This window comes from Amblyomma mixtum, chromosome 3 (genome assembly GCF_055824585.1).
Source record: "Amblyomma mixtum isolate Tamu chromosome 3, ASM5582458v1, whole genome shotgun sequence".
NCBI classification, from domain to species: domain Eukaryota; kingdom Metazoa; phylum Arthropoda; class Arachnida; order Ixodida; family Ixodidae; genus Amblyomma; species Amblyomma mixtum.
The window spans coordinates 306001239-306073327 of record NC_143014.1 but is presented as its reverse complement, the minus strand read 5'-3'; the positions used below and the strand labels follow the sequence as shown (position 1 = coordinate 306073327).

Below are 72089 nucleotides of genomic sequence, written 5' to 3'. Positions count from 1 at the left end.
AATATAGCAGCGTCCCCTTTGAAACAGGATAATGGCAGTTACCACCATATCGGCCTTATTTTTTCTTTATGCTTCTTTACGCAGTCTGTCAAAACTAACGGTAGGATCTATAAATTCGCCTTTCTTGAAATAACTTTTTTTAATTCTGAGCTTGTAAGTTTACGTCACCGCCCTGCTTTTGAGCCGACAGCCTTCCAATCGCCTTTGTTAACTTCTACCGCCGATACATTTACATCATCTTTTCCTATCCTAAACTCTAGGCCCGGAAGGAGAGTGACTGGTACTATATCGGCCTCCGTATCGATACCGCGACTTTTTAGGGTAAAAAGTTCAATTTTTTGTGCAGATTTACCACACCTGTTGTCGTCTAATTTCCTCAGGCGTTCTTCATATATTTTACTCTGAGCATCCTGTGCTTCTAACGATGTTCAGCCCATGTTCCTCTCTGCTGCCCCATTCCTAGTTTTGCTGTGGGCACCTAGTGCCAACCTTGCAACAGCTCTCTGATCTATTTGTATAGTTCCGACTGACCTTCTGTCTTTAGGCACACAACCGCATTGCCGAAAGTGAGCCCTGGCACCATTAAACCTTTCTAAATACCTTTACTTCGTGTAATGCCCAACCCCATATTGCCCTATGCTTCATTATCACTGCATCTCTTCACCCTTTCGCCACAACCGTCTGTTCGTGCTTGTCCATGTATATCCGTCATTCGTTCACCCATACCCGGATGTATTCGCATTCTGCCAGTCTGGGTATCTGAAGGCCTTGTATTGTAAGCACCGGAGCAGTAGAATCTTCGAAAATCATCACACATGACTTAACTGCGCTAGAAGGGCAGCCTAGAACGTTTCCTTCGTGTCCACGAGAATTATCCGGACTGTAAATCTAAATGCCTATAACAGCTATCAATACAATACCGTCCACATACATTAAGCCGCACAGCCGCTGCTGTACGGTCTTTCCGCGTAATTTCTACGATAAATTCTGTCCTAAATTACTTTTTTGGCAGCCGTCTTTCCGCGTTTATCACATAAATGATGAACAGGCAATGCGATCAGTGCCACTAGCAAAGTGGAGAGCAACTAGTGATGTTTGTGCGACGGAAAATTCCGCGCGTACGCATGCTCTCCTCGTGGAGAGCGCCTGAGCATGACGCACTATGGCCCGCAAATTGCGGCCGCCGCATGCTCGGTCAGTTCTCCTGCGTTTCAAGCACGCGCAATTAGACCGCTGTCTTACACCAAGGAGCAACAGGGTCTTCGGCGCCAGCGACCGGGAGAGGGACAACGTCGGCACGACGACGACCGCCAACGCAGGCATGACGCGTATCGTAGTGTGTGATCGTTTTTCTCAGATGTCGCAAGCAGCACGGACGGAACGTGAGTTGCGCGTCGTTCCCTTCCTAGCCAAAGCACCTGCTCTTAATTTCAGGTATCTTACATTGATACGGAATGAATGTGCAAAGGGGTAAGTCTCATGCGAGGAATTTACATGGCTTCCTTGACTTTTGCGAGGTCAACCGAGCACATGTTATTTGGTGCTGCACATAGTACTCCACTGTAATTAATCTTTTTGCTCCGGCTATGGTTCATCGTGCTTCAGCAGTGCTAACAAAAACGGGACGTAGATGGACAGGCAGACAATTGATGGCATTGCTCTTGTAGTGGACTCTTTTCAACTCGGTGTCCTCCGTGTTATTCCATAGAACGCGGAACCGTAAATTCTCTTCTCAGACAAGAGAAATGTTTGAATTCAAAAATGCGCTTACACACGGGCCACTTTGAAATAGTCAAAGCAGTTGCAAGGTCAGCCCATCACTACACGTTGTGGGTTTTAAATTAGAAATTATTGGCGACGTGAAATATGTTAGAAGCTTTTGTTGCTTTTTTGCGAGCAGATGTGCATGCGGGCCTCCTGGCGCCTAGGTGCATACATGTGAGCGCGATCAACTTTGGCATCATAGTCGATCTATAAGGAGATGTGAGAGTTCGCCGCGAAAAAAATAGAAATCCATTTTATTTCTTCAGTACAATATGCAGCCTCAATGCATCGGAACCACTGGAACCCTAACCAGAGATGTATACACTGTGCAATTAATAATTACAATACTAATACTACCACTAATAATAACATTCTTGATAAACAATGCTGAGGTGGAGGAAAAAGCAAACAAAAATTTACAACGTTTACACGTGTTCCTTAAATCGCTAACTAGCTTGAATGAGAGGAAGCGTAAACGTTGTCAGTTGTTCTTTTAATCTCCCCCCGTTCCTTTAGCAGCTTGCTTGATTCCTTCGTTCAAGAAATAGTTCAGGTGTCCACCTGCTGTAACGCTGCGCCCTAGCCTTTCCTTATGACTCCCCGAAACGCACTAATTTATTTACAGAATGTTGCAGGCCCTTACAATGGGCCCGAATTGGTGGGTCTGAGCAAAAAGTTCAGAAATGAAGCAAAACATCAGAAATTAAAAACCAAACATAATTTACGAGTTATATTGGCAGTAAAACTTAGTTAATAGACCTGCAATAATTCGCAGAATTGCTTAATTCGTACAAACTGTCCGCCCCCCCCCCCCCCCCCCCGACACATAAAAATTATCCTATGGCGTTTTAACCTTCCTTAATCGCAGGTGGCGCTTCGTTCATTTAGAACAGGTGGTGGAGCTCGCTTCTTCTTAGGATGCCGGAGATGGCATGATGAAGATAGTGAGTGCGCGACTCACAACTCTGGTGACTATACTATATCGCGCGTGGCGCTAGGGTGGACCAACCGAAGTGAAGAGGCAACGCACTTATCGCAATGAACATCAGCAGAGGCCTGACGGGATACTTTTCTGGCTTGCGCATTGAGGGCGCTATTTTCTTACTTGTTTTCGTTGCGTAGGCGTCGTGAACCGTGCTCTCAACATTCTTCGTATCATCACAGACGTTGTATTTGTTTTCCATCACGTCCTGCGCGTGTATGCAGGCGGTGTTTCTTTTCTCGCGTGCGGTGTGTTGTCGGGCGGTGAGGTGTGCACTGTTGCAGATGCTCAGAGTGCCCCAGATGCCACATGTGTTGGTTTATCCGACTACATGCAGCCCTCTACTCCGTTTGTCAAAAGTGACTTAAACTAAATCCGACGTAGGTGAAGTAGCACTTTGTGTATGGACCCTTCGCATAGGTTAGTTATGCGAAGGGTGGGCACGGCAGCTGCGCCAAGATGCAGATCACCAGCCCTTTCTTGTTCCTCGTCCAGGTATCGCTTGGGTTGCTGCCGGAAATGACAAGGCCGCCACTGGCTTGCGATGCGTCGACTGACCGGCTTCAACTTCGTTGCGGCGTCCGCGAAAATCTGATACCGCAGCTAGCTTCAGTGGATCACCGTTACTACAGTGTCGTGGCCGTCGCCGGCACTCTCTTGGAACCAGGAAACTCATCGCCAGCGGCACCAACATTTGGCCATATAAATCAAGGCACCGACCGTCTACTCGGCAGTGGGCATGCAAGCTGCGCCAAGATGCAGATCACCATCCCTTTCTTGTTTCTCGTCGAAGTGAGGAAATACTACGGCAAATCATTTCGTAGTAACAATGTCTGCTTGATACTGCTGCCGTGCCCGCGGCCACTAGTGAATGTACTATTATGCATCTGTTTTTCACTGAGATTTCTTCTGTTACTGTGAGGTGACGTTGGATCTAATACCGGTCCTGGGTACTCTTCGTTTGCTGATCAACTGAAGGTCAATGCGAATGATATTAAAGAAATCAAGACGGAGAAAACCGTCACTAACCAGAAACTAAGCGCAATTGACAAGAAACTTGAAAAACTAACTGGGCTCGAAAAACAAGTCTCAGTTTGCACAAAGAGCTGAGCTCGAGAAAAACCTTGCAGCCGTGAGGAAAAAAAATCGATGAACTGGAAAACAGGAGCCGCCGTTCTAACATTATTGTGTACGGCATTGAAGAAGATGCGAACGAAACTACTGAAACACTGCTAAAATCTACTAAAGACAACGTATTTGAGGGCCTGCTAGGATTTCATATTTCAGGAATCGAGAGAATACACCGGCTTGGAAAACCAGACATAGACGATCCAACAAAATGCAGACCTGTAATCATGAAACTTCTCGATTACCGCGATAAGGTCAGCATATTCAAGCAATGCTCAAAGTTGAAAGGCTCTCGCTTTTCTATCAGTAAGGATTTTTCATTGGCTGTCCGTGATATCAGATAAGAAATCTGGGACCGAACAAAAGAAAACACGACCACAAAGAAAAAGTATTCTTAACGTACAACAAAGTTTGCATAAACGGACAACTGTTTGCTTGGGATAACGACCGAAACGACATTGTCGAAATAGAAACAAAAAACGAAGCACCGCAACCAGAATCCCGAACGACCAGAAGCAAAACCCGATTACCTTCTTCAACCTGAATGCCCGCAGTATTGTTACTAAAATACCTGAACTAGAGGCTACTTTAATGGCTGTTGAGCCTGATGTCGTGACCTTCACTGAGACATGGTTGCATCCTGGCATTTCAGACTGAGAATTTGTTCCACCTGGATATACGGTTATTCGCAGGGATAGACATTCTATAGGTGGGGGCGTGGCAATTCTTCTTAAACAAGCAATACTATACTCCATCGTGCCTGAAGTGGCAGGTGTTGAGGCTGTATGGTGCAAGATCCAGTTAACCGATGGCGTTGTTCACGTTGGAGCTGTCTACAGGCCTCCAAATACCGATGCAATGTATCTAGACCAGTTGTTCGACTACATGCTTAGACATACCTCCGGCGGGAAAGTTGTCATGGCTGGGGACTTTGGCAGACTGGGCTCGGCAGCACATCTACGATGGGCATCACTAACCTGCCTCGCTTCTTCGCTGTGCAGTGCCTTGGCATTTGGTGGCTTCAGTCCCTGGGCTCCTTCGGCGGGCAGGTCTCCGGTCCAGCCCTTGTGACCGGTGCGCTACCAAGCGTCCCGCCTGGCCCGTGGTCGATGCCCCGTTGCGTCGCTCGTTCCGAGCCTGTGGACTACAACTTCAACTTCACGCCCAAGCCATCGATGTACCCGGAGAAACTGCGTCTCTCGGAAGCCGCTGCATCATTTGACGGCTGCGCATCCCAGTGTGCGCAACCCCACCTCCCTTCTCTGGATCAAAGGCCGTGGCTATCTTCTCATCTGGTCACCGGAACTTCAGTTATGCTATCGCCATCACGGACAGCCAATATATTCCCTTCGCACATCGGCGCACCCTTCAGTGGGCTCGGCAGCACATCTACGATGGGCATCACTAACCTGCCTCGCTTCTTCGCTGTGCAGTGCCTTGGCATCTGGTGGCTTCAGTCCCTGGGCTCCTTCGGCGGGCAGGTCTCCGGTCCTGCCCTTGTTACCGGTGCGCTGCCAAGCGTCCCGCCTGGCCCGTGGTCGATGCCCCGTTGCGTCGCTCGTTGCGAGCCTGTGGACTACAACTTCAACTTCACGCCCAAGCCATCGATGTACCCGGAGAAACTGCGTCTCTCGGAAGCCGTTGCATCATTTGACGGCTGCGCATCCCAGTGTGCGCAACCCCACCTCCCTTCTCTGGATCAAAGGCCGTGGCTATCTTCTCATCTGGTCACCGGAACTTCAGTTATGCTATCGCCATCACGGACAGCCAATATATTCCCTTCGCACATCGGCGCACCCTTCAGTGGGCTCGGCAGCACATCTACGATGGGCATCACTAACCTGCCTCGCTTCTTCGCTGTGCAGTGCCTTGGCATCTGGTGGCTTCAGTCCCTGGGCTCCTTCGGCGGGCAGGTCTCCGGTCCTGCCCTTGTTACCGGTGCGCTGCCAAGCGTCCCGCCTGGCCCGTGGTCGATGCCCCGTTGCGTCGCTCGTTCCGAGCCTGTGGACTACAACTTCAACTTCACGCCCAAGCCATCGATGTACCCGGAGAAACTGCGTCTCTCGGAAGCCGTTGCATCATTTGACGGCTGCGCATCCCAGTGTGCGCAACCCCACCTCCCTTCTCTGGATCAAAGGCCGTGGCTATCTTCTCATCTGGTCACCGGAACTTCAGTTATGCTATCGCCATCACGGACAGCCAATATATTCCCTTCGCACATCGGCGCACCCTTCAGTGGGCTCGGCAGCACATCTACGATGGGCATCACTAACCTGCCTCGCTTCTTCGCTGTGCAGTGCCTTGGCATCTGGTGGCTTCAGTCCCTGGGCTCCTTCGGCGGGCAGGTCTCCGGTCCTGCCCTTGTTACCGGTGCGCTGCCAAGCGTCCCGCCTGGCCCGTGGTCGATGCCCCGTTGCGTCGCTCGTTGCGAGCCTGTGGACTACAACTTCAACTTCACGCCCAAGCCATCGATGTACCCGGAGAAACTGCGTCTCTCGGAAGCCGCTGCATCATTTGACGGCTGCGCATCCCAGTGTGCGCAACCCCTCTTCCCTTCTCTGGATCAAAGGCCGTGGCTATCTTCTCATCTGGTCACCGGAACTTCAGTCATGCTATCGCCATCACGGACAGCCAATACATTCCCTTCGCACATCGGCGCACCCTTCAGTGGGCTCGGCAGCACATCTACGATGGCCATCACTAACCTGCCTCGCTTCTTCGCTGTGCAGGTAACGAATTGTTATTGCCTCTATGCTAAGCGTACTAGCAACCGTTGTTTATTCGTGCTGCCGGGCCCACGCAGCTCTTGTCTCATTATGTACGACGATGCCTGCATGCTATTGAAGTTACTGTTATTAGCTGGTGATGTAGAGACTAATCCTGGACCTCCTCATGATATTTTGCCCAACTGCTAGAAGGGATACGTGAAATAAAGTCCGGGCAGGCAGCTATGCTTGAAGAATTGAAAACCATTCGCTACACTTTAACCGAACATGAATTAACTTTTAATGAACTGAAAACGCGACTGACGAAAATTGAAACTGATTGCGCGTGCTTCTCTGATGTCAAAAATGAAGTAGAGAGCATCAGGGCAACGACTAAGGAGTGTAAGGATTTCGTCTTGACATTGTCTGCCCGGATTGACGAAGCGGAAAACAGGTCACGTCGATGTAATTTGATATTTTACGGTCTGGAAGACAAAGGCAAGGAATCATGGGATGTTTCCGAGAAACATGTCATCGACCTTTGTGCGGAGCAGCTGGAAGAATCTGTTGAACCACGAGATATTGAGCGCGCTCATCGGTTAGGCGGCTTTCAAAACGGCAAGACTAGGCCAATAATTGTTAAGTTTGCTCATTTCAAGGATAAGCAGCGCATAATCTCTGCAAGTGGCAAGCTGAAAAACAGTGGCTTCAGTATTGCTGAGGATTTCTCGCCCCGAACACGACTTGCTCGTAAATGCCTCGTCGAATTCGGCCTCAGTCTAAATCTCAGCACAAAATTTAAACTGCGATACGACAGGCTGCTCGTGGGAAACAAGATTTACGTGTTTGACCATGATTCCGACAAAGTTATTGAACTAACAAAATAGCAACCAGTCACAACAAAGCGCACAACCAGCCATCATGACCCATATCCTCTATCATTTTTGTTAGCCAATATTCGAAGTGTCATCCCTAAACGAGATCGCTTATGCAGCCTAATTTCTTCGTCTTCTTCCAATATCGTTTTACTAACAGAAACGTGGCTTAGTTCAAACATTCGTGACTCTGAGATTCTGCCTTCACTATCAGGTTTTGACGTTTTTCGCAAAGACAGAGATGACTGCATGCGCGGTGGTGGTGTCCTTATAGCCACAAAATCGGAACTGCGTTGTTCCCGCTTAAATATCTAATCCCCGCTTGAAATGATTTGGCTCATTTGCACTGAAATGTTTCCAAACGTCATCGTTGGTGTCTGCTACCACCCGCCCAGTTATGATAGTTCCTTTGTATCTCCCTTCCATGACGCGCTGAGCACCATCACCACCACACACCAAAACACTCCTATCATGCTCTTTGGCGATTTCAACTTTCCGTCAATAAACTGGTCTGATACAGAGTCCATGCTAACCAAATGTACACTACCAAGCGAATTCCTAAACACGTGCCTTCCGTTCGGTTTAACACAGTTAGTTACCACTCCTACGCGTGTAACAGATCACTCCGCCAACATTTTGGACCTTGTTCTAACGACTCATCCACAGAATTTTTCCTCCATAACTTGTATGCATGGCCTGAGTGATCATTTGGTAGTTCACACTACCTTCTCTTGCAGCATGAATAATCACAAAAGAATTAAAAAGACAATTACACTTTATGATAAAGGCAATTACGTAAGCATAAATCGCGACTTAACAGCCTTCTTAGATAAGTTTACACCTGGGTTTCCTTCTCGCTCCGTCGAATCAAACTGGATACTTTTCAAATCGGAATTTCAGCGTCTCTTAAAGCTATATATACCAACCATCGAAATAACCGAGCGGGCTGGTTCCCCATGGTTTAACGTATCGTTAAAACGACTAAATAACAAGAAAAAACGCTTATTTCGAAAGGCTAAGCTCACTAACTCTCCCCTAGCATGAACGAAGTATTACAGCGCCGAAAAACACTACAACACGCAAACAGCGCAAGCAAAACGTACCTTCTTCTCCAACACTTTACCATCAATGCTACAAAATAACCCCAAGCGATTTTGGAAAACCATTATGCCTCATGAACCTTCTGTCATTACGCTCTGTGATAATTCCGGATTTCCGATTAATGATTCTGATGTGGCGAGTGTCCTTAACTCTGCGTTTTCTTCTGTGTTCACCAATGAACCTGCCGATAACCTTCCCGATATTCCATTTTTGGATCATCCAGTCATGGAAAGCATATCATTTGAACCTCAAGGCATTGCAAAAATTATTGACTCGCTAACCAATACTTCGTCCTCAGGTATCGACGCCATAAATTCAAAAGTTCTGAAGAATACTAAAGATATTAGCAGTGTGACCTTGTCGCTCATTTTTCAGCAATCGCTATCATCAGGATCTTTACCACGTGACTGGCGTATCGGCAAAATCATTTCAGTGTTCAAAAAAAGTAACCGTTCATCCCCGTTAAATTATCGCCCGATTTCACTCACCTGCGTTTGCTGCAAAATCATGGAGCATATTTTGTACTCGCATGTTGCTGCCTTTTTAACTTCTGTAAATTTCTTCCATCCTAATCAACATGGATTCCTTAAAGGCCGCTCATGTGAGACACAGCTTGCCCTTTTCCTACACAATTTACACTCGTACTTAGACCGTAATATTCATTGTGACGCTGTGTTCCTTGATTTCGAAAAGGCCTTCGATAAAGTTTCTCATGGTCGCTTAATACACAAACTCTCCCGTCTGAATCTGCACCCCTTCATCGTTAATTGGATTCGTGCCTTTTTAACTGACCGTCATCAATTCGTCTATGCTAATAGTCACTCATCATCTCTTTCACCTGTGAAGTCTGGCGTCCCACAGGGAAGTGTACTAGGTCCCCTTCTTTTCCTAATATATATTAATGATCTTCCACTTAGTCTTTCTTCCAACGTCCGACTGTTTGCTGATGATTGTGTCATATATCGCCCCATAACAAATTCTTCAGATATCGTCACTCTTCAAGAAGACCTTTCACAAGTGTAACATTGGTGTAACACGTGGCTCATGTCTCTTAATATTTCAAAGACCTCACTGATTTCTTTTCACCGTCGCCCCAACTTCATCGCGCCAGTGTACACTATTAACAACTGCCCAATTTCTTCGGTCAATCATTACAAATACTTAGGCGTCCATATCTCTCCTGATCTAACTTGGACTCTACATATCACCAACATAACTAACTCCGCAAACAGTGTCCTTGGGTATCTTCGGCGCAACCTTGCTCTAGCACCAAGTTCTCTCAAATCGCTCGCTTACAAGACTTTCGTCAGACCTAAACTTGAATATGCTAACTCTGTCTGGGATCCCCATCAGACTAACCTAATTAATACCATTGAGTCTGTTCAGAATCGTGCCGCGAGGTTGATCTCATCTGACTACTCCTATCATACCAGCATCTCAGGTCTGAAATCACGATTGCAATTGCCTACACTAGTCACCCGTCGGAACACATCACGTCTCTGCTTATTTCACAAATTCTTCCACAACTTTACAGAAGCCAACCAATTAATTCCACGCGTCCATCGCATTTCCCGCCATAACCACCCGAACGCTGTTTACCCTGAACGTGCCCATACCACCACATTCCAGCAATCATTTTTCTTAAAGCCTGCCCGTGACTGGAATAACCTCCCTGCTGAAGTGGCCACCATCATGATTCACCGACTTTTCAAGACCACCATCGAGGAAGCCCATTCATCAATGTAATTTTTGTCCATTTCTTATTAATGTATAATATTTTTGTTTTGCCGTGTTATCCCCACCCGTCATGTAATGTCCCGAAAGGGACCTTTGAGGAATAATAAATAAATAAATAAATAAATAAATTAACTGGAAATCTCTTAACCCCGGAAATGCAGCAAATAACCAGACGATAGACTTCTTGTTCACGTTCAACCTTACGCAGATTGTTGACACGCCGACTCCCGTTCATAACCAAACAAGTTCTATTTTAGACCTATTCTTTCTTAGCAACCACATTCTAAGCAGTGCCTTAACAATAGAAACACTCCAAGAGCTATCAGACCATAAATTAATACTGTGTGCGTTGCCTATAACTAACCTTGTTAGCCTGGATCGTACTCAAAAACGCGTCTTTGTATTTAATAGAGCCAATGACGATGCTGTTAAGACATATATCGTCCATGAATTCGGGAACTTTTCCCATTTATGCCTAGATAAACAGTGAAGTGTTGACAGCGTCTGGCTGATTTTTTTTTTAAATCTTGTTATGCATTGCATGGAAAGCTTCGTCCCTACAGTTCGCAAAGTTGTTAAAGACAAGAATTGCTGGATCACGCGTGAAATAATTCATATTAAACGATGGATCAAAAGACTCAGACAGAGGAACAAATTTCGCACCATCCCTGACTACCGCTCTAGACTTAATTCATTAAATAGCGAACTTGAACATGCAACTCGAAATGGAAAAGAACATTTCTGCAACACTACATTACAAAATTTTATTGAAACTGCACCAAGCAAATTTTGGCGTTACTTGAGCACAACGCAAAAGATAAGCCACCCGATGTCATCTCTGGACGACAAACTTAAAGCAGATTCGTTCAACGAATATTTTCAATCAGTCTTCACTGTTGACAACAACCACGTTAGCCAGATTGCTTCACAGCAATATGGCCACGAGGAACTCGTTGGTACGCCTACAATTTCTGAGGCTGGTGTGCTATCCTTGCTTCTAAATATCGATGGAAAGAAAAGTAGCGGCCCAGATGACATTCCTAATGGTTTTTTGAAATGTTATGCCGAGCCTTTTAGTAAATATCTTTGCCTCCTTTTCGAGAAATCCATTCGTGAATGCCGTATTCCCTCTGAGTGGAAAATCGCCAAAGTAATCCTTGTGCACAAATCAGGTGATAAACACTCCCCGAATAATTATCGACCCATCTCTCTGACATGTACATGTGTGAAAATTCTGCAATACATTATCCTAAAATTTCTGACTCAATACGTAGAAGCTAAAAAGATAATCCACCCTTGCCAGCACGGGTTCAGAAATGGTCTACCCACAGTAACACAACTTGTTGAATTCGTGCATGACGCGCAAGGTATTAACAATCAGTCGCAATTTTGACATTATTTTCCTTGACTTTTCCAAAGCGTTCGACCGGGTCTCACACCAAAAGCTGACGTTTAAGCTTTAGCATTTCATTTGTGATGGTCCCGTCACACATTGGATCAGCAGTTATTTATCCGAACGTTACCAATTTGTCCAATTTATTGGACATACTTCCGACATTATTGCCGTGTTATCTGGTGTCCCCCAAGGATTCGTAATGGCACCTCTTTTGTTTTTGCTATTTATTAATGATATAACTAACCAAAATGAAGTACAAATGAGACTCTTTGCAGATGATTTCGTCCTTTATCATGAAATTAAACATCACCCTGATCAGATCAAACTAAATAACACTTTTAATAAAGTTTTTCAGCGGTGTCACGACTGGAGCATGGTCACTAACACAGAAAAGACTTTCTATGTCTGTCACAAAGACTGATGGATCTGATGGCACTGTGCTACGACCTGTTACGGAATACCGATCGATATCTGGGCATCATTATCTCATCCGACCGGAACTGGCAACGCACGTTCTGCATATAGCAAATAAAGCAATGAGCAAGCTGTTTTTCCTCAAACGTGCCTAAAGTAGTTCGCCTCCCGGAATAAAGCTACTGGCATACATTCCACTTATACGCCCGATATCAGAATACGCTAACATTACATGGTTTCTTTATAAAGGTACTAGCGTAGCCGCACTGTAAAGAGTGCAGCAAAAAGCCGCGCGATTTATCTATAACCAGTACAGACGCACAGATTCACCTACTGAACTTTTGCATCGCGCAGGGCTTCAGCTTTTATCTATCGATCCAAACTGCACCGCTTGAAATTCCTGTACTTACTCCTGCACAATTCGTTTAAGCTTAACTCTGAAGACTTCGTCAATATAAGCCACTCCAGAATCACCCGCCACAAACACGCCCTTACAAAAATCGGCGTTGAGTTTCTGGTGTCATGTTCATGCATTCCTTGTGACACATTAGAAAGTCACCAAGAAGTCAGGTATTCATGTCTTTCGACAATAAAACTCAGCAGAGACTCTTTTTCGTTAACACAGAAGATTTCCTTATGTCACCGGCCATCAGACACTCAAGTGACTTTTCTCGCCGTTAACCCCCATGCAGAAATATACCACAACAGGTTCAGATGTTAATTCACACGAATTTCTCTCATGTCATTGCCTTTGTGGTACGCACAAAGGCATGCATGAAATAAATGCAGCAAGCGCCGGAGGCACTAAGAGGGAGGGGGTGCATGGGGGGGGGGGGCACTATAATTTACGCTTTTATGACTGTGTCGGCACTCTAGAAAGAGAGAGGTTGTTTACTGGCCAGTGAATGTTTTTTTGAAAAAAAAATTATGCTTGTCGACAGCTATTGAAACATTACACGGAAAATTCGATTTTTTTTGCTCTTTAATGTCCAGATTAGTGGTCGTTACCTGTGATCATTATTCAATGCGATGAACGTACCGCGCGTTGGCGTTAATACGAGTGACCAAAAAACGTCCTACCAGCAAGGGTGAAAGGAAGAACTTTTCTTTTTGTCTGCAAAGTGCAAAATATAGGCTTGAAGACACTGATACAGCAACGAACAACTTAATGTCAAAGGCTGGCTCAGTCGCAGGCTCCATATAGTGCGTCACGTCGAAAGCGTAAGCGCGCGCTGTTTTCAATATAACTCCGAACAGTGCAGAAAGGAACGCAACAAGAAAAAAAAACAAGTGACAAGCATGCGATGTACCAGTGTACAAGATAAAAAAAGAAGACAGCGCAGTCTCTCGATCTTCAGTCACCTCCTCCTGTGTGTTTACAACATTCAAACATTTAGCTGGATTAGAAAGATGTGAGTCGCTAACATCCTCGCAGGTTTTGAAGCCACCTAGTGCATTATTCGAGTAATTTGTGCCCCGGAGTGCAGTTTTGCACAACGCTGTGGTCTGTACCAAGGATTAGGAGCGCTAAGACAGTAAAACGGACAGCTGTCGCTCTTAGACTTGTAGTTTCCCAAGCGGTTTGATACGGCCAATGCGCTGTATGTCAAGGCTGAGAATACGTTGGCACTTCCAACAGGCCTGAAAGGTCCTTCTGAACAACGTTGTTGTCCCGTGCGAGCATCTACATGCTCGCAATGGAAAGAACAAGAAACAACTGGGGCTGCGCATATCACGCCACATAAGCTGACTAGTTAACGTCTGTTGGCGTGGTGTAGTGGTTAGCGTGGTAGGATGGGGAGTCTGAGGTGAGCGGTTCGAATCCAAGTGAAGGCTGGCAATCTTTATTAACTTTTCTTTGTTTCTTTTGTTTTTGCTCCACTTTTTTTATTTTGGCTGTTATTTTGCATTAGTGATCCCCATATTTGGATCAGGTTTTGCAACGTCAGGTAGGACACGAGGGAGTCAAGAACAAATCATCAGAAAAGCAAACTTTAAGAACACACTAGAACCACGGTGGCCAATTTGTTTTAGAAAGCCATTAGGAATTCATTAGGAAGATCACCAGAAAGTCATGAGAAAGGCATAAGATCCTAATGTCAAAAATCACTAGACTTTCTAAAGAAAGTCATTAGATTTTTTCTCATACCCTCTCGCACTTGAGGAATTTTTTGTTGCAATAGCACCTTTTACTTTTACTTTTTTCCGCGAGCACTGCAGGAATGAAATGCACTTGACGCTTCAGTTGTATTGCAGCCGACGGTCCTCAAATTTTTGGAGCTTGCCGAGCTGAGTTTATTGCCACAAAAGTGACTAAATTTTGTTAAAATGTTGGTGATATATGTTTTGCATTGTGTAACTGGTGCCCTCGAATTTGTTTGTTCTTGTCTTTGCTTTAACTAGACCCATCCTTTTCAGTGTACTGCTGTTTTTAATTGTTTTTTATCTGGAAGTTGTTTATTTTTTCAAGGGCGCCCACCCCTGTAAAAGCCCCGGTTGGCGTTGACAGTGTACCGAAATAAAAATAAATAAAACTTATGACGGGTTTACAAAGAATGTAAACGGCAGCTGCCGGGACGCGGTTTTTAGCTTTCCCCTTGGCTGCAGCTGCAGCGAAACAGCAGCCGCTACCCTCCGCTCCACTTGGCTGCAGCAGGCGTGCACTAGTTTCGTCCTTTCCGCGTGGCTGCAGCTGCCGCAAAACCGGTTTTCCTCCTTCACCACCACAGCACCAGGCTTTATCACGACCCATAACGGCTTTTTCGCAAGCGGGATTTCCGTGTCCACATTTGCCACCCGCAACTCGTGGCCTGTAACCCTCTCTTCATCTACCCTCTCCCATTTCATTCTCCTCGCCTCTGAAGTGGAGAGGGGGATTTCCCTCCCTCCACTTTTCGACCTCTCGCCGTGGCAGCTGGTGGAGGCTTCAACGCAGACAAGACGGCCTTTCTCTAGTGAGGCATCTAGTGCTAGCGCAATAAAACGTCTGTTGCCACGCAAATTTCTCGTACGCAGCAATGAGGGATAACAGATCTTTTTACGAGAAAGCGTAAAGGACCTGTGTCGCAGAAAAGCCGACGTCGGCGTTGCCGTCGTCGTAACGAGCCGCGGTGGCTCTCAGTGGTTAGGGAGCTTGACTACTGAGCCGAAATTCCCGGGTTCAAACCCACAGCGGCGGCCGTGTGTCTTCGGTGGCGAAAAGCAAAAGGCGCCTGTGTGCTATGCCATATCACTCCACGTTAAAGATACCCACGCGATCGAAATCACTCCGGAGCCCTCCACTACGGCCCCTCTTTCTTCTTCATAGCCAGGATTCTGGTTCATGAGCCCCTAGTTCACAAATCCGCCGCCACGCGCCGCATGAAGTTGAGCTCCTCGTTCTCCTCTTACATTCCTCCTTCCTGGTTTGAGAGAGAGATGCCAGTAATCTTCGCCCATTGTCTACTTTATGTGTACTCCCTCCACACCCAGCTTCGCGGGGCCCCGGAGCGATTCTCTTCTTTTCTCACCCAGCGTGTTCAAGGCGCGCTGATTGTGCTGTTCCCCTACTCGCTCCCTTCTTTGCTGGGGTGAAAGAAAATAAGCGCGACCGTACTGGCTAGTACGGTGTACGCACGCCTTCCTCGTATGAAAAATTGGTTGCGGTTTAGAATTGTTAACCACGAAATATCGTGAGAAAGCAGGTTTCTTTAGGTGGACACCAACGCCACATACTCTTTCATTTCCTTTCGTGACTTGCACACAGATGAAAGTTGTTGAAGACGACGTGCAATGCACAATGCGGGAGTGTGTTGCAGTTTAACAGGAGGCGTGATCGGCTCCGTTGAGAGCATAGTGCTCTCGTGTACAGGCCAGCGAGGCTGATCTGTTCGCTCCGCCTCGGGTTTCAAACTTAGTCGCGCCAATATCTTTTTGTTTATTTGATTATTTAGTTACATAAGTCTGTCATAGCGTTGCTATGTCGCCGTTGCTATGTTCTTGGCAAAAACTTACATGCATAACAAGATCTTGCTCCAGGTTCACCCACCGCAACAGTGCTTCCGCACTAACAATGCAAGTCTGCATACCTGACAAGGAATACCTAAAGGTTCCAAAAGCATTCCAAAACATCAAAACAAGGAGAATGCAAAGTGGCTCATAAAGACAAGCTTGTTGCTGCGATAACCAGACAGTAGCGCCCTAAAAGCCTGACAGCTGCTCTCATTAACAACATCATCGATAACTCCTCTAAAGTCTGAAGAACAAGGTAAATGCGCATACACATCCCGAGGGAAGCTGTATCACTAAAAATTAAGAGCCTGGATAGCCTTTAAGTGGAGAGAAAATCAAACGAAAAATGGAACCTAAAAAACTTGTCAGTCATGCAAACATATTACTTTGAATTAGAGAAAAAATAGCGCAAACCATGCACACCACGAGAAAGGAACGAGGACGAGACACAAGCGCTATGTTGTTATTTTTTCATGAGACACAAACGATACACAATGCTATTTTTTCTGTAATTCAAGTATGCACCAACTAGCCCAAAAAGAGGTGTTAATGAAGTATATTACTTTGAGCTGGGGAAATTGAGGTAGCCTAAACGCCCACCTGTGTCCCTAATTGCGTTTAGCACACGTTCTACGTAGTACGAATAGTTTTTTTCTATTGACAAGAATTATTTCCGCATCAGTTATTTCCGTTTTTATATCTGGAACTAATTTCTGCAGATCATTGTCATATCGGCTAATCAGAAACGCATGTTGTAAGCTAAAAGCCCATGCAGTTACAGCATGAACACCTCAAGATACATAAATTAGTGCGGGCAGCAGGGACATAGGCAGGAATTTTTTTCGAGAGGGGGTACAAAGTAAATTCTGGGCTGGCTTGGGGGGGGGGGGAGGGGGGGGGGCTTCTTGGATTCGTGCCTTGTGGGCAGTTAAAAATGTAATAGTACTGTCCTTGCCCGCACCGCCTAAAGTACAACGAGCTTACCTCAAGACGTACAGGAAGGGCTGATTATCTATACCAGGACAGATGTTATCACATGCTATACTCGCCACGCAAACGTTTAATGAACAAACTACCGGCCGTATAAACATTAGTGAGAACCTGGCTATTGGCTGATGTCGTATGGTGATCGGATACATGCAGCAGTACATGCGGCTAATTTACGGTATTTCACATCTACGTATAACCTCAGTCACCATGTTCGCTTGATTTTTCCAAAACGGACAAAACGGCAAAACGGCGCCACTTACGAGCGGCAGTTTAAAGGCCCATTCACACTTGCGAGTCGCAAAGGGCACGCGACCAGCAGTCGCTTGCGACCAAGCAGCAGCTCGACAACATCGTTCTTCACACTTGCAAGCGCGACCAGCGGGTCGCCTTCTCGTTAGGTTCTCGCTTGATGCGAAAGCTCTCGGGAATGACGCTGTTCTTTCGAGAGTTTCGTCTGTTTTGGCCAAGAGAGAGAGAGAAAAACTTTATTGTGACAGGAATTCGGGGCACTCCCCAGGGTCCCCGCACGACCCCACTGCACTCAAGTGTTTATGTTCCTAAGGTCCATAACACTGGCAGCCCGGTCGGTGGCGATGGTCTGCACGGCCGGGTCCTCCGAGCGCAGCAGGGTCTCTCAGTCCTCCCAGGTCTTGAGGTTATAGGTCCCGCGGGGGAGGGTCCGCCGGGCAGAGGGAAAGTATGTGAAGGGAAGAGGCGAAGGGTTCTGGGCATATGGCGCATGCCGGAGTGGGGAAGGAGGGATGCTAGTGGGCTAGGGTAAGGGGTGAGGGGAGAGAGTGTGTCTGTAGTCTGCGCCAGAGTGTTGCTTGTTTGTTATCTAGGGAGGAGTGGGGCGGGGGCAGAGCTGGCGTGAGGCTCTGTAGGCCTGCGTCAGCTCGCTGAATGAGTGCATGCGCTCCTTCGTGAATCCCCGATCCGAGGCCACCTGAGCCCGGTTTAACGAACCTCGGGCTAAAAGGTTGGCGGCCTCGTTTCCGGGATTCAAAGAGTGCGCGGGCACCCATATCAGCTCCACTTGGCGGGGCGGGGGTGCATCGGGCGAGTACAGTATGCCAAAAGCAGGGATATGGACTCGGCCTCGAGCAAAATTTAGAATAGAAGTTTTAAATTGCGATTCTCCTCATGCACTCGCGCTCGGTCGTCTGAACTGCTATTCTCAATGTACTACAACGACCCGAGCGAAGATGAGGTTGTCGTGACGGTTTTGATGTGCACCGCGGTCGTACAAGCGTCATAATGACAGAGGCGCGCTTCTCTGCAAGGCCGGCCAACCAGCCTGCAGTATGCCGGCCGCCGGCGTCAGCAAATGCGCCAATATTGCTTGTTCGCGTTCATACCAATCCCTTGGGTAGAGGAATGTAAAAAGTGAATCATTTTTGAAGATCGTTGGCCAGTACCGAGTTGCTGGTAGAAGTGATAACTGCGACACAAGCAAATTTCAATTCCCATAGCCGCTTTGCGGCTGCTGCTCCATGCGGCTCGACTGTTGTCTGCTAGCCCGGCTGCTGAAGGCGTCGCGGAAGTCGAGCATGTTTTCATATTAATATGATACGACGTCCACAATAAAGCGGTGACGAAAGCAGCATCTTAATTGCTAGCGCTGGCCAGGATCCGAAGTGCGCTCAGCTGCGGCATCGATATGAAACCGGTTAGGCTTAGCGACGACTAGGGCCGCCAGCTGGGAGCAGCGCAGGTCGTCGCCCGGCGCGCCAGCGAGCGGTGTCGTTGCCGCAAGCTTGGCTCGCTCGCTTATTGGTTCAGCGGTTTGCGACTCGCAGTCGCGAAGCTGAAAAATCGAGCAGCGATCGACTGGCCCGCGACTGTCGCTTTTCGACCAAAACGGTCGCGCGACCTCTGCGACTCGCAAGTGTGAACGGGCCTTAATGCTGTTCCTGTTACCCAGACTGCACGGCATGCGTTTCCTGCATCCATGCAGTATTGTGGCGATAGCTTGCTAGGCGTGTAAATGATAGAATGGTATGATTTAAACGTGTATCCATTTTCATGAGGTTTGCCGTGGCATATAGTTGGTTTGCTGCGCTTACATAAGAATAGTGCTTGCTTTTATGCAGCTTTTCGCTGACACTCTTTGCAGCCTTTTTTTTGCGTGTGTTACGTGCGCGCACACACCTAAATACTCGTAAATGCCTAACCGCGGGTATAGGATTTCTAGGGACCCTAGTATAGGTCTAACCGCTGGTATAGGCCTAACCGCTAGACCGCTGGTAGGCCGCCACCGCTGGTGGAGGCCTACCAGCGGCCTATCACATGGTTTTTGAAGCTTTCACCAATTACGTGACCGCAGGTAGGTCTCGCCTGTTCATAATGATTGTTTAATGGATTGTTTACGAAGTAAAGGCTATAAGAGCCTTTTATTCCGCAGTCTTCCTCATTAAGTCAGCAGATGAGAACCACGGCCGCACGATGATGCGTTTCCATCGAGCGGCCGGAATACAACTAGCCGTCTCCCCGCATGGTGGCGGAACAACAGCGACCTGACGGGATCGCATTTTTTATATGACACTGAGGCTTTCGATCTTAGGTTTCGGCGAGGTCGTCTGTATGACTGGAGTCTGCTTGACCTGAAGTAAAATTAGTAAAAAAAATACTTAACGGCCGCGAGTGGGTTTCCAATCCGGACGGCGCGATCAGATCAGTTTTGCTGGCCACTGCATTAGACTACTACATCATCGCCTTTTGTTCTATGTACATGAACCGTGCACAAACCATCAGGAAACAGTGGCAAGTCGCAGGATACGTAACACGACACACCTAAGCAAGGTGTTCTTACATAATCGTTCTTACATCATCGCCGCAGCCGAACATCCCGTGTCGCAAACTACTAGTCTCTCGCGATGTGCTTCGGATATCTTCTGCATCAACTTCCAGCCGTGCGCAATGGATCTGAATATCGAAACCGCAGTGAAAACCGAAGTGCTAACGCACCTAATTCGCATTTGGCGTAACCACGCCGAATCGACCAAAATTTGTTTTTGTCCCCCTCTTTGTCTGTGCCTTGCTCTGCGCTCTTCACGAAGCTGGTGGAAGTCCTGCGGAACGATGGCGTCAAAGAAAGCAACTGATTCTCTCCAAATGCTCTGATGTGATTTTTGGCAAATGTTTGACCACCTCAGGATTGACCCTTCGCCAGGAGTGACACATTAGCAGCTGGAAGTTTTTTTTTTTTTTTTTACGAGAGCCGGCAAGGATGCGTTCATGTATGAGACTTTTCAGGACCGCTTTGGCAGGCGCGCCAATTTTGTCGTTCTTCAGCGTCGGAAGTAAAAAAAAAAACAGCGCACTTTAGAAGCAACCGCCGCATGCCTTCCACGGCTCGAGGAAAAGTAAAAGGGGAAAAAGAGAAAAGCACAGGCAAAAGTACAGCAGGAGACAGCACCCTATCCCTACTGCCCTTTGCTCTCTCCTCTCCCTTACCCTCGCAACCGGTCGCCCGCGTACTTTTCTCCCTATGCTCCCGCTTACATCCTTCTTCGCGCTTCACACCATCGCCCCTCCCTATTCGTCATCAATTTAATTCTGCGAATCTTGTGTCTCATTGTCATAGCCTTTCTGGGAGGAACATTTTCATAGAGTTCTGTCGAAAGGGTACGGTGAAATTCAAGCAAGTTTAGGTTCAAAGCGATCCCCAATTCTTTTGTGTTAGAACGGCTACTTGGGCTAGTTGGTATAGATTCATTAGAGTTTTAGTATAGGGTCCCCTTATCGCTTTGGGTCATAGGGGAATAGCGGGACGCTACTGCGCATGCGCAGAACGCTATCGGCCCTTGGGTGTTTGGGTGAGCGGGCGACGCTAACGCTAAATCGGCGCAATAGCGCGCGCCCCAAAGCCGCTTTACGTTGGGTCAACATGGCGGCGCCCATCGAAGCGGCCCCTCTCGCTTCATCACCGATTCGTCGTTGCCGCTACCCTATGGCTCACGCTCACGGCAAACTAAAGGCGCACGAGCCTTTCACTTCGGCTGAAGTTGCCTGAACCACAAAATATTAACGACAAATCACGCCAAATTTTCAGATTGCTTCCGTGTTTACAGAGCTGGTAGGCTTAGCGAGTACGCGTCGATTTACGTCAGAAAGCGCGGGAGGTTCTAACTCCTGATTTCCATTAACAGGTTTGCAATTTTGGCCCCAAAAAGGAGTCACAAAGAATTGGCATCCCGGTAACACACTTTTCTTATTTACGCAGTATATTTTATTCGCGCGGACGTAAATAAAACTGAATATTATTACATTTGCGAGAGTTACCATTGCGTGTTCCGCCCGAGATGGTGCTGCACGTGGCAAACAATAAAAAAATCTGAAAAGCAGTTCTTGTACAGCCAGCGCCAAAGCGAGCCTCAGAACTTATGCACAAAAACAAAGCAAGACACGCTCACGGCGGCAATCTGCTGTTAGCATGGCAACTTCTTGTGTGGATAGTCTTGGCTCGGATTGAACTTGTCCGCATTATAAAAAAAAATATTTGCATCAGTTTTCGCATTACATCAGTAGCACTTGGTAACTACAACAGTTTGCGTGTCTCTTTATTTACACAATGAAAAAATACAGCATATCCCTGCTGAAAACAGTTGTATGATGCCATAAACTCATACAGTTTATCATACAAACATCATAGACTTATCATACAAATCATAAAAAATTATTATACAAATGTCATACATTTCTGTAAAATCATAGTCATCATAGAGATGTCATAGAATGTCATACAAATTATATGATATATCATTCAGATTGTATGATATTCTATGATGAACCCTCTATGAGGTTATTGCATCATAGAATTTTTTTTCAGCAGGGATATAATAACTTATTTGTTTTGAAAGCTTCTCTTCCCACCGTCGTGGCGCTGCCTTCAAGAAACGCAAAGCGACCATCCGCGACCCTATTCTATAGACAGAAAAAGTGAACTCGCTCCCCTAACGCTAAGCGCATGCGGATAGGGTAACCCTATTCGCCTCGATCTTGTTCTAAAACTCTCTATTGCTACGAGGCAGCTCACAGAGACGACGAACAAGAAAAGACACACAGAAAGGCGCTAACACTGGCCACTGAATTTTATTCGAAAAAAAAAGACATCTTTTAAATATCGCTGTTCTGCACGTCGAGCGGTTGCACAGCACGTGGAAATGGTGAATCTGCAAACGTGTCAATGAACGCGAATTCCTTATCCTGCAGAGTCAAGGTGGTACTACTAACGCATCAGTCTCCTCCTTTCCTTATGTGATAAGCTTCTGCGAGCTCTCGGGTCACTTTATCTCGGTGCCTGAACAGCCCTGTCGAGGAGGGGCGAATGTCCTTGGCACGAATTGCAATGCTCAGCTAAGTTCCTGAAAGTCCGACTTGAGAGGGAACGAAAATGCTCCCGTAATCGCTTATTGAGGCACCTGCCCGTTTGGCATATGCATGTTTTTCCGCACGTCAACGGAATGCTGTATACTACGCCAATGGCACATGAGACAAATCGAAACTGGTGCCGGACGCTACAGCCAGTATTGGCTCGTGACTCTTGCTTATTTATTCTTGCTATTCTTGCTTATTTATTTTAAAATCAGCGACAGCAGCGCTTTGCGCATGCGGTTCGCGGGCGGTACGGGGTTCGATCCCTATTTCCGCCGGGTACCCATCGGTTTCCAATGAGCACAAATTTTCTCGTGCCTGGTGCTCGGTTTCTCTGAGGTGAAGTGCTTCGAAAGAAGTCTTTAACCTAACCTTGTGTGAAAGAAAACACTGTTCCATAGAGCTCTTTGGTGCAAGGCTGCCCTTGCACCAATAAACCTCATAACAAAAGAAAACATCCTTAGGAAATGGATATCCAAAATCGAAAAAAAACGCAACGAAAACAATTCTACGCGTAAGCTATATAAGCACACGCCAGTAGCAAAAATGCCTATGCAGTCTGTACGTAAAATGCGGGGGGGGGGGGGGTGGAAACTGGGTACAAGGTTGGTACAAGCCGGACACCATTATCAGGCGCCTCCTCCACCGTACCAAAGACCCGTTATCTTACAGAAAAGACGCAAGGCGTGGTGTGCAAAAACCCTGGTGTGCGAAGAGTTAAACAGGTCACTGGAACTCACTCGAAATTCATCAGAGCTCCCTCCTGTGTATCTCACGCGTCCTACTACTCCGCCATCCGACGTTAACACAGCGGACTTTGAGGATCACCGGGTACCCCGAGAGCTGCGGCCGAACAACACACCGCGATTGCCCCCGGAGCACCGGTCCGGCTTTTACCAGCCTGTGCCGGCCACATGCGACGAGAACTTTCGGCCAAGTCCTTCGTATGGTGACTACTTGCCGGCGCAGCCTGCTCCCGGTCCCTCTCTTGTGTGTTACCGCTGTGGTCAACCCGGACACATCTCCCGATTTTGTCCCCGCCGACAACCATCCCGTTACGGCTCCTCGACCTATCCTCGGCGTCCGGATTACCAATGCGGCCCTTCTCGATACCCGTCCTGCCCGCCTGATTCCGGCAATTCATGGCCTGCACAAATGCGGAATCATTCGCCGGCATCTGATAGAAGTGTGACGCCGCCTCCAGCCTTCCGTACACGTCGATCTCCATCACCCCGACGCCGCTCCTCCTCGCCTCCGCCGGAAAACTAGTCGCCGCGACCGATGGGGGTGAGGTCGCTGGAAGTCTGCCACCGGAAGTGATACCCCTGCCTGTAGTTATGTTACAGAACAAAGTACATGTGCTAGTGGATGGCGTACCTGTGATGGCTTTAGTGGATACCGGTGCTACTATTTCGGTTATGAGTGCTGCGTTTAAGTGCCTCCTCGGAAGAAAAGTTTTGTTTCGATGCGACAAAAATGTCCAGTTTTGTGGCGTGCGTGGTGAACCGTTGCCAGCAGTTGGAGTGTGTAGTGTTAAGGTTTCTTTGGGTGGTGAAGTCTTCAGCACAGAAGGTGGTGCTCAGGCGGTCGACGCACGACGTTATTCTTGGCCTAGACTTTTTGCAAATGTGTGCCGCTAACGTCGACTATCACACAGGTGAGCTCAACGTCGGCAAATGTTCCACCACTGATCTTCTAGAAAGCTCGTGCAGTGGAAAGAGAGTGTTTTGTGTTGCCCGAGGTACTGTCATGCCTCCTTCTTGGGCTGTGTGCGTACCGGTTTCCTGCCCCGATACCGCTCTCGACCTGTTTGATGCGGCTGTGGAACCGAACCACTTGAACTGCATGAAGAAGAACATCTTGGCTCCTCATGCCATGGTTTCCGTCATCAACGGAAGAACTGAACTGTGGACAGTGAACAGTTCGACGGAATCTGTTGTGCTGCCTGAATGCCTGAAGCTTGCGTCATGCAGCCAATACACGCTCGTATCCGTTGCCTTGGTTACCGACGCCCTGGGCGCAGCAGCACCAGAGTTTTACGACGAGTCGCAATTGCTCCGAATGATAGACAACTCGCTTTCCACGCATGAGCGCCGTGCACCGTTGACCATCCTCCAGCGATACTCCATCCGTGCTTGACTTTTTGCAGCCCGGCGGCCCATCTGCTATCCCCTTGTCTCAAACCCTGGACAGGGTTGACACTGGTACGTCACCCTTACAAAAATGCTTCTTGAGACAGTGTTGAAGTTCTCATGAGCAGACTCAACACGCCATGTTGAATTTGTGTTGTGACCAGGATGGGCTAGTGTTGATGAATTATTGAGGCCGAGTTGAAACTCATTGGAAAAGTGGCCACTGTGCTAGAGTTGAGCATTCTCAGTGAAATTTCTGCTTTGCGTTCATGTTGAATTCATGTTGGAATTACGGGAGTGAATCAACACGCCATTCTGAATCTTGGCTGGGGTAAAAAAGAAAAAAATCCTGGGAATACATTCGTATTGCGCCAGATGGACCGATTACCAATGCAATTTTCGGCGGTATATTCATATTTATTGCTGCAATTTCTCGTTAACATGAAGCCGTCATCCCCTGTGACGTAGTGCTCCATACATATGCACAAACACGTGCGTATATGTGCGTATACACCCTACATACATACATACATACACCCTAGCTCTACACATCCATCAGATAAAGAGCATGGGACAGTACTGCACACGAAGCTGCAGGAAGAACTGACAGAGTTCATCTTACGATCTTAAGTGCAACCTCGGCTTCGCCCTTATATAGTCCTACACAGGGGTGTCCGGACATGCGCAGGTTTTGGCCTGCCGGTTAGCAAAGTTATGTCAGTTATTACTATTAATATTTATTTATTTTATATGTAGTCGAAGTAATCAAGTTCATATGCAACGGTCTATTATTTGACGACCTTGATTCATTCATAAACAACTTAAATAAAGCATTAATTAAGCGCCCTTTTTATGAGAGCACATACGAACCCTCCAAAGTAGGTATGCCTGAATGAGCATATTGCACTTTTTTCTATGCGAGAAAATGACTTTGAGCGGTTTATGAGAGTTTTAACGGGTCCTGCATGCGTTCTTAATATGTGTAATGTGATCAGGTTCTGTTTACACGATGCATGCCGAAATGATTTCATTTAGTTAGGCTTAGAAACGGCTGCCTTGAGATGGTTCAACCTAAATTCAACAGAAATTGCTCAACAGTAAATCTCTTGACTACGCTCAACAAAAATTCCGTGTAGCAGGTGTTGAGTAGGCTCAACATACATTGAGTTCATGTTGGTTTCCAGTTGATTCAACAGGAGCTCAACAAGGCGTCAACTGAAGCTCAAAAGTCATTTTTGTAAGGGCACATCCGATCCGCCAAAAGCCCTACTGAGTGTCACCGTCTGAACGCAAGGTTATCAATGACCAAGTGCAGGAGATGCTAACCAAAGGCGTTATACAAAAGTCCTCAAGTCCGTGGGCTGCTCCAGTAATTCTTGTTCGGAAGAAAGATGGATCATGGCGTTTTTGCGTGCATTACCGTCGTCTGAATGCCGTCACGAGAAAAGATGTATACCCCCTACCTCGAATCGACGATGCCATCGACTGTCTTTTTTCAGCGTCCGACTTCTCTTCTATTGATCTTCGGTCGGAGTATTGGCAGATCCCCATGCATCCCGCAGACAAAGAAAAAACAGCTTTTATTACGCCTGATGGCCTTTATGAGTTTAATGTGATGCCATTTGGCCTTTGCAATGCGCCCGCCACCTTCGAGAGATTTATGGACACTATACTCCGCGGTTTGAAATGGGAAATCTGCATGTGCTACCTCGACGACGTTGTCATTTTCGGAAAGACGTTCAGTGAGCACAACGACCGTTTAGCTCTCGTCCTCGACTGTATGCGCCAAGATGGCCTTGTGCTTAACTCTAAAAAGTGCCACTTTGGTGCGCGTCAAGCGTTAGTGCTTGGACACCTCGTTGTTAAAGACGGCGTCAGGCCTGATCCAGCCAAGACTGCAGCAGTCGAGTCGTTCAAGCCACCACAGTCTATTAAAGAGCTGCGGAGTTTCTTGGACTTATGCTCTCACTTTCGCCACTTTATTCATCCCTTTGCGGATGTAGCTTACCCTCTCACAGGTCTACTTCAGAAAGATGTGGCTTTCGAGTGGACACCTGAGTGCGACTCCGCCTTTCGCCAACTAAAATTTCTTTTGACGTCTCACCCCGTACTTCGCCACTTCGATCCCTCCGCTCCCACAGAGATTCACACCGACGCCAGCGGTGTTGGCCTTGGCGCTGTTCTCGTCCAGCGATGCGACAACAAAGAGCACGTTGTTGCGTATGCCAGTCGCTCGCTCAGCAAGCCGGAGCGCAATTATACAGTCACTGAGCAAGAATGCTTAGCCGTCGTCTTCGCCACGCAGCGTTTCCGTTCCTATCTGTACGGACGCCCGTTCACCATCGTCACCGACCATCATTCCCTCTGCTGGCTCGTTAACCTTCGTGGCCCGTGCGGATGCCTTGCACGGTGGGCTCTCCGGCTACAAGAGTTCGACTACACAGTCGTCTACAAGAGTGGTCGCCGTCACGCTGACGCGGACTGTCTTTCAAGGCTGCCGCTTCCTGAGTCAGAGTCTAACATCAATACGTTGGACCACTGCGTCGCGTCAGTGTCACCTGTTTTTCCTGATGTAGCAACGTTCAAAGCGGGACAGCAGAAATACTTAACCCTACAGTCTCTCCTTGCGGAGGCTGAAGACCGTTCCAACGTCAGCCACTTTTGTGTGCGAGATGGTCTTTTCTGGAAGAAAAACTATTCTTCTACGGGCAAGCGCTTTCTGCTGGTAGTTCCGAAGAGCCTGTACTCCTCTGTCTTGCACGCCATGCACGATGACCCTACATCTGGACATCTTAGTTCGGCACGAACGCTGCACCGTACCCAGGCGCGCTTCTATTGGCCGAAAATGCGGGCCACGACTGAGCGGTACGTCGCCAGCTGCACTCAGTGTCAACGATACAAGCGACCTACTAGCCTTGCGTCTGGTCAGCTTCACCCTGTGACACCGTCTCCAGCACCGTTTGAGCAAGTGGCATAGATGTGCTGGGCCCGTTTCCAAAGTCCTATCATGGGAACCGCTGGATAGTGGTTTGCGTCGATTACCTTACCCGGTATTGTGAAACGGCAGCTCTGCCCTCGGCTGCAGTGTATTATGTGTCCTCTTTTTTGCTCCAATTCACAGTTCTCCGTCATGGACCTCCAAAAGTTATCATCAGTGACCGTGGTCGGCAGTTCACCGCTGACGTCGTGGAGCAGCTTCTCCGTTCCTGCGCGTCGCATTTTCGCCATTCCTCGCCTTACCACCCCCAGACGAATGGGCTCACTGAGCGCACAAACCGCACGCTCACTAACATGCTGTCAATGTATGTTGATTCAAGGCACAATAACTGTGATAGCGTCCTGCCGTTCATCACGTATGCGTTCAATACCGCACGCCATGAGACTACTGGCTACAGCCCCTTCTTTTTACTCTATGCACGCCCCCCATGCTGCACCCTGGACACCATACTACCATTTTCTGACGAGCTCCATGAAGATCCCTCTAGCGCTGAGACACTCTGTCTCGCCGAAGAAGCCCGCCGCGTTGCTCGCCTTCGTGTTCTCGCCTCCCAAGATCGGTCAAAAGCGCGCTACGATGCCCACCGCCGTCGCGTTACATACAGTGCCGGTGATTTAGTCTTGTGGTGGCGGCCTACCAGAAAGCGAGGGTTGTCTCAGAAGCTGCTGTGCCACTACGATGGACCCTACGTCATTATTGACCAAATTAGCGAACTCAATTAGCGCATAGCTCGTCTCACGGCAAGCGGCCGTCGTTCAGCGCGAATCGAAGTCACTCACGTTGCCCGGCTGAATCCCTACCATTCGCGCGGCGCTTCTTAACTCGCCCAGCGGGCTTCGGCTGCGTAGGGGGAAGTGTGATGCCCATGAAAAGGCAATACCCATTCTGCGTGGACGGCGTTGCTGGATAAGCCGAAGATGAGGAGAACGAAGTTGGTGGCGTCTCGTGCTCGGCAAGCGGACCCAGCTGTTTTTCGATCCTCCGTCCCGGTCTTAATAAACCACTGGACGTAACAATATGAATTGAACTGGTTGAATTCCATATTCATTTTTTATGTCTGCACTCGAAAAAAAGCAATAGGGCTCATATAAGATGTGACAAAAGATCAATACATTGCACTGTTATGTACCAAGCAATCACGATTCCAATGCAATTGCAAAACACACGAACAGGTATGACCATCACCTTACATTAACGGGAAAAACAAGCCTCTCAAAGTTAAACGGAAAAATTCGAGAGCCCGACTGTCACTCGATTCATTGGTCATCCAAATTGCACTGTACACCATGACAAGGACACAAAGAAGCATGCCAGTTATCTATTCACATTTTCCGTATCTTGCACAGTTGAGTAGGCAGTGCACTCCTTCACTTTATTGCGAGCACCAAACCTGGGCTAACACAAAACCAGTACCCTGACTGGGTGAACATTTTTCATTACCAACATCAAATGACCATCACCTTACATTTGCAGGAATAACAAGCCTCTCAAAGTGAAACGAAAAAATTTGAGAGCCCGACTGTCACTCGATTCATTGGTCATCCAAATTGCACTGTACACCATGACAAGGACACAAAGAAGCATGCCAGCTATCTATTCACATTTCCCATATCTTGCACAGTCAAGTAGGTGCAAGTGCGTCTGGTGACGCGAGCGAACTTTCCACACTGAGCAAGGCGTGGGATGCTCTTCTGAGTATGGACAAAACTGCGCCGCGCGGCTTGGGTCTGCACGACTTCCTGTCCGTTGACGACGGTTTGTTCGTCCCCGAGGAACTAACAGGCGATGCCATAGTCAGAAGCGTACGTGGCGCTAACGAGAGCGATGACGGCGACGAAATCGCAACCAAGCAAGCGAGTCCGCGAGATGTGCTTGATGCACTCACCGTGTGGTCATTCCACGCGACGCATGATGACGACGTGGCCACATAAGATATTTTGAGTTGTGAGGATCGAGTGTTAAAACTCCTCCGAGGCCATGGAGGGCAGGTCAAAATTACGCAATTTTTTTAGTAAAACATGGTTCCTGTGGTATTTGTCTTTTTTTTGTCTGCTTTCTCTCATTTTCGCAATAATGAAATTCTGACGAGAACGAAAAAAATTGCTTTCCCCGGCGATTTCGTTATTGCGGGGTTCAACTGTATAACGAAACCGCCTGGTTGGTGCCATGGTGTCCGTGAGAAAAACCACGTATGAAAAACTTCCACTGTCACTGAACGTGCTCATGCCACCAAACGAGGAGAGAACAAGGCCAAAATGGCAGCGAATGCTCGTGTGAGGTCTGATCGGCATCGGCTACGGATAGTAACGGCTACAGTGCTCTTTTTTGCGGACATTTTGTAGGGGCGCCACTGAAGTGCAACTTTTTTTGTATTTTATGAATATGAAACCTTGAAATGAAATCCTTGAATCTAAGCCCGCCTAAGAGTTCGATACCATTTTTTTTAAGTATCAGCCTAGGTTCGAATAAAAAATGGCTGAGGCTTAACTAGGTTAAGCCTGGAGAATGCGAAGCATCATCGTGTCGCGTAATTTGGAGGCGCACAACCACAGCGACGGCGCGAGGTGGGCCCCCGTTTCTCCACTGTCGTGACGTCATCAAGTCACGTGGTGTGACTTCATGTATCACGTGATTTGGAGGCGCACAAACACAGCGACGGCGCGAGGTGAGCCCCCGTTTCTCCACTGTCGTGACGTCATCAAGTCACGCGGTGTGACGTCATGTATCACGTGATTTGGAGGCGCACAACCATAGCGACGGCGCGAGGTGCGCCCCCGTTTCTCCACTGTCATGACGTCATCGTGTCACGTGGTGTGACGTCATGTATCACGTGATTTGGAGGCGCACAACCGCAGCGACGGTGCGAGGTGGGCCCCCGTTTCTCCACTGCCGTGACGTCAGCGTGTCACGTGGTGTGGCATCATCGTGTCACGTGATTTGGAGGCGCACAACCACAGCGACGGCGCGAGGTGGGCCCCCGTTTCTCCACTGTCGTGACGTCATCGTGTCACGTGGTGTGAAGTCATGTATCACGTGATTTGGAGGCGCACAACCACAGTGACGGCGCGAGGTGGGCCCCAGTTTCTCTACTGTCGGGACGTCATCGTGTCACGTGGTGTGACGTCATGTATCACGTGATTTGGAGGTGCATAACCACGGTGAAGGGCTGAAGTGGTAGCTAAAGTAGTATGCTTCGCATAAAACGGTATCTGTGAACGTCGTGGATGGACCCTGATGCCACCCCAATTCTGTTGACTAGGACGCAGCTGCTTCCACATATCTTTCAGTGTTTGGCCTTTCGAATATATTTTGTGCTGATGAATCTACTTTCATTTTGAGAAGTCGAGTTTAGCTTGATTTTAATGTTGTGCACAGATGCTTAGTTTTTTTTCTGTAATGGGCATGGTGTAGCAGGTAGAGGGTTTTGATCATGATTTGACACACTGCTGCTGTAAAAAAAAACGCGGAGACAGACTCCGCGTTCTGTCGCGCTGCGTCGCTCATTTACTGGACACCAGACCAGTTAAGAAGCCGCAGCGTGACAGGAGTGATATCAAATAAATCGAGGTCACTTGGGATGACAGAAGCAAAACCGGCACTTTCTCCAGAGAAAGTCTCCTCGCTGAAAGGTGAGAGGGCTTTTTCAGTTGCTTTGAGTGCAATGTCGGGACAGTAAAAAAAAATGTTGATTGAAGCAAGGCTTGCATTCAGGAATGTCTCATGTAGCACGTAAAAGCAGCAGCAGCGGCCGCCGCAAGTGGATGTCGTGTATCACGACTGCCTTGCAAATCTGGAGATTGTGGGAAGTAGTGCCGTTTCACAGCAGCAGACGACAGCATGCACAGCATGCACCGCTTGGACGCCATATCTGAGTGAGCGGCGGTACTCTAGCGCCTGCACACGTGGGCACACAAACCTCAGTGATGCCTTCTTTGGCGACCAGCCCATTTCACGCTGCCACTCTACCATCGTCTGTTTTACTTCACGCGTTCTTGTTTTTGCTATCTTCCCCTGCTTTCCTCCGTGCGATGTCTTCGCTTTGGTTGCCTTTAATCCGTTGGTTCGCTTGGTTGCGGCGCCGCGGTTCAGTCCATGAATGGGCGTTAAGAGCTGCGCTCTTAAAGGGCCACTGACCACCCCCGGCCTAAATCCGGTGGTTGTGAGGCATCGTCACACCGAACTCGTGGCCGCAAACACTTCTTGAATAGACGCATTAATACTGGAGTTATGCGGAGTTAAAGCCGGGGAAATCAAAGTGCCAATGCGTCTTCCTTTCCTTCGTCTTTTGCTCCGAGGTCCTTCTCTCTCGCAAGCCTTTCCTCTGATGTTAGCGACAGGGGTGGAGTTTCGTGTCGTCCCTTCGTACTTTTCATGCATGTATGTTTGTTTCCGGAAGACCCACCTCCGTTTTATGACCAGAGGGGCGCGCGAACGAAGCGCGGGCCCGCGGACACCGCCGTCTTTTCTTAGAAAACAAGCCTCCAGACGCGCCTTTGTGCCTATTTCTCCTGTGAGTTTGTGCCTTTTCTGTTTTTCTGTGGCGCTTTGGAATACCACGACAGCGGCAATGTATGCGAGTGGAAAAAGAAAACGAAATGCGGGATGGAGAACCGCAAACGAGGAGAGGACGCGGAGCGTTGGGTTACACCCAGCCTTCGCCGACAAACCGATGGAACGCCTACGGGCATGACGTCACACTCAGGGGTTCAAACTCAAGGAGGTCGCCTTCAACAAGAGAAGAGCGAAAGAGCTTTGCGTTGAATTTTTTACTCTTTTCCGGGGCGCGCGCCTCTCTAGTGTTTTGGAGGGACTATCTTCCATGCCTGATCTAACCACTGGGCTTATTTTCTAAAAACGTCCAAACCCTGGTCAGTGGCCCTTTAAAAAATCATACTTCAGACGATTTTTATAGGAATATCAAAGAACACCAGTGCCAATTTTGTTAACATTTATCCATCTATACTTCATCTCAAGTTTTTTGCAGCACTGCGAAGAGTATCGCTCTCTGGTTCAATTGGCCAGTGCAAGCAACAAATAGTCCCTCGAATACTTGAGCAGTGTTGTGACAACTTTCCACACATTTATTGCAGTAATTGGAAAGTCAGATTTGGTAATGTTTAGAAAGTATAAGGAAACGTTTCAGTCGCGGGTTAAATTAGCAGAGAAAATCTGCACGAACACAGCACTGCGGAGGCCTGCCTCGAAGTATCGTCACCACTATTAAAAATGGAGTCGGCCGAGTCTCCTGCGCTCTTTCCTCCCTAGGCAGGGAGCCACCAGTTGCTGCAAGAAGGGTGCAGAGTACGTTTTGCAGAGCATGCCGTTCAAATTGGCTTAGGTAACTGCAGCCTTCACAGTGCTGCAAACAACTTGTGAAATGGAGTATAATGCTGGAAATGTGGCTTCTAGTTCCAGCTTTTCTGTTTCATTTTCACATTGATAGGGCAAATTAAATGTTGCCATATTTTACTTGCTCCACAATTTTGCTTTTGTCACATATCCAGCTATATACAAAGCTGTGTTCTAATGCATCATATATTTGATTCTGTGCAGCACTATTCCACGTGTACATGGGTGACGTGCCAGCCGATCTGCAGCAGAAGCGGGTAAACGCTGTTCGAAAACACCTGTCCCAAAAGCTGGGGGACATGCAGAGGAAAGGACCGTGCCGCGATTGAGTTTTATTTTCATTATTTTCATTACAGTTGAACCTGGATATAAACAAATTGAAGATTCCCGAAAAATATTCGTTATAGGGAGGTTTTAATTATACGCAGTTTCCGCGAGAAAGTTCAAAAAATAAATACAGAAACGAAACTAAGGTGAAAATCAAGGCCAGTGAACTCGGCCAGAATGCATTTATTGCACTGAAAAGACACGAGTGATCTTGTTGTGCTGTTTGTTGACGAGGGTCGGCACCACTGATCGCTCATAGGACATCAAGACACTTAAAGCTGTACCGTCATCGTCCAGCGAGCCCACAGCGCGTCGCAAAATGTCGATGGCATCCAACACTTCATTTGTAGAAGGCATATCACATGCTGACCCGACCTCTGGAGATCCATCATCATCGCCGGTCTGACATCGGACACTTTCAACCAGCGCCTCATCCGACATCTCTTCAGTAGTCACGGCACAGTCGTCTGCATACAAAAAGTCACAGAGCTGCACGTCACCAGGGGCTGCTCCACTCACGCGCAGTAAGCCCCAAGCTTCGGCGAGATCGGGTGGCCCGGAAGGCTCCACTCCTAAGGGCTCCTCTTCGTCAGTTTGCGCAGCCTGAACTTCTTTCCTTATGCGGGCATTTCTGAAACAGTTGGCGGTAATGGCCGCACTTGTTTCTCGCCACGATGCTTCAAGCATCTCAACTGCTTGGAAAATGTCCACTTTCATTTCCGGCTGAAGACGAGTGTTCAGAAGAAGCTTTTGGATCAGTCTACGCCGGTAGCTGCACTTCACGCTGTTGATAATCCCTTTGTCGAGGGGCTGAATTAGTGAAGTGCAACTCGCGGGCAAATACTGCAGTTCAATATTTGAAAGGTCGAGGCCTTCAACATGATGGTACGCAGCGCAGTTATCTAAGAATAAGCAAATTCTGCGGCCTTGCTTCTTGATATCTGCATCGAACGCCTTCAACCAGTCATCAAATATGGCCCGCATCATCCACGCTTTCGTGTTAGCCACGTATTTCACGGGCATCCGGTGTGTTCCTTTGAAGCACCTGGGGCGGGCACTCTTACCGATAACCAGTGGGACGCGCTTGTCAGACCCGTCTGAGTTAACACAAAGCAAAACAGTTATACAAAGTTTACTCTGCTTGCCTCCGTGGCAGACGTTGCCTTTCAGGCTAAGGGTGCGGTTCGGGAGCAATTGATAAAAAAGGGCCGTCTCGTCACAGGTCAAGACTTCGGACGCATCGTAGCGCTCTAAAATTGCTGGCAGTTTCTCTTCTACCCAAGAATTTGCAGCATCGCTGTTCGCAGAAGAGGACTCACCACTTATAATCTTTCCAGCGATGCCATACCTGTTCTTGAAGCCTTGAAGCCATCCGTTGCTGGCTTTTTAGTCATCAAATCCCAAGATACAGGCATAATCCCGTGCCTTTTGCTGCAAGGGAGTACCGCTGATCGGAAGATTTCTAGCCCTCATGTCCATGAACCACGTGAACACCGCTTTGTCTACGTCGGCGTACGTTGATGGCTTTAGCTTCTTTTTGCCACTAGCACCGCACTCCACTGCACTGCGAATCGCATCTTTTGCGTTGAGAATCGTAGAGACAGAGCTGGCTGGGATTTGAAACCTGGCAGCAACATCCTTCTTTTTCTCGCCTGCAGCAACGGCGTCCAGAATAGCAGTTTTGTCCTCAAGAGACAACATTTTCCGTTTTTTCGTGGACGTATTCATTCTCGATGCGTCAAAGCACCAACACGACCCGGCGCGCACAAACACGGCGACCCGGCACACACACACACACGAAGTCGAGATCGAAGAGCACACGCCTGCATGGCGAACAGAACAAAGGCTCCAAAAAGGGTAACTGAAAACAGTTCGAGAAACGCGTGTCGTGCCATCTAGTGTCATGCATACGAAGTGAAGTGACTTCTCGAGCAGCCAAAGCGTGGCGCTGCCGGAACGAAAGCAAGCGGTGCCTGTGCATTATCATCATCTCCACCGAGCGGGAGAGTGGTGATGCTCGCTCGCCGCTGCTGCGAATGTTTTTTTATGTGTTCATCGTTCTCGGCCATTAAGTAACGAAGAAATTTGGCACAATTTAGCTCTGTGTTCTTAAAATATGGGGAAAAACGGCAAGGCGGTCGACGGGGCAATTTCGTTATTTCGAGGTTCACTCCCCCAGCCCATACGTTACTTTGAGGTCACAAATACATGGGCTTCTATGGGACTGGCGACGGGGAATGGAAAAACTTCGTAAAATCGAGGAATTCGTTGTATGGAGGTTCGTTATAGACAGGTTCAACTGCAATTCGCATCAGGATCGAGAATAAATAAATTATTTCTATAAATTAGGTGGTTTGCTAAAGATGTATTGTAAAGCTCTTCTGTTCCTCTTGACCAGCTAGCAAGCTTGGCATAGTGGGACAGTAGCCTTTTCAGTGTCATACACCTTTCATGCGATACATAACGGTGCGTGCTCGTGAACATATATGAAGTTAGGCATAGTATCTGCCGAGCAACGATCTGAGCATACATTCAGACCGTCACCATCACCATCAGGCCCATCACCATCAGGACCATCACCATCAGGACCATCACAATCAGGCCCATCACCATCAGGACCATCACATCAGGACCATCACTATCAGTCCCATCACCATCATGCCCAAATTACGGGTTCCTTCAGACCGGCAAGCTGATGGAATTTTTGAAAGGGTGTGCAGGAGCATAAATGCTTAGTCTCCAAGAAGCAGCGTAATCTTGCCCCAAAAAAGGTGTCAGCTCAGCGACAAGGGATTTACCCCGAAAGAGACTAATATCACACCTTTTTTTTTAGAGTGGGCAAGAGGGCGGGCCAGACTTGCATACTACCGGAAGTGATCTCCGCGGATCAGCTCCTTCTGCGAAGGCGGCCAGACTGTTACACGACCTCCAAGAACTACTGCTGTCGTGCTACGCGCCGGTTGGGAGCCCCGCGAACAATGGGAAAGAAGAGCAATCCGAAAAAACAAACATTCATTCGCCGTGTGCAGAAGATCACGTGATCGCGCCTGGAGACAGCACTCACCAGAGGGAAGAGGCCGGCAGTTTGTCGCCGTAGCGCTTCACAGCCGGACGACGTGCTGACAAGCGAGGTAAGCTGCTCCTATCGCAACTCCGCCTCGCGACGTCTGCGCATGCCGGCAGTACATCCAAGCAGTAAGTTGTTCCGCCCTGTCTTGCGCCTGCATGCGTTAACAGGGCAAGTAAATTATGAGGCACACTTCTGGATTCTGGCCTTCGCGCAGCGAGGTACGGGGTCAGCTAAACACCCCGCTCATTTTAAGCAGTTAACCTTCGCTGACTTCACTGCTGCTTCCCCTAGAGCGCTGCATTTTTTGCAACTTGCTGAGGGCTAAGCAGCAGTTCCAGCATCGAAGCGGGAGATGGACATTAGGATTTCGATTGTTGTGCGCGGGTTTTATTGTGGGAAAACGCTAGATTTATGATACTGTAAGTTCTGGATGCGCCTGTTATTCCCCACTGCGTTTCTTCGCAATATTACTTTCATCTTCATCCTTGGTGCCATCGATAGGCTATGGATATGTTTCTACGCAGGAGCAGGCATTGTAACTAGTCGCAGTCGCAATAAGCAACTGGGCACAAAATAGGGCCTGTCGTGAAGAGAACTTCTAATTTCGTAGCATAGCGGCGTATATTTGGGAGATTTTAAGGTTCGTTCCGGGGTAATATCGTATGGTATTGTGTGACATGGTGTAGCATGCGTGACGGAAGCCAACAGTCACCGAAAGGAAGGAGAATAGGGGATGTTTTTTATTTTTCAATGTGTGCTGTTGATTATTTAGAAACTAAGTGTTGCTATTTTATGGATTAAAGATAATTGTTAAAAAAGTGGACGAAAACCACATGCCGCCGGTGCTATCCGCACCCGCGACCTCCGAGCTTTGCGTCCGGTGCTCTATCAACTGAGCTACGGCGACGGCTGTCAAATCTCTTTTCGAGGATATTTCTGTATAGTCTTCGCTCCCTGGAATTGTCTTGCCGCTCGCTTTTTGAGGGTGTTGTTTAGTGCCCTCCCGCTCCCAGGGCCGAGCCCCACAGTTTCAGCGAGGAAGGATTGTCAGACGTCAGCCTGGTCCCAGAGGTGATTCAGCGTGCTGCCCGCGTCGAGCAGCCGAGGCAGCACAGGCAACCACAACGCGGCTAGAGAACGAAGGAGCAGCACCTGATGTGCAGCAAAGGAAGCTAAGCTTGCGCAAGAACCACGTGTTCCTGAGCCAACGAAAGGCATCATTTCGAAAAGTTTTAAGGAAAAATCATCCCTGCTTGCGCGCGTTACAATGCTCGCATCACACTGTCTAATCGTCTTTCCACCTTTGTTTTTTGGTATCGGCTTTATAGTGTTTTGTACCCGTGTGGGGGGGGGGGGATGTCTTCTGACTTCTATACTTTTAACTCGAGAAGTCAGAGCGCCGTAACATAGCACCGTCGCTTGCGTTTAGCGATTTACTGCATCATTCGTTTTGTATTAATACTCCCACAAAGGGGAAATGTATCAATCGTCGCCGAATAGTTAAACGAAAAACACGTTTCGCCCCGCTTCGGGAGCCTTGGTCTCAAGGGTGTTGTGAGGAGAGGTGGGGTCAGGATGTTTGGAGAAACTCTGCGGCAGCCTGAGCTTACCACAACGAACGACAGTGGCCCTCTCGTGGCAGCGGCACCGCATATAATCTACTGCTATACAGTGTCAACCCGGCTCCACGCATTCCCTCGGTTTGGGTGAGATTGGGTATCGCTGGAAAACTTATTCAGATTGATGACGTGATGTCAGTTCTAAACAATCCCACTCTGCAGAGATTTTGCATGATATAAGCGAAAATTCCCTTCCTTAAACCAAAACATCGCTAATTTGTGAAAAATTCCCTGCTGTAATTTGTAGAGTCCCAGAAGTTTCATCGGCATCATATTGTAGCATTTTAATTACTCCTTGCTGCTCGTCGGTATTAATGAACCAAATGTGTAAGAATTCGCCGAGTCCCTCTCTCTGTGCATGTCTATGTTTTCTTTACCATGCTTCAACGCATATTTCATCCTGTGGTCACCACCTATGACTACGCGTTAAAAAAAGAAAGGTGATAAGATTCCAGTTTCAAGCTTATTCCACCAGAATCTACTGCATGGAAAGAAACTAAACACGAAAATCAGCGGAATTATCCAATTAAGTCGCTTTGAATGCAACTTTGTGCATTACGACTTCGCTGGTTTCTCTCACAGTGCGCTCTAGCCAGCATTAATTTTTCGTTAAGTGCGAGTTCAGTATCGTTCAGCTTGCGAATAGTGCGCTTGTTGAAACCAATCAGCGAAGCCAGTAAGAAATATTTCACAAAAGAACAAGTTTTGTGGCACATCTTCCGTCATTATCTTGCTGACAAATTCTGCCGCCAGTGATGACTATTCTTTGTGATGTCTATCTTCGAAACACAGGATGATTCCATGTTCCCCACGGAGTTTATTTCATAAATCCAGGTGTTTTTATGTTACTTTTTCAACTGATCGCTTATAAGAAAAATTTGCATGCGTGTAAAAAATAACCATTGGTTTTTGTCATGGTTTCCATAAACCACTAATTAGAATGTCGCACACGTCGCCGAACGTAAGCTCTGAGCCGCCAACGTGGGATCAAGGTGACCGGCAGTGCGTATTGCCTATCGCTGCTGCGACGACGCCATGCCCAAACGCGCCACTGGAGGCAGCGCTGTAGTTCGGCCATCGCGATGGCCAGCTTGAAGACGCGATATACGATAAAAAGCCCCAGACAGAACAGCCTTCATTTCGTTCTAGGACGTTCCGTAGACAACGTACGGGTGAATGCCCGCAGCGGCGCTGGTGTGGTAGGCATTACCGGCGGTAATTATTGAACGACAAAGCAACGGTAGCACAAACGCACTATAGGCGAGGTGATGGCACGGCTAGGTTTAGTGCTGAACGCCGCATGTGCCTCACGTCGGAGTCTTTTTGATGGCTCTCTTTAATAGAGGGGACGCGGGAACCTTTGTAGAGTAACAGTGGTGGAAACTGTCGTATTGTGAGAGAGCTTGAAGGCAGCCACAAGGGAATGCTTTCCGCACTGGAATCGACTGCGCCCTTCTGTCTCTTTCTTTCCTGCGTTTTAGCTGGGCACGTGCCATCCCTAGCCGTGATCGTTTTCTTTACCCGGAAAAAAAAACACTTTGTTTTAGCGGATTGGCGAAATAACTTATATTCGAAGAACTAACACGGGGCTCGAGTAAGCCAACGCTGAAAGCTTCAGCAAAACGTAAAAAATATGACGTCATTCTTCCTATCTGCACCATGAATCAATGAGGCAGCACGAATATAATAGGTGAATAGTGCCGCAGTAATACAATACGCGCCACTGCAGACAGAGCAAAATAAGTATTACAAAAATATCAAATTTATTGTTACGAGGAAATACTATGGGGAAATATAATATAAAATGCGAGGGTTGATAACATGTTTAGGAGAACACCAAAAGGTGGAGATTTCTAATAAGGGAGTAATTGATGACTGGCATCCGCCCAAGCGCTGCCATATGGCTACATAAGAAAGCCATACATCTCCCACAGGAACTTCGCAGTTAACGAAAAATTCTTTCTGGTCCGTGGTTCGAACCCGGGTCCACCGATTCTCCGGAGAAGTTGGTGTACCGACTGCGCTAACGGGATGGCGAGAGTATGGTAGGGCCTAAGCGAAATGATCAATAACTCGAAGCTTCTGTGGAAACTGTACAGTCTTCCTTTGTAGCCGTATGGCTGAGCTTGGGCCGATAACAATGATTAATTGCTCTACTATTACGAATTTACTCCACCATGGGGTGGTTCCCGTAAAACATTTCATCAGCACTGTTCACACTTCGAGATATTGAGCAGTTCGCTCTCGCCCTGGGCTAGCCGTTCCTGTTAGCTCAGCTGGTAGATCGACTGCGCCGGTGAAGTGGTGGTCCCGGGCTCGAAGCCCGGACCAGGAGGAATTTTTCTTTATTACGAACGAATTTCTGTGGAAGCTATCCTTGTCGTATTGCTGTGCCTGGGTTGATGCCAATCAGTAATTACTCCGTTATTATAAAACAGAACAGTTTTATAAATAACAAAATGATAAATAAACAAATAATTAAAATGTTTTGTGGTAGCAAAGCTTCACTTGCGAAAGCCTGCTTTATATGAGGAAAATATGCTTTGGTTTTAAAAATCTGCCATGTAATTCGAAATCTTCCGCTCTAGCTGCATACACGTCCTGCACGCGAGAAGTGTCGGGCGGTATATGGGTGTATTCAGATAGGGACTTCAATCGAGGTGTAATGGCGGCTCTTTGTTTCCAATTAAATTTTCATATGTGGTGGGGCAAATCAGTTGACAGAAGAGAATGGGTCTTTCATTGTTTAGGGGGTTTTAACGTTTCAATGCGACTCAGGCTATGGGACGCCGCAGTGAAGAGATCCGGAAATTTCGACCTCCTGGGGGTCCAATAACGTGCACTGACATCGCACGCTACACGAGCATCTAGCATTTCGTCTTCATCGAATTGTGACGGAAGCGGCTGTTATCGAACCTGCGTCTTTCGGGCTAAGGGCCGATAACCATAACCACGGAGCCACTGTGGCGGCTATGGACATATATGATTTTCAAGATAGGCTGTAGTTTTCTTGGAGAAAAATAAATCACGCCATAGCAGTGGAAAAGTACGCTTTTCCGATTTCTTTAAATTGCATGTTTGGATCCCCGGCGAACAAAAACGAAAATTTTGTTAGCCTGAAGTGTTTTTCCAACAATAACATGGAAGCATTTCCGTTTGAAGATATCTGAAAAACTTTTTTGACTTTCTTGATTTCGTAGAAAACAATCATGAACACTATCCAAACAGTCATGCGTTGGATCCAAGATGGGCAGTTTTTAGGAAAATAATGGAACAAGAAGGATTGAGAACTTGACGCTGAAGTTCCTGCTCGGTATCTATAGGTCTTTGCTACTCCCGCCAGGAAAAGGCCGCACTTGAAGAGAGGGAATTCTTTATTTGATAGCGTGATGACATTTGACAAAATTTCAGAATTCCGAGAAACTGACAGCTTTCATTCGGATTTCAAACCAGCCATCAAAGCCCGTTATCTTTCAAATCTACCTGAAAAAGCTTTATTGCCTTGTAATTTCTAGACTTGCGCTAAAGATTTTTCTGCATTACATTGTTTAAGCTGCAGAATTAATGGCCCAATTCAGACCATAATTTGTTCATTTAGAATTAGTGGAAATTGTCCTTTAACGAGAGTAACGATCGCGAAGTAGATTTTGAACTGACTGCCAATGGTTTAATTTTAGCTAACACGTTTACAGAACTACATAAAATAATCTGGGATTTTACTGGAGCCTATTAGCTCCGTCTTTATTAGGTTCAACAAGCCTCCATGGTCCACTTCCAAGTCCTCGTTTCGTCTCGGGCTTTCAAGCCTTTATATTGCGTGTTTGACTGTTGACGGCATGGTCAAGGAAACCGTGCGCGAAGCAAACTGCTTAATGTCTTAGTTCTTAGTTCCGAGCCCTTTCTTCTTTTATGCATCGTTTCACAGACCCACTGCGTTGCGCTGATTCTGAGGGCTTGGTTTGTTTCTACAATGCTTGATTCGTCAAAAACACACTCCTCATTGCTACACGTCTCAGAAGGAAACCGGCGTTGTTTTATTTTCAGCTGCGAAAGCAGTACTCAGATGCGGCTCCATTATCAGCTGGCAGTAATTATTTTTTTATGCGAAGCATACTACTTTAGCTACCACTTCAGCCCTTCACCGTGGTTATGCGCCTCCAAATCACGTGATACATGACGTCACACCACGTGACACGATGACGTCACGACAGTGGAGAAACGGGCGCCCACCTCGCGCCGTCGCTTTGGTTGTGCGCCTCCAAATCACGTGATACATGACGTCACACCACGTGACAAGATGACGTCACGACAGTGGAGAAACGGGGGCCCACCTCGCGCCGTCGCTGTGGTTGTGCGCCTCCAAATCACGTGACACGATGATGCCACACCTCGTGACACGATGACGTCACGGCAGTGGAGAAACGGGGGCCCATCTCGCGCCGTCGCTGTGGTTGTGCGCCTCCAAGTCACGTGATACATGACGTCGCACCACGTGACACGATGACGTCACGACAGTGGAGAAACGGGGGCCCACCTCGCGCCGTCGCTGTGGTTGTGCGCCTCCAAATCACGTGATACATGGCGTCACACCACGTGACACGATGACGTCACGACAGTGGAGAAACGGGGGCCCACCTCGCGCCGTCGCTGTGGTGGTGCGCCTCCAAGTTACGCGACACGATGATGCTTCGCATTCTCCAGGCTTAACCAAGTTAAGCCTCAGCCATTTTTATTTCATCCAAGTCACAGTCTTTTGCCCGGAGTACATGCATATGAATTGAATGTTCAAAACTGACCAAAGCAGCTGCAAATGACAAAATGCTTAATAAATCACAGTACCGTTGTCTCTGTCATCTCCTATCCGAATGGCTATTCATGTAGAGGCAGTGACAAAGTTAACGGGAACATACGCGATATCTGCATATAAAGTAGAGCATGACTATTCGCGAACAATAGATGAGAACACCGGAACCGAAGTGAAAACCGCAGTCCTAACGCATCCAATTCGCATATGGCCTAACTACGCAAATCGATTATCAGTTTTTTTGCGACTATGGCAGCTCCATTGATCATTTATTTGTTAGGTAGCAAAGGCTGAGAAATTAACCTGGATTGAAGACCTATGTAAACCCGAGGATCAGACACTCTGATACGAATACTGTCGTTATTTATTTTCATTCAGCTAATGATGATTTCACATGTATGAGCTTTTTATGGATGGTCCTCTTATGGACGAATAATACCCATCGGACGTTTGCTACTTTTCTGCAAAAATAACGACAGTATTCGTTGCAGAGTGTCTGATCCTTGGGCTTACTTAGGTCATCAATCCAGTTTGATTGCTCAGCCTTTGCTGTGTTAGGAAAAAATGATCAACTGCCCTGCCGCAGTCGCAAAACACTGATGATAGTCGATTTGCGTATTTAGGCCATATTCGAATTGGTGTGTTTGGACTATGGTTTTCACTTTGGTTCCGATGTTCGGATCCATTGTTCACGAATGGTCATACTCGACATTCATAGATCACTGGGAGTCCATATACCATAATGGCACAGTGGTGTAGCGGTTAAGCGATGCGCCACTGCACTGCAGTGGGGCTTGTGCGACCAAGGTTGCTCTTCCCGAGCAACCACTCGCGACCAATCATTAACTGAAGTGACACCTGCCACGGTGGGAAGTGTTGATGTACTTATACGCACGCACGCACGCACAGCCGGCAGGTTGCCTACAACCCGGTGGGAAGGTTGGCAGCCTGCCGCAAAGCAGGCTTCATACATCGGCTTTTTGCAAGATTGCGGGTACGGCCGTAGAAAAGATCAAGAACCGTTTGCGTGCCACTGATTGCAGCGGCGCCGTTTCGGAGGAGGACACTATTAATAGGCGCACATATGGTGTACTACATATCTGGCGATGGCTGTATCGAAAGGATTGTAAGGAAGCATAGACCTTCATGACTAGCTTTGGTGAGAGTGCCTTATTGATGCGAAAGCATTACTATAGCCTATGTCGGCGGCTTTCTGCCATCAAAACCGTGTCCGCAGCGATTGTGGGAAGCTATAAAAGATATCCCCTCAAATGTGGCTGTAATCGAAGGAGGATGATGTGAGGATGCTGCGCAAAAATTTTGGTGCCGATCCGATCATTAGTTAATTAGAGTCAGAAAAGTGACCGAAAGTGGTCGTGGTCGTGCCGGGAGTGGTGCTAAATTTGAGTCGTCTTGTCATGTACCATGTGATGTACTACTTGAATGGCGCACGTGACCGGAAAAGTGGGCAGAGCCAAAGCGCGGCGCGAAATTTGAATGTCCGAAATGACTAGCGAGGTTAAATGATGGGGGCTTTGGAGTTGATCGATATCTAATCAATAATAGCCAATTATAGAAACGCCAGTAGTAAACGAAGATGAATTAAGGTGCATTAGAGTGCATTAAGGCGAATTAAGGTGGATAAGGTGCGTAAATAAGATGGATTAATGTGGGTGTAATGTGACTTAATGATACATTGGAATGAATAAAGGAGAATTAGAGTAAACAATTGTGAATTAATTTTGAATTAGGTGAATTTATTCCGAAATAAATGAGTTGAGTGTAACTAGATTGAATTATTGTCAAAATTGTGAATTATGTTAATCAAGTGTGCATTAAATGATTTAATTATTGAATTGAATGGTAATTATAGCGTAAGGTGCATTAACTGTGGTTTAAGGTGAATTATGTGACTCGATCACCAGACGCGACGTCACAAACGACATAATGACAAACAGGAGCAGCTAGAGCCAAAGAGGAGCAATTACAGGCGGGCGAGGAAGAGTGAATGCTTTCGCATTACCCCAGTGCGGTTTCCGCAGTGCCCTCTAACGTTTATTAAAGTGACAGCTGGCGTGCAGTGCAACGAACCACAGATTCGGTTCAATACCACATGGCAGTAAGATACGTCTCTTAACAGTACATGGACTGGTTTCGAGAACAGAGGCAAATGAGAGTGGGGTGCTGTACTGAATATTTGCTGACCTATCGCTGACACTGAGACATCAGGCAGTATTTCGAATCGTGTTTTAATAAAATAAAAGCACGACTCTTGAGGGCTTAAATTAGTTTTTGTGCTGTAGTTGGTTTTTTTTTGCTTTCGCTGTTACATCAGGATGAGTTTTCAGGGATGCATAGACATAAAGCGCCTTTCGGACAGTCGGTACCGGCGCAGCAAGTCAGCCCGCATTTCCGATATCAGATTCAGCCGCACCAGCAGAAAGGAAGATGCATGTGTCCCACAGGATGCTGTACCTGTACACGCGGCGAAAGCGGACGCCAGGCGGCGCAGGTATGTCCGTTCGCGGGGACGCCGCTGCAGCCGCCACCCGAGACTTCCTGTCATAGACAATACCAGGACGTCCTTCCTGCGTTACAGGCAGAGCACAAAGACATTCGGCATCCGGACGTTGGATCTGGGGATTCTCTCCGCAAGTGATTGTGGTGATATGCGCAAGACTGCTCAGAGCCGGCTCTAGACGGGAGCAATCTGTCCTCAGCTGAATTATCGTGGCCGGAGTTTGTCATTTTGCCCGTAGCGCATTGCAACATTCTCGTTTTCCTTTTTTGTCCCCAAATCTTGTTTTTCATTTGCTGAACGCACCATATTTAGCGGTAACCAACCTCTGTCGTTGGATACTTCTTTTTCGAAAATTTATTTGCATTGCGAAATTGCGGTGATATTTCTGTCCAGTCCTTACAATCTTTTGAATGTGTGCAGTTCTTCCAGAAGTTTTTGATATGAGAACGCACGTCACAAAAAAAAAGCTTCGGCGTGAAATTCTCAATTTCTGATTTTGATTTGAACGTTACAGGGGCCCCAAAGAAAAAGTATATTACATAGACAGAAACCGTTTCATTCAAGCCGTTCAAAATTGGGAGTTCGCCACTTAAGGAAAGAATATAGCATTGAATAATAGAAAATAGCGTTCTTAACAATGTTTATGCCACCAGGTGCACACAAAGTGCAAAGATAATTACCGACATCAGTGGCTGTATCATTAAAAAAGAATTATATATACTTTCACTCACTGCAGTGAGTGCCAGTGTTTACAGTGATATAAAAAAGGCTTGGTTTAGATGGTTGGTTTGTTGGGATTTAACGTCCCAAAGCGACTCATGCTATGAGGGACGCCGTAGTGAAGGGCTCCGAAAACTTCGACCACCTGTGTTTCTATAACATACACTGACAGCGGACATTACACGGGCCTCTAGAATTTCGCCTTCATAGAAATTCGACAGCCACGGGCGGGTTCGAACCCGCGTGTTTTAGGTCAGCAGTCGAGCGCCATAACCACTGAGCCACCACGGCAAACAACATTTTAATCTCTGAAGAAACCTGACTATGTACACATATTCGTCAATATGTGTATAGTAGTGTTTATTCAGAGATTAAACAGTTGTTAGAAAGCGCTTCGTCCTGTGTGTTCCTCCCTTTTCCGTGTTTTGATAGCGCCCACCAATACCTTCAAGAATGTATTTTCAACTAGCCCCAGTAGTAGTTCTTTTGAATGAAGCGTTCCAAAGCCTGGGATGCTTGCGTGGCATATTTGTGTGTTGCTCCATTATATGCAGTTGCTTACATACTGAACTCTGATCCGCCCAATGCTGGAATAAGGCTGCGTCTGTTGTGAATCCCAGTAAGCTTTTCTAATGTAAAAAAAATTAGATTCGCCACAAAAAAAATGTTGCGTGTTTAATATTTCACCGACACGACAGATACTTCTTGCCTTCTTCTCTTCTGTCTTACCTTGGGCTCAATCCACTTTTCTCAAATCGTCGCATTGAATGTTTCAAGTTCTCGCACATGATTTTTGACTATCCGTGATTTGAGTAGCTTGGCAACTATTTTAGAGCGCAACTCTTAGCCCATTTCTGCGTTTAGCAGCGTCGCCGTCGCCGTTGTACGTTGTAACCAACAGAGGACGCCCTTTAAGCTGCGAAAGCAATGGAGCGGGAGCTCGAAAATTAGAAAGGCAAAGCGCAACCTCTTCCCCTCCTTAGCAACCGGCTTGCCAGTGGGGAGCGCAGCTGTGCACAGCAACCGTGGCGTCACACAGTAGCGGTAGAACGAGCGCCCGCGTGTCGGTGGTCGCAGCTACACGACCGCTCCTTCGCCAGACGTCTCGTTGCAGCCGAGTGAGTGAGACGCATGGCTCCGAAGCGGCCCAGAGATTCCGCGCCAAGCGGTTCGGGGAAGCAGCAGTCGGTTGACCACAAGGCTTTTGCCAAGCACACTTTAGAATTTCCAAAGTGTGTTCGCTATTTTTGTGAGGAAAGGAAATGCGCAGTATGTCTCCCACAGCTGCGAAACCAATAGAGCGGGGGCTTGGTAAGCAGAGGGTAAAATTTGTAAATTGGTTTTTGAGGAAAGGAAATGCGCAGGATCTGTCTGACACATCTCGGTGGACACCTGAACCAAAGGGAAGGCGCATAACTGACCTCTTGGAACACTGAACACTTCAATCGTGCTTTAAGCTGCATGGCGGTTGTAACAGATGTGCGATGCATACTTTGGCATTGACAACTTTGTGCTAGAAACGCTGCCACCTGCCAGAGTGGCAGGGTGGATGGGGAGTTTAATGTATATATATAGACAAGCGGGAATTTCTTACCACTTATGCAGGAGAACATCGCGTTCCTCTCGCTCGTAACGGCTCCCACCGCTGTGACAACCTCGCGAAATACTTGCGCAGACCTCGCCTTGAGAACCAGGCTTTGGTGCAGCAAGTCGAGCATATATCCATCTATTTCTCCGTCCACATAGCTTCCTTCATGACCGTCAAAAACTGTTAGTGGAGTGTTTCTTGAAGAAGAAATGTGTGTGAAAAATAACAAGTTGTCTGTTATTGTACATACATGTCTTGCTCGAATTCTTTGCCTCAATCTATCGAAAAGCTGAAGCAGCTGATGAGCTGCGCTCAAATTTCGCATTAGGAAGTATGTTATCGTCGGCAAGTTTTTAAATTCTGCTATTATCATCATTAAGAAGCTGTCACGAACTAAAAATTTCACCTTTCGTTCTTCGTACTGGCTTGCTCAATGCAGTTTTTTTCCGCGCACTTCAGAAATTTTGAGCTGCCTTCCTGGGTGTACTCGTGCCCCGTCTTTGATAGAATAGTTAAAATCTACGATTTGTACGTAACATGTATTTAGTGCGCCGTTCCCTTGCGCTTTCATATTATCTCACATGCTCCTTGCTGTTACGATTTGTTTTCTCGGCAATAGGCCAAATCGAAGCTGCGTTGTCTCAAAAAAAAAAAAAAACAAAACATCCCGTCGGCATCCCAGCCGCAGGCCGTCACCATCCGGCCAAGTGGCAGTCACGTGTCATCACGCGACCAGCGTCGCCCGCGTGGCGGCGCACCCGTTGCGATCATTGTGGCTGCCCACGTAGCCGCAAAGTTTGTTTGTCTTGGAAGTTACTGTAGGCGTTAGGCATTAGCGCAAGACAGGCAGCTAGCAGCGAGAACTTTGAGTTTAGGGCGTTACGCAGACTGTAAAGACGTGGCAATTTTCGCTGCACGCCCTCAAAGGTTGCTGAAAATCAATAATAAGCAAATGTCTATCGCCAGACCACTCTTCATAAGCGATAGAATGAGCGGCAGTGGAGCAGAAAAGACCAGAAGCTGCATTATTTGAGGATGCATTTGTCCATTTTCGATTTCGGATCTATTTGATAATCTGGAAATGGTCGCTGTTGTTCGGTGATGTAGCGGTGGCTTTCGAGCGTCCTATACGAAGCGAGAAGCGACCGGACCACTGGCTCATTGACGGCCGGACCTGGCCAGGTTAACCGCTGCGAGCGGCGGGAGGCGAAGGTTATCATCGACGTGGCGCCCCGCTACCTTGTGATTTGTGCGATTGGCCGCTTGCTGCTTTCGGCTGATGCTGACGTCACGTTGATTTCAATCCAAACGGAATGAAAAATGGATATGCATTTCAAATGAATACTTATAAAATACGGCTCCATGACTTCTTTCTTAAATCAAGGATAACAGGTGCTAACTGAGCGCCAGGACACATCGTTTGCTGCGGAGTGAAAACTTCCACTTTTCTGGAGAGGGTACGCTGGCAGGACTTAACTTGCAGACCTCGCTGGCACTCCAGTTTAGTTCGTTCATGTGTTGCAGGACGGTGTATAACGAGTAATTTGAACTTAACTTCTTTTTCTGAAGCGTATGGAACAAACCCTGGTGGGCATTAACCGTGTAACCGAAAAGGCTGAACGCTCATGCGATGCATCACCCTGCGCGGTCCACGTCGAACATACGATTGAGTGAATACAATACTTGCTTTCACGAGTGCAACGTGTTGGTTGGCTGTCTCGCTCGAACTAACAGTGATGGCTGAGTGCATCAATCGCAAAAAAACAGGACATCAAAATGTGTGCGGCTTTAACCACACGGCTCCTCAAAGAATGAATACGATGCTTGCAACGTAGAGAAGCAGAATGTAAATAGTACATCGCAAATTTTGTCGTCTCTTGCACAGCCATCTGTGATGCGTCCTGGAATATGTCGCACTCTTAATGACGAGATAGTTCTATTTCTTTCTTTTTTTACATTAGTACTGCAGCGTCCCGCAATTGTTCTCTAACTGCTTTGATGCTGCGGTGATGTTAATTTTTGTGGAGAGATGAGATAGGCGATAACGTATCTTAGTTTCCTACCGCAGGTGTCTGTGTTGACCGATCTAAGAAGGGAACGGAGAAGATGAGCGAGCAACAGGGCGAACAGATGCCGGAACAGGTGGCGAGCAGCACAGGCACCTCAGCGTCCCACGATGCTTCGAGGGAAGATCCTCCGTTGACTGCTTTAAATACTTTCCGGTGAGCAAGGCATGAAGAAATGACCAACTTGTACCGATGACTGAGACAACATACCTAAGCGCACGTTCGAGCGTCATGGGCGGCATTCTCTGGTCTGAGAATATTGTGATTGGCACGGCTCAGCGTTTGAGAAGCTTGCATTCACGGGGATGCCTCATCTCGTTCACAAACCACCAGGGGAGAATTACGATTAATTGATGGTACAAAGTATCTTTGGTGAACGCATCTTCAGGTCCTATGCTGCGCCTTGGCTAATGAGTGCGCAACACAGCTCCGGAATAATTCGAACCATCTGACATCCTTAGCATGCACCGAAGTCTGCTTTCACAATATAGCCGTGCTGCTATTTTTCCTTTGTTGTGTTTGCTGTCAAGCTCTGCCAAAAATTATATTCACCATAAAAAATTTCTCCGCGGCAGGGAAATAGTTCGTCGTTCAAGCTTTTCATAACTAAAGAGAAATATTATAGGACGAAATTATGATATCAAGAATTTCGATTCCTTTCGCTTGTTTTATAGAGTCGGACATTCGAAAGCTGATTTAGTTGGTTCTATGACTGCGGGCCATTAGTTGTGGATGCCAGCTGCTGTTCTTTTAAGTTGTGTCCCACGATATAGATATTCGGGCGTAACAGCGAGGCAGCTCCCGCCTCGTGCTCATGAGCTTAACTCCTTAGCAATTCAACCCCGGATGGCGGTGAGCTCGAAGAAATGGATCTTACTTGAGGAACCAAAACCCGCGCTTCGGCGAATTGTTTGGGAATTGAATTAGTAGTCTTTGCTTGTTTCCTCATGCATTGCTTTCATTCAATTCATTTGCACAGCCTTTGGGCTGCACGCAGCATTAAGACCGAAAACATCGCTGGTATTGCGTACAAGGGAAAACTAAAAGCGTAAAAATTTTTATGCCTGTTAAGGAAGAAACAACACCAACTCTTTTAGACGGCAATTACGGCAATAGGTTTATCATGGTATGAACCAGCCTGTGTTTGAAGTGACGCGAAAAATTCCTAAAATGTCAGTTATAGCGATTTTACCATGCAGTATGTGCCTGTTAAATCTCCGAATAGTCAACTGCCAGACGTCGTTAATTGCTAAACCACAAGATAATGGCCCCATGCGCCTAGGGATATTTTGCAAGGCGCAGCCCTCAAACGCCTTTCACTGCTACATCTGCTGCCGCAGTCTAATGTCTCCATACGGCAGGCTGAAAGCGGTGGCCATTGGGAGCAGCTCATCGCCTTCAAGAACTGGCAGCTGGTGGGCCCCTAGAAGCACGCTCCGTATAATCGGCTGGGAGCCCCAGCTGCGTCGCAGCTCCACTGAGCCGCCGCTGCTCGGGCAGGAGAGAGGGAACGCAAATGGGCACAGGAGCGAGGTGCACATGCGCCGGAGCGGCCTGCGCTCCCCGCCGATCCCGCACCACCGCTCCGGCCGGCTCCCGCATCAGTACAGCCACGCCGCCAGGCGCAGCGCTGCCAGAAGCCATCTGCTGCGCCGCTTCACGTATGCCATCGCCATCGTGCTCTCGCTGGTGCTTCCCCTGCCTGGCAAAGAAGAAAGGTTAGCGATATTCAAGCGCTAAACCAGCATAGCGGCGCTGAGGTTTAGCATAGCGGCGCTGAGCGTCAAGAGGCTATGAACACGCACCGCAAATTTTATGCGCGGCGTGTCCACATTTCAAGATGTAATTGCATAAATGATCAATGATACGGTTTCCGCTATTGTTTGTTGGCAATGACACAGTGAGATGTCACACTAAGAAAAATACGCGCTGAAGTTGGACGTATGGTTTACGTTTTACAGCTCGGTTGGGATGCGTACGCGCCAGCCACTACCCCGCAATATATAGCGCGCATAATGGACTGGAGCAGCAAATTAGTCGAGTGACGTGCCACAGCTATCATGCTTTGGTTTTCCGTTGTAAGTGTAATACTTTAGACTGCGATTAGAGGTGCATTCATATAGCGGGTGTCTCCGGGAAGCCCACCACTAATTTTAAAAGTAAATTTTTTAGGTAAAGACGCCTTTTTTCTGTTATAGTAGCAACAGCGTTGGCGGACACCAGAGAAGATATTAATCATGTTCAGTAGAAAGTGATTAACTAAATTCTAATGGTCAACTTTTAAACGGTCTCTTTGCAGTTAGAGCTTCGCAGCTGGCCATTAATGATAACCATATTAGTTTTTAGTATTCAGAAGAAGCGAGTACCCTCGCCGCTGTGGCTGAAGAAAGTTGAGATGTTTCTCGCATAATTTGGAAACTGCGCACCTATGGTGCGCGCAGACACCAAACCATACCGCTCCGCGGCGCACTACCACGGGGCCTTCTCTATCGTGCTTCGGCTCGAGCAGCGAGGAGCGGTGAACACCTCAGCGCAGGCTGGGCAGTGCCTGTCACCTGGCTTGTTCACCAGAGGAATTTCAGGAGTAGTACTGGTATTATTAAGGACAGAACAAACTCAATATTTTGTGCCTCAAATGCCTCAAATTGAAATGTCTCAGAATGAAATTTGTGCCATCACTATATGGGCGGCCCTGGACTTTGTTGCGCAGGGCACCCGCACACTGACTGGCACATTATTCTATGTACAACCCAGCAGCCGTGTATTGGAGTTGCGGCAGCGGCATTTGGAACAGCCTGCCCTTCCTTCATATTCTTCTCACGGCGAATACTTCTAATCTATGCACATACGAACCGAGTGAAACTGCATTGGGAGCCGGATTATTATTAGTTACGTGGCTGAAAAGAACACTGGCTCAAACCATTTTGTTGGACAAGGCATTTGGCGCCGATGCCGGTGGTATGACACTTTTGTGTACCGAATGAGAATTGCACCTCAGTCCTATAAGACGGACGCAGTCTCGGCAGTATCGGAAGACTGGCTTAGTTTTTCAAGAACAATTCATCACCATAAGCCAAACTACGTTCACTGCAAGAGAAATACCGCTTCCAAATGACACCCAATCAAAAATTTCCGACTCCAACAGCAGCGGTCTTATATTGCGAACGTGTCTCCATTGCAGGAACGAGTACTCAAGGCCTATGATAAGGCTTCGGTAGGCGGTTACATTCTGAAGCAGGCAGTTTGTTCCATCTTACCTCTGCTTGGTGACGCTGGATTGACAAGTGAAAGCTTTAACCTGTATCACCTCTGAATCTTTAAAGGAACTTTAAACGAAAGAGGTCAGCTAATGTTCAAATCTTTTGGAATTTAGGGATGTGGTCTAATGTTTTTCCCTCGTAATATGCACATAAGCTTGTGTACCCGAATTAGAAAACCATGAAAGCATCTTGTGTTCCAAGCACCTCTTTCGAGGCTCCAGAACAGAGCAAAAGTTGTAGTTTTACAATTCCTTATTTGTCTCGCAATCACAAGGTTGATCACTAATGAGGCAACAGGGCCTGGGTGCAGATAGAATAAGCGCAGAAACTGCCCTTTCCCGGAAATAGTTCTCTTGCCTCAAAATGAAAATGTGACATAAGGATGTCGTAGTTCGAGGCCTCAAGAAGAAGCTCTGTCTCAAACATAATTGCGGTCTGTCCCTGTGTTAAGTCGCGTGGTACACATTTGCTAGGGACATACGATAAGTGTGGTAGTACATCCGAGTTCCGAGGTTAACATGATATTTTCTCCACAATTTTTCGCGAAACCTATCCATTCACTTACTACGATGTTTTCAGCTGTCGTTCACTGCAAGCTAAAAATTAGATAACGGCTCTTTTTTTATTATCAGCATTCTGAAAGTGCAGATGCCCTGAAACATTCGCTTCATCTCTTCCCTGCTACGCATCAATATGAAACTGTACAATAAGTGGGTGGCGATCATCTCTGCGCTGTGCTTAGAGCATTCATAAAAGGGGCTGTGAAGTAACATCCTCTTTCCCATAAAACACAGTTCAAGTTTGACGTGGGAGGTATTTTTTACATTGCACAACAGCTGAGGTGTATCGTTAAGACAGAGACTAGACCCAGGCAGCGACACTGAGTGTACAGTGCGCAGGTCTTCACAGTGCACATAGAATCAGAAAAAAAAATGCTTCGCCTGGCGATATCTGGTTAGTCCTGGTAAGTTTTTGTTTGTTGCATTTGTCTTTTTCTTTACTTTGATTGGTTCTCTTCTTACCGGTTTATGTTTCACAGACTTTCTAAGATGTTCAAAGTTTGTTAACTTCGGAAGCCAATATTCCGGATGTAGTTGTGTCAAAGTATTTTTACGACAAATTATTTTAGAACTTACGTTATTTAGCTGACAGCCATTTAGTTCATAGAGGAATCCAAACATCTCCGGAGCAGACATGTGAGAGATATTTCTGTGTCATGCTTCAACTGGCAAAGTAGTTATGTATGAGAAGGCAGCGGAACCATTTTTGCACTTCCCCTGCGTATCTGACTGCCATTTCCAGCTATCTTGAGGATTTGCTCACTAGTTTCGTTTCACTGTGAAGCTACCACTACTTGGAGCGGAATAATCAATACTCAGCTTTTCACTTTTTCAGCAAGACCTCGTGGATCTGGGCTTTCGGCACTCATAGTATTCATTGAGATTCGTAACACAATATCCATAAAACGAAAAACAAGTTCTCCTAGCGCCTTTATGCGCTTTTGTAACGAACAACATCTAAGAAGATGACCGCGTAAAGTATACTAGCCCTGGTTCTTTGCAAACTTTGTTTCGACGAGCTGCTGCGTGATCTAATCTATCAGCGAACTTCATGTTCTGGATATCAATTCGCCCAGATTAAACGCATTCTCCAGCATTTAACATGTCCTCACTGCACCATCCTGTTTCCGCGCAGCGCTGGTAGTCGGATGAAAGCCGGAAGCAGGACATGGGGCATGCGTCATCCCCTTCACCACCGCAATGGGTTGAACCTCCCAGTAGCGCCGTTCAACGAGTTCCCACTGGGCACCGTTCGTACCACTGCAGAAAGATATCATATGGCAGAACTTCCGCAGACCAACCCGACCCTGAGCAGAACCATCTGGTGCGTACATTTGGCGAGAGCCCACATCTTGAGAAGCCGAACTTTTTTGATCAGGCTGCTTTAGAAAAGTATAGCCTTTCTAAAGCGTTAGAGCTTCAGAACTGAGATGGTTTAGGATGACCCAGCTGAGAAAGTGGTGAATAGGGATGGGCTGTGCAACTGAAAATCTAAGATGTAAAAAAAAGATAATCGTATGCTTCTTTTTTGGGCTTAGATGGTACGTGACCCAGCAACCCGTGACGACGGCCCCTTCTCCTCGTTTCATACCAGCATAAGAAAAAGCGCTACAAAGCTTTTTCATCTACTCAATGGCCGATGGCACGTGAATCTTTGGTGCGACGCTGTCGTGTCAGAATAGCGCAAATGCTTGAACTGCCCCGAAGATTAAACATGGTTAACGTCAACCTTGGAGCTGAAATGGGAAATTTTCCGTGGTTAAGCCGTGAGCATGAAGCATAATATTGGTCGATTAATTATCTAAGGTCGGATAGAGCACGTTTTCCTCCACTACCCTTAACGACGATCGGTTGTCTTGCTTTCTCATTACATGTCTTTTCAAAGCTCAGTTCTTCCTTTTGCTTTCGACTTGGATGTCAGTAACCCGCATTTGTTTCCTCACCCACTCGGTCCACTTCCTGTCTCTTAACACTACAACTATCATTTTCCTTTCCATAGCTCTCTGCATTGCCATAAATTTAAGCTGAACCCTTTTCGTTATTCTCTGTGTATAGTTCCCCATAGGTGAGTACCGGTAAGAAACAGCAGTTCTATACTTCTTGAGGGATATTGATAAACTGCCATTCACGATCTGAGAAAGCCTGCCAAATGCGCATCACCCCATTCTTGTTCTTTTAGTTATTTCCCTCACATGATCGGAAACTGCGGTCACTACCAGCCCTTAGCGGACATGTTCCCTTACCACTTGGGGCACCTCGCAACCAATCATAAACTGCTGTTCCCTTCCGAGCTATTGAACATTACTCTGCATGTTAGTTTTTAGACCACCCGTTCTGGTTTGGTTGTTTACGTCACTGATAGTTTTTGTAGTTCATCTCCTAGGTGACTTAGAAAGGCAATACCATCAGAGGGTGCTTATTTTTAAACAATACCCGGAAAAACAAGGTGCGACCACATGACATGATTTTGGCTGAAAAGCGAATAGCTACGCGGGCTAGGCTTGGCAGACCTTGCCGAAGCCACCGGCGCCGCGGAGCAGTGATAGAGCTGCTAGCCAAAGCCGCTGCTTTCAGTTGTTAGATTCCTCCGATGAGTATTTTTATCTTTTGTTAATCGCATTTTTATTTTGTTAATTTCGGGAGAAAATTTCTAGCCACAAACTCCTTAACGGGCATTGCAGAGTGTTTGTTCGGCCATATATATGGTATATCGGCCAAGATTTATAAATTCGGCGTCGCAGTGATCGTCGACAGGCACTAATTGCTTGGGCCGCCGCGGTGGCTCAGTGGTTATGGTGCTCGGTTGCTGACCCGAAAGACGCGGGTTCGATCCCGGCCGCGGCGGCTGGAATTTCTTTGGAGGAGAAATTCTAGAGGCCCGTGTACTGTGCGATGTCAGTGCACGTTAAAGAACCCCAGGTGGTCAAAATTTCCGGAGCCCTTCACTACGCCGTCTCTCATAGCCTGAGTCGCTTTGGGACGTTAAACCCCATAAATCAGACCAAACCAAACTAATCGCTTGGTTGAAAATGCAGGAATGCGAATTTGATGCCTCCCTCGAAGAGGCTCTAGATGGCATACATAGGCGGTGCATCTATATGCCCTCACCAGGTAGGTACTACGAGGTGGACGAACGTTCCTCCACGGACATGCAATACCGCACTTTGAGCCAGGTCTTTCTACCAGTTTCATGAACTACAAAGAGTAAACGGCAGTGTGTTTTTGTGGAGACCGAACTAAAAGTGGGCAAAACGGAGGCCAAACACACAACGCTACGCCGGACGAGTACGGCGCAGTTGCAGAGCAGGTTAAGGCATAAGTGATAGTCACCTCACAGTGGCAGCTGAACCGCTAAGTCTACTATTACGCCATCTCTCTTCCCGACTCATAATATGATGTCCACTTAAACATAAGCTCAATCTTGGATCCATACCAGGATGGCATTATCAGCTTGCGACCAAAAAGAAAAGTGTGTCGTCGTTTTCAGATGCCGGCATCTCACAACTTCAACCGCGATCGCGCGGCCATACACGTTTCAGGCGTGGAGCACTGATAGTGTTTGTATGAAAGTTTGAGCGGCAACTTGTCGTAGCGTTTCATCCTATACAAAAAGGCAATGATAGCATCAGGAATTTACGGTTCGAACTCAGCCGCACGCCCAGCAGTCCCTTTTCTTCGCGCCGGTGTAAGGACCGAACGTCGATGTTTCAAGGGGAAAGCCTTTAATGGCTCATGCTCGCGTTGTCCGTCCGTGCACTGGAATCGTGCCAAGTGTGGCCTCTCCTCCGGGCAGCGACGCAACCTCCTCCGAAGCGGCCCAGTGATTCCGCGCCAATCAGTTCGGTGGGTTGACCACAAGGCTTTCGCCAAATACACTTTAGAATTTCCAAAGTATCTTCAGCAATTCCTTTTCACCCAAGGAAAAGTTCACAGGGAATGTTAATTCTGTAGGCGTACTTTTCCAGTTGCGAATATCTTGGGCTGAAAGATATGCCATAAGCAAATAAACTGTCCCGATAGGTACTAAAGTTTTAGCGAGCAAATTATTTAAAGCTAACAGTAGCACCAGCTTTAGAATTGCATTAATATCTGAAAGCACCTGGGTATTTCTGATTCTGTCCGTCACTATGTCAATGCGTGGGCGTGTGGACGCCGGGAATATTGGGAGGAACGAAATACACTTTAGCACTTGCCATTTTAATTACCTGTACTTTTTCTCAACACCGGCAATACATTCATATCATACTTGCAACATGAAATTTGTGCCCTAGTTCACGCTTTAACGACTTTCACTTTTGATTAAAAAGAAAGAAGAAACACAAAAAGTGCACAAAAATGAGTGTGCCAGCTTTTCTTCACACACACACACAAACACACACACACACACACACACACACGCGCGCGCGCGCGCACGCGCACACGCACACGCACACGCACGCACACATTGAAAACTAAACATTAAGACAGATTTGCTGATCTTGTTGGGTTTGATACCTTGGAGGAATCTTCGACACATTTCCAACCAAAAGTTTTTTAAAATTTGAAACCCAACACATAGACACAGCGAGAGGCAGGACGGACGGGGCATGTAGGAGTGTGTTTGATTCTAGTCCACCTCTTTTTTTCATGCAGGGAATCATTCTGAGATCAGTTTTCTTATACGTGAATCAGAGCCAGTTTTATTTTGTGTAAATCATAAAAAAGAAAGGATCGTTTACGTTTTGAGATGTGCACTGTACCTTCAATCTGTTTGGAACATGTATTAATTTTTTTTCGAAGTGCTCCAACCTCCGCAAAAACATGCATATTCCAGTTGATACAGCGCAACAGAAAGTAAAGAAAGAATTGTCTATTCATGGTTAAAGAATGCAGCGCGAAAAGACAAGGACCAACGAAGAAGAGGACAGGACTGGCGCTGTCGTCGACAGCGCCGACAAGCGCCGTCGTCCACAGCGACTGTAAGAGTAACATTGCACAAAACAAGCAGCACATCCTTGGACGGCTTATAGGTTGTGGCAGTCACACAATGGTACTGCCCGTAGGCTTAGGCAACTCGACGTCCTCCGTCGCTTCTTCGCCTGCTGCCGTTCTTCAACATAAGCACTACGTATGGTCTCCCCGGTTGCTTCCGCTGCTTGAGCAGCCTCCGCCATCAGCCGCTGTAATTAGCTGGGCACCGCGCTTCCTTTGGCACTTTTGGGGTTTTGGTGTTTAACGCGCAGCAGACTGGTGATCCTCATTAGCAGATGCTAGCAGTAAAGTGCGCTAAGTTTTCATTTCTTGGCGCTGATGAGCATAGGACGCAAGGCAAGGCTTCCGCTCGCTCAGTAATCCCGTAGCCCCTAGTCGCAGTACCAGGGCGCCACCTGTGATGCGAGCTTATAATGAATTTTGTTAAGCGTCTGTGCGCCTCTTGTCAGTGTACCTGTATGAACGTGTGTAATTCTCCTAAAGGTTTCCCGATTTATATAAAAAAAAACTTAATAAAAAGATCGATGAGGTAACGTCAGTACGCAAAGCTACATCCAAGCCGTGACTTGAAGGGTTCAGTCTGTGTGAAAAGCGCGAAGGAATAAAAGAGCGTATGCCAAAGTAAATTGTTGATATTAGATTGGCTGTCATCCTCTTTAATTTCATTTTGTTCGCCTTCAGGGACCATTACACGCGTACTGCAGAAGAGAATGACCTTCAGCAGTGCACAGTCATGAGCATTATGAAAGGAAACAAGCTTTATCTGCACAAATCTGCGTATTTTCTAGTTATTTCTCCGGTAGATTTTAGAATCACTTGGGAATATCATGCGCCAAGAAGAAGGGAAGATCTGTACTTCTGTACTTGTCTCAGGTGTTATGGAGTAATAAATAAATTAATGCTCCAAATTTGTCCCACCACTTGCTGCTCACGACTGCACACCGTTGATATATACTTTGTCATAATTCATTGAAAATGCTTTGGAGAGAAAAGTTTAGTTGGGCTATTCACGGGCCGAGCTCTCACAGGGCGCAAAACGGATCTTGAATGAGTAATGCCCGTTTCTTCAGCTGTCCCGACAGCCCGCCGAATGACAGCAAATGTCCTCGTCATTCACGCACTGTGTGGCCACGAGAATGCTTTAAGATTTTGATTCTAAGTTCACTAGCACATATATTAACTTCAAATGACTTGTGGGAGCGCAGTGGCGAGGCAAAGCGGGAATCTTCGAGTAAAGTAGTAGAGGCAATTGCGCAGAACCGCGAAGACATGTAATACTTGTTTGTCATGGTTCTTGTCACGTGAGGGGCGACCAGATTTATGAATTTGCCTGCGTTCACTTGCTTCTGTATCGTTCGAGATTGTCGTAAGTTGTCGTAGGAGGTTGCCCGCAAATAGGAGCAACCGCCTAGAAGATTGGCATTGTTTTCGCTTTACGGGCAGAATTATTCGGTCGCCATCGATTTATTACCCATGTCGAGGTGGGGAAGGGCTCATCTAGATCCACGCGAATCTGCTAAAAAAGTATTTTTGGTGGTTAATTAGCTGTAGAAATCCTACCTATCTTGATGGTGGCGTTTTACATAGTTGAGGGTCCCCTGCTGTGAACGGGTTGAGAAAAAGGCCGTCGCTGTCTGCCGTGTTGAGTTCAGGGCTGGCGAAGAAATTTTCAGATAAGGCGCAAGTATCACTTACAACAGTCTCCACCACAGCGGAAACAGCTGAGAGCGGCTTTAATCGTTGCACATAAATGCCCGTAGTTTCGTGCGTGACAAGCAGTACGAAAAGGCCTTGTTAAACAAATTACATGAAAAACAGACACACAATAGAACTTCGCGGAAATCTTTCAGGAAACGGTTATATTTATGTTCGCGGCTCTGGTGATGCGTTAGCATTACCTTCGTGACCTGTTGCCTCTTTATTCTCGCTACAAATACAACAGTGTCGTTTTGCAATAGTAGTGATACCTTCTTATCGTTTGAAGCTGTCGTGCTCACAGTCTTTTTGTTAGTTGATCGTGGCTAGCGTGGCGTTCCGTCCCCAGTGTTCTCATCAAACATGCACAAGGGCTTTATGAAAGCAGCGCATAGGCCGTGAGTGGCTGCTGGCGGGGATGTGCATCTTTGGTGATTTGCTGTGGCACCCGGGTTTGGATCCGCTTCTTTCTGACTAAACCAGTTCAGCCCGAAGCTCAAGTGCTGTAGGAGGCGAAGTTAACGGCGTGTGCTTCCCATATTGTGAATTTTGCTTCACGCGAACAAGTATGCCCGTAAGGGAAAAGGATTTTGGAAATAAGTTACGGGACACGATCTCCTACTCCTTCATGCTCCTCTATAATACCAGGGGGCGTGATATATGCTTCGATGTCGAGTGCCTGCTCAGAGGGTGACCGAGCAATGAATGCCCTCCACGGATATAAAAATTAACACTGAAGGTGTGTTCACTCGTGAAACTGTAGTTTTATGTTGTGTTTTAACGTACCCGTCACCTAGAGGTGCAGGCGCACTTCCAAGCTTGTGAACGACAGATACGTGTATCGCAAGTTGAAATTTTCTTTTATTAGGCATATAATCTGGAATCTGTGACATAGCAGTTGGTAATGAGCAGAAAAGAAGAGGTCTTTTGGGGAACACACGAGAAACAAGCCAGGTGTGACCGAGACGCAGAAAAGCATAAGCACAAATCATTGTTTTTTCGTGTGTTCTTCTCAGAGAATATATAATGAATATTTCGAAAATATTTTGGCTTCCATTAACTGAGCAGACGGCACTGCGCAGGGCTTCCACGAGGACTGCAGACGGCTTCACGGTGGCGGCGATCCGTACTACAGAGCCCGCCCGTCGCCACTCGAGGAAGGCATCCGACACTGCGCCTACTCGCAGCAGGTTTTCGTGATGCCATGTGCGACCCGCATTGGCTGCACGTGCCCAGGAGGCGCTGCCGTGTCTCCTGCAAGGGCACCACTTGTGGCAGTTTTGTAGTTTGCTTTCCTCATTTCATACGGCGTTTTTGAAGGTTGTGTCTAGATGGGATTTTGATACCTTAGGGAAAGAATTCTGCAAGACACAGCTGATGATTTACTGTTTCTTTTGGGACAATTCCTAAGCAGCCATTTTCGTGGGAATTTGCGGGACACTGGTATTTAAGCAAAATCTTATGTTGCCATTACCTGTTAACATTTCTTCCAAGGCTTGAAGTTTCTAGAGAACCTTTGCTACACTTCATACAATCCACAAAACCATCCAGTGAATTGTTTCGCTGATGCTGCATGGAACGCTGTGCAGGGTAGTGCTAAACTATGTCTGGCAACCCCTTCATGCCTACGGTCGCAGTACCGTGGTTTGGATAGACTGCAAATTGTATGATGCCCAAAATTTTAACTTCTTCACGGCGCTGAAAAATTCCGGAATAAAAAAGGACTTAGACTGGCCAGTCTGAAATCGGTACATAAAATTAGCAGCGCACTAAAGCGGCGAATAAACAATACTTTTTATTCCTTAAAGAAAGGTAAATATAGTGTCAGAAATAAACTGTGTTTATTTGCAACTTAACGGTGTACAGTTTTTCCCGAAAAGTTCGTCTTTGTTTTGAAGGCACTGCTAAGCAATGGAGAAGCCATATAGACCTTCCTTGTTTTCTGCTCAACTGGCTGAAATAAGATAGCGACTGCTGTGCTGCGTCCTGCTGTCATCAGACTTTGCTCTCCTTTGTCCTCAACGTGCGACGTGTTCCGGCAGGTTCATGTACCTGCGCCTGCCGAGCAACGGGATGCCAGGCAATGTGTATTCACATCCACCGGGACGCCTCTGCAGCCGTCACCCGAGACTTCCTGTTTTTTTATGGCGCTGGCACGTTCCCTCTGCCTGCCATGCATAATGCAAGGAAGCCTGTAACCGGGACTGCATGTGCTTTTCCTTACCGCGTCTGGTCCATAGCGGAAGGCGTCAGACTGCTCGCGGTGTCTTCGATCTAGTTAGAGCTTGTAAATTTTGTCTTTGCTCTTTGAGAATTTAAAGTAACTGCACCTACCTATCTTCTGCTGTTCCTCCGCAGTGCCATATCGACAGTGCCCTTCACTTTCCGCTAAAAAAGGCCTATGCCCTATGCTTCCACCCGATCGTGTTTCTCGAATATTTGTTAAACTAGATTTTTACACGAAAATACACCCTAAATATGATATAGTTCACCAGTATAAAATGCTGACGGCATCACACGGAAACTGACCAATGTCTTGTACTCAATCATATTTATTTTTTCACATCTTGGTTGCTGATATTCAACCTCTCTTACGTTGGTTAATATAGAGATAAATTAAGAAATTGCGTCTTAGAAACTACACAGGTGAACGTCATGGCGGCAACATTGTTTCAAGCGGACCCATGTTACTGGTATTGGTCCTGCTCCAGGCAGTGCGCGTTTAGAATGGGCGCTATGTTGGTGAGAGATTTTCCTCGAAGTAAGGCACGCAAGCCTAGCAGTGATGATTAAGTCTGCCGTATGATGACGTTAATGTAGGCGATGAAATGAGTTACAAGCAAATAAAGGGATGTGTCATTTTGTGCATATTTCTGTGCTGCCAACTGCCAGCAAGAAAATGATGAGCCAAAAAATGAGCGCTTTTATTGCCCACGAAAAGAAAAACAGCATTCTGAGTTTTTCTTGAAAAGTCCGATCTCTACCCAATTCTGATGTAAAAAATTGTGCGAAATATTTACTCCCTAATTACGCAAAAAATGCAAACTGAGGGCCTTACTAACGATACTTTAATAATGAGTGTTTTTTGGATTGAAGAACCTAAAAGGTAATACCTTCGTGATTATATCTTAGTGACAATACCTTTGTGATTTTAGCCTTTGTGATTTGAAAATTTTCGAGACTGGTAGAAAACTGCTGAAACACACGGGATTTAGCTTTTTTTTCTTTCTTTGCAACGTCAGGCTGGCTAATTGATCCAGAGTGCTGCCGGTCAAGTACCACAGTAGTTTGGTGATGGTGTTCTTCACGTGTATCGGATTATATAGTTTTGCTTAGCTTTTTTGGTAGCACCTTCAATTGGTGTGGCAGGAGTTTTAATGCCCATGTGGTCACATGTTTAGTGCTGTACTTCGATGGGGAAATGCTCTCCTTACAGAAAGAAAGGTTTGGTTTGGTTTATGGGGTTTAACGTCCCAAAGCGACTGAGGCTATGAGAGACGCCGTAGTGGAGGGCTCCGGAAATTTCGACCACCTGGGGTTCTTTAACGTGCCCTGACATCGCACAGTACACGGGCCTCGAATTTCTCCTCCAAAGAAATTCAACCGCCGCGGCCGGGATCGAACCCGCGTCTTTCGGGCCAGCAGCCGAGCACCATAGCCACTGAGCCACCGCGGCGGCACACAGAAAGAAAGGGAAGGGCGCGAAAAGCATATCTCATCGCATTTAAGTGCCAAAGCTGCAGACTGGCGCGCCAGACCAACTCAGCAGCCTCTAACGGTCCAGTAACGACACCAATTGAAATCAAGATTCAACGAAGGAAATTCATATGGCCTTAGCCACAGGTACAGGACCATTAATTATTCAAGTGGCCAATTATCCCACTTCACGATTGCGTCCAGTCTGATGAGAGGTATTATTGAGGCCCCACGCTCCATAAACTTAAAAGGTCTTTGGCTGACCACTTCCAAGAAAAGCATGAAACGTTATGGAAATTAGAGGCAGTGTTATAGACTCTCTGATGGGGTCTTTCTTTGGCAGATTTTCTCAACGGGAAGTTGCAATAAAAAAATAGCTTCCAGTATTGTGTCTCCGTGAAAGAGTAAGAAATCGTTCTGTCTTCGAGACTTTACATCCGAGCACTTCTGCTTCAAAGGGAATTGAATAATGGTACGTTATATATTTTAACAGGGTAAACATATTCGCACTGTGAACAACTTTCGACATTCAATGACAGCCTCGTTGTTTTTATGTTAGGACCAGATGCGCGTTGCTAATCTCTTTATATGACCGCACTTTAACTAAAATCATCATATCTGGCAATTTTAGATTTAGAATTATACGAACAATCGATCATGTTTTCGAAGCACGTGCCGGAGTAACGACGGCATTATTTCTTAAAAATGGATATAAACCAAGGACGTTTGTTTTCGATATATTTTTTTAATTACGCCACCTTATAGGCTTTGCCTGTATTGATCACTCGAGAAAATAAAAAATACATTGTCTCATCAGTTAGTATTAGCCGCCGCGGTGGCTCAGTGGTTACGGCGCTCAGCTGCTCGCCCGAAAGACGCGGGTTCGATCCCGGTCGCGGCGGCTGAATTTCGATGGAGGCGAAATTCTAGAGGCCCGTGTACTGTGCAATGTCAGTGCACGTTAAAGAACTCCAGGTGGTCCAAATTTCCGGAGCCCTTACTACGGCGTCCCTCATAGCCTGAGTCACTTTGGGACGTTAAACCCCAATAAATCAATAAACCAAAGTTAGTATTAGAAGAAAATATACATGTAGCTACATACAAAGGGTATTATCTCAAAGGGTCAAATATAAAAGTTTTGCGAAATGCAGAGCTTGGCATGCGTTCAGCCAGCTTTGCCAATTTTACAGCGCAGCTCTTTAGCGCCGCTTCGTGAATTGAACCGCGACGCCGTCGCCGGTGTAACCGAGCCAAATAGTAAATAAAAACAAACTTTTCTGCGACTGGGTTGTGAATCCACTGCGCCGCGAACAAATAAGCTTCTCTGGCCACTGCACGAGAGCACTAAGCTATCGCTTTATTTTTATTCACTAGGCAATCGCCGCAGCCTATCACGCATCTTTTTAAACTGCAATACTCTCTAGCGCTGTGCATTACACACCTTCTTCTTCTACTAATACTACTACCGAATTAATATACACATTATAGCGCGCTGCGCATTGCACAATGTCTTTATCGACTAATACTAATACCGCACCATTATGGTCGCAAGACGTGCCGACGACCCAGCCAAGCAAAACAGTGAGCCTGCAGAGCCTGGGACACCGACAGAGCAGCGCCGAAATTTCGCATTAGGGGGAATCGTAATCGTGCTTATCATTTTTTTCGGCAAGAAAAATTTTTCGAGAAAATTTGTAGGCATGTGCTTCTCGCGGTACCCCGTGAGCAGACATATATACAGACATATTTATTTAAGCAATAATAATGTCGACCGGGCATGCATGTTGCATTTCTCGCGAAGACGCCTTGAATATCTGAGAAACTTTTTTATTTCCGCCATAACCAAATATGAAGGTACGCTGTAATGCAAAATCTGATTTTGAACTTGAGATTTTGTCGTTTGAATAATGCTGATGACCACAACAAAACATGATACTTTTTTACTGGAATGGGCCCAAAAAATGCAGACACGACAGACAGATTATTCACAGATGAACAGCTTTCGGAAAATAATGCCGCATTACCCTCCTAGATTTGAAGTTAGCCGAATTATCTAACCTTATCATATAGCGAATAAATTTAAAGCGGCAAAGTATAAAGGAATATACGTTTAGATTTTCGATTCAATGTTATGTAGACTAAAGAACGCTGGGCCAGTAGGCATGGAAGGCGTGGGACCGAAATGTTGCGAAATAAATTATTGTTTATAAGAAAGGCGTTTCCAACTCAAGGACTAGTATTTCTCGACAATAGTGCTCCTATATGTGTGTTAGCAGTCTCATTTGCTCCATACAGAGTATCTGCTGTCACATTGCCGAAATTTTTTTGTAGCATACACTAATAAGTATTCCTTAAGTAAACTCTTTTATGTTTACAATAAGACCTCACGGGCTAAAAACTGAGAACCGCGCTGACTGATAGCATGCGTGGTTTGTCACTGCGTGCAAATATGGTCATGAAAGCGGCGGACGCTCTCGCTCCTGAAGTCAGCAATGAATGAGCGAAAAGATGCTTAACGGCCTGCTTCGTAGCGTTGTCAGTATTGCAGGAGATGTAACAGGATGAGGGGCTAAATGAAAATGGCTACAAGAAAAAGGTGTGGGGCTGAGACGGCTTTTTTTGTTCAGTCCTGGCTGCCGCTGCGGTAAAAGCACCTGGTCGTTGGCCGTATTGCTGCGGCGAACGGAAGCCTACAATAAAACTTCGGTTGGGCCTAGCTGGTACATGTTACTGCTAAGGTGAAGGTTGCGCAAACGCGGGACGATCCACAACGAAGAGACACACACAGGCGCCTGTGTGTGTCTCTGTGTCTCTTCGTTGTGGATCGTGTCAAGTTTGCGCAACCTTCACCTGAACGTAAGCCTACCATAGATGGCTGTAAATGGGGGAGCAAATAGAGCAACACAAACAGTATGAGCCGTTATCACTACGTAGTCGACCATCTTATTCCGGAAGACTAAAGTGCGAATGAATCACAATTTTCGAAAAAGAGAGCGGACCGCCTGGAGCAGTCGCGGGTGCAAGAGAGAAAATAGTTTAAAAAATTGTTTGAATAGAAAGTTTTAACTTGCACGGTCATTCCAGAATTGATCCCTGATTTCAGTTCACTTAGTGCAGCGACCAAGAGTATAGATTTAAGATGACATGTTTTCAAAGTATTCCACGCTTTTGTCTTACAACTGCGCTAGAAAAACATACCTCGAGGAAAACTGATGTTGACTTTGCGTCTGCTAAGCTCTGGGAATTCGAGCAATTTTGTCTTGATCACAAACCACATCTGATGTTCAAGTTGTTTTCCGACCATAATTTGTATCTCTTCTGAACATCTAGCCTTATTGCTCTCGAACTGGTTAACGACTTTGATGGGTGCATCGGCGAGAAAATTGCACAAGTTCAATCAAAACGAGATGAACAGGGTTCTTAACAAAATGGAGTGATGCCGTCTTGGGAGAAATTATTTCCAACGCTTTGCATGCACGGGGCTTTACGATGCGGCATATTTGTTTTAACATAAATGCTCGTAATGGGCAACACCGCCGACGGAAACGAAATTAACTCACAAGACCAAGTTCTGTGACTTTCTTGCGCTTCTGGTACTAGCTTCTTTCGTACTTATTCGCCCAATCATGCCTTCGCGCGATAATTACCACACCCTTTCTGACCGCTTCTTGGTCTAAGCATATGTAGCTACGAAACTAAGTTCTCTCAGGCAGTAGTAAAATGTGGTCTGTCTACGTACGAGGGAGGGTGAAAAAATAAGGGACGTGGCGGAATTCTCATTTACTACCATTCTGGTTGATGTTACGTGAAAGCATCGAGCTAGAAAGCTGCTGCTGCTGCTGCTGCTGCTGCTGCTGCTGCTGCTGCTGCTGCTGCTGCTGCTGCTGCTGCTGCTGCTGCTGCTGCTGCTGCTGCTGCATGTTCTTCGGCGCCGCAAAACGTCCCAGACGCGGTCGCGTCAGAAGGCAATGGGTAATATTTCCGTGTGACCGGTAGCTCTGCCTCGCTGAGCGGCTCCCTTTGCGCTGTGCACCCCCTCTGTAACATGATCCAGCTGCGCGACTGCGTTTTGTTTCGGCTGGGGACGCCGCGAGCAGAGGGAAAGAAGAGGAATCGAAAAGCAAGAGAATCTTTTCCATCTTCTGGAAGAACACGTGACCTTACCAGGAGGCACAGCCAGCCGAGAGAAGAGTATACAGGAGTCTACAGCATTCGCGCGTGACAGCGAGACGTGCACGCACGCCTGCGGAGAAAGCCATTGTGTTCGCATCCCCTCTTTACAAGGCTCCGGCACGTTGCCCTCAAGAATAGCCCACTGGAAAGCTCGCGCATGTTTCTACTAGTAAGTTATATTTCATTATCCTCCGGATTTATGAGATAGCATACAGACCATTGCCAGTAAAGTTGTCCCTGTTTCGGTCGAACTACAAGTCTACCTGCCGGTAGGTTGTAATGAGGTGTTACTGTAGAGTGAGTGTGCAGGGTTTGGACTGCAGCCTAATTCACATCCAGGTAATTAGGAGGCTTGGGCGGACACCTAGCAATGAATTAAGACCTACAGCTTTAAGGAAGATGGAATGCACTGCTGCAGTTGACTTCGATGAAAACGATACTGTTTAGCCTCCCTAACCTGTGCTCATGTTGCCTTTAATGGCGTGACGTTCAACCACTCGCATCAAATCAAACGAATACCCATACGATAATAGTGGCAAAGTGTTCCAACCACGAGAACAATCGAAATTTGCTAGCAGAGTGGCGAAGGTGAAAACAATGCAGAGAAAATGGCCCTGCCCAACATCAGTTCTTCTCATCGTCATGCTTAACTACTCTCACAGCTAGGCAGCTGAACAACGTTTCAGCAAAAACACTGGTCTCAGTCTGGATCACACGAAGAAGAGACTTCTTGACGGAGTGCTTGTCAGCGGAACTGAGGCTTCCCTTCCGCGCATTGTCCATTCTGTAATGTCAAAAATTCCATCGCTCCTGCCTTCTTTATGCCGTGAAATCGTATGCACCAATTTTCTCACTGAGCTCACTACGTGCTCACAGGAAAGTGTGCACTCGTCCAAGTCACTTCGAAGCTCGGAATGTGAATTTAAACTTCATTCTTAGTTTCAAAGTGACTTGAACGAGTTCACGATCGCAGCGAAACACCCGCAGGATGGACGTACGGAATGCTAACAGCTAGAGTGTTCGCCCAACCAAGGTTTTGAACGGCCCTTCTAGCAGCATCCTGGAGCATCGGTCGGTTTCCGCCGCTTCGTTTGCCGTATTATGCACGGTGGGACGACCAATACATGAGCCTTTCATGGTTGTTTGGTCGAACACGGAACACGGCAGTCATATTTCTACACTCCTCGTTCTTACGACACAGGGTCGACAAGCGAGCGAACATCTTGGTCTCCCTCTTGATGCCAGATTTACAAGTGCCTCTTCGTCTCGCTCCGAATCGAGAACGTCGCCGGCCGGTGGTCATAGTGGTGGCCGTATTTACCGTTGGCCCACTGGCGATGATCCTCTGTCTGGTCGTTGCTGATACGCATTTCGCCGACCGAACTCATCAGGGCTGCTGATGACTCGGTGCGCTTCGCTAGCGTGCTCTGGGAGCAGTAGCGAGATTCACCGTCACGTGGTCTTTGTAAAGAAAGTGGAAACATCCAGCTCGTAAACAGACGTTTGCGAATTGGAGACGCGCCTCTCTGAAAACGGCTACTGGAGAAGCTAAAGAGAGGATTCTGTACAGCGCCGCAGTCGCTTTTGACGCACAGATCATCTGAAAGAAAGTTTCACGTTGGTGTGTATCTGCTGTTCTTTTTCGTCATTGGTTATATACACTGATGAAACAAAGTGCAAATGATGCGTATTGTAGCGCGCGCGAGATTTTTGAGAGAACGCGACACCACAGCGAGAGCCTTGCGGAAGCAGAAAAAACTACTTCGGTTTTAGCACCACTATAAATATTTACTACAATATGATGTATGAATTCCCTGAGCTGAATAGTGCAAGACACACCCGAACGAATGTCACGTTGAGCTGGAGTGAAAAAGTTGTCATTTAAGCTCTTCATAAGACAAGAATATATGATATGTTCCAATGTTTTGCTAGGAACCGAGGCCACGGACACTGGTCGATAATGAAATGCATTTGAGCGATCATCGTCTTTATGTATTGTACGGGTGTTAACATCGCCAGTTTTTAGTCACTGGGAAGTTTTTGATACTTTAGTGATTTAATGAATATTGTTACCATAACAGGTGCTTTTTCAGCTACACGGTGCTTTAAGATATGGTCAGGTATATTGTCAGGAACGTGGGCAGAATGCGAATTTAGATCAGACAGCAGGGTTGTTACAATTGTCTCCGTTACTATGAAATCTTTCATTTCTGCAAAACGGGCCGAATCATTTGGGAATGGATTTCGGTCTGATTGATCACTCAAAAAAGCTGATTGAAAGTATGCATTAAAAAATTCCGCTTTATTCAAATCTTCTCCTACTAATTCAATACTGTACAACAATGGTGGAACTCCAATGTTATCTTTCTTGGTATTTTTAATATATTTCCATCCCTCTTTGGGGTTAACCCTGATTTTTTCGGCTAAAGACGATAAATATGAGTGTTTACCACGTTTGATTTGCTTCTTAAGTAGACCTGTCAATGCCTTAAGCCTAGTGAATAAAGACTGGATCTTTTTTATATATTTTTTATATTTTTATATATCTTTTTTCAAATAGATGTGCACAATTCTCATGATATTTAATGTTTGCCAGCGCGCTGTTTACCCGACACAGTCTTGGAAGGTATGTAGGCTGTACCCCAATCGAGAAGCTTTTCCTTAAATGTCTCCCACAAGCCCTCTACGTCACACGTTTTGGTATAAGTGAGAAACAAGGTAAGTAAGTAACTAATGCATTTTTTAGGCATGTAGTCATCTTTTTCGTCTAAAAAGACTTGTCTTGAACGCTTACAATGAAGTGCTAATTTTCTGTAAAAAAACAGTGGCAGTAACAGCTTTATGGTCACTTATTCCAGGTGCCAATGTGATAGATTCAACTACATCATTTTTGTTGCAAAAGAACAAACCTAATACCCTTGAGCCAGTTCTGCATAACCCTGTACGGAAATCAACATATTTAAAAAGCGCATAGATGAGGATCATTTCATAAAAAGCACAGTGAAGCACAGTGAAGCATATCAGACGTTAGCATTGGCATGAGAGAAGCCAACAGCCACAGAAACCAAAGGACACAGGGGATTTTTTTTTACATTAATTTATTTATTTTGTGGTGGTGATCAATTCAGAATATTACTGAATATGTTATCGTTTAAAGCTAATTGATTAGAAAAGCAGAAGAAAAACAACCACATGCCACCGGTGGGATCCGAACCCACGACCTCCGAATTACGCGTCCGGTGCTCTACCTTTGAGCTACAGCGACGGCTGTCAAATCTTCTGCTTTCGGGGGTATTTATGTTTACAAATAACCTAACCTTGAGCAAGTTCATCAGCGCAACCCACGTTCATAAGCGGCGGACGTAGAACGTCCTGAGTTACCGCTGGTGTGACGAAGAACATCATCGAACGGCGAAGGTGGAAGCTGTGTGAGAACCCTCTTATGCTTCCTATGGCGTCAAGGCTGCCAGAACCCAGGCCCTCGCCAAACAATTAAGCAAACAAGGGAAGGGGAATGAGGGGCTCGTTATAAATATGAGAGAAGCCAACAGCCGCAGAAACCAAAGGACACAGGGTATTTTTTTTTACATTAATTTATTTATTTCGTGGTGGTGATAAATTCAGAATATTACTGAATATGTTATCGTTTAAAGCTAATTGATTAGAAAAGCAGAAGAAAAACAACCACATGCCGCCGGTGGGATCCGAACCCACGACCTCCGAATTACGCGTCCGGTGCTCTACCTCTGAGCTACGGCGACGGATGTCAAATCTTCTGCTTTCGGGGGTATTTATGTTTACAAATAACCTAACCTTGATTCTAAACGCTCTGAAATACATCCGGGTTATTTGAACTTGGAGGCCTGTAGACAGACCCGAGAAAAAGGTTGCATGCATTAGCGAAGATTAGTTTACGCCACAATGATTCCGCACAATCATTAACATGGCGGAACGGTGCGCTCTGATTATCTTCGCGAACGAGAACGAAAACGCCCCCGCCAAGCACGTCGCTGTCCTTTCGATACGCTGTGTGTATCTCGAGGGAAAGACTTCAGAACTTTTCATATTGTGGTCAAGTCCAG

The 72089-nt window shown here is 46.8% G+C and overlaps 1 protein-coding gene across 3 annotated transcripts; it reads left to right on the top strand.

The window, feature by feature from the left end:
* Positions 1–36366: 36366 nt before the first annotated feature.
* Positions 36367–61854, top strand: LOC149355492 (uncharacterized). 3 transcript variants are annotated; one of them, XM_089577650.1, is made up of 5 exons: positions 36367–36459; positions 49642–49808; positions 50993–51370; positions 54608–54796; positions 61221–61854. In XM_089577650.1, the coding sequence occupies exons 2-5, from the start codon at positions 49693–49695 to the stop codon at positions 61336–61338; spliced, it is 801 nt and encodes a 266-aa protein (XP_089433776.1). In that variant the 5' UTR covers positions 36367–36459; positions 49642–49692; the 3' UTR covers positions 61339–61854. The 3 variants fall into 3 exon arrangements, with proteins under 3 accessions (XP_089433776.1, XP_089433775.1, XP_089433774.1); XM_089577649.1 differs by having other exon boundaries at positions 36369–36459; positions 49655–49808; positions 51014–51370; XM_089577648.1 differs by having other exon boundaries at positions 36369–36459; positions 49655–49808.
* Positions 61855–72089: the final 10235 nt, after the last annotated feature.

Bases quoted from the DNA above. Each gene is read 5' to 3' on its own strand.
- LOC149355492 (XM_089577648.1), top strand. From the start codon at position 36,438: ATGCCGGCAGTACATCCAAGCA. The intron at 51,371-54,607 runs GTTAGCGATATT...GTTTCCGCGCAG, and splicing joins CTGCCTGGCAAAGAAGAAAG to CGCTGGTAGTCGGATGAAAG. The intron at 54,797-61,220 runs GTGCGTACATTT...GGCACTGCGCAG, and splicing joins ACCCTGAGCAGAACCATCTG to GGCTTCCACGAGGACTGCAG.